We start from the raw sequence: 72,089 nt of genomic DNA, 5'->3' as shown, positions 1-72,089 counted from the left end.
ATGTGATAACTTGATGTAAACATAATTATTTTACTTACCACATCACTTAGAGCAGTATGCAACTCGATTTTATGTGTGTGCTACCAATGTTGGAGAAGTTACTTTTAGTAACTTCAAATTTTTTACACAATGGAACATTACCGTTTACAGAAGTAAACAAAGATATTTACTGTTCCACTCTAAATGTTATGAGGTAGCTTCCTGAATTCACCTTGCATTTGAGTATTCCATGGCTCTGAGTAGGATACATGCAATATTTATACAGTTCCACCTCACCCTGAGTAGTTATGTACACATCCATAACTCAAAATGCATAGAATAGAAAGTAATGCATTCAGCTCAATAGAGTGCAGAGATGAATTTTGCGGGAAACTACTATGTGATAACTTGATGTAAACCTTATTATTTTGCTTACCATATGATTTAGAGTAGCATGCAACCAATTTTATGAGGGTGCTACCAATGTTGGAGAAGTTACTTTTAGTAACTTCAACTTTTTTACACAATGGAACATTACCGTTTACAGAAGTAAACAAAGATATTTACTGTTCCACTCTAAATGTTATGAGGTAGCTTCCTGAATTCACCTTGCATTTGAGTATTCCATGGCTCTGAGTAGGATACATGCAATATTTATACCGTTCCACCTCACCCTGAGTAGTTACGTACACATCCATGACTCAAAATGCATAGAATAGAAAGTAATGCATTCAGCTCAATAGAGTGCAGAGATGAATTTTGCGGGAAACTACTATGTGATAACTTGATGTAAACATAATTATTTTACTTACCACATCACTTAGAGCAGTATGCAACCGATTTTATGTGTGTGCTACCATTGTTGGAGAAGTTACTTTTAGTAACTTCAACTTTTTTACACAATGGAACATTACCGTTTACAGAAGTAAACAAAGATATTTACTGTTCCACTCTAAATGTTATGAGGTAGCTTCCTGAATTCACCTTGCATTTGAGTATTCCATGGCTCTGAGTAGGATACATGCAATATTTATACCGTTCCACCTCACCCTGAGTAGTTATGTACACATCCATAACTCAAAATTCATAGAATAGAAAGTAATGCATTCAGTTCAATAGAGTGTAGAAATGAATTTCGCTGAAAACTACAATGTGATAACTTGATTTAAACCTAATTATTTTACTTACCACATCACTTAGAGCAGTATGCAACCGATTTTATGTGTGTGCTACCAATGTTGGAGAAGTTACTTTTAGTAACTTCAACTTTTTTACACAATGGAACATTACCGTTTACAGAACTAAACAAAGATATTTACTGTTCCACTCTAAATGTTATGAGGTAGCTTCCTGAATTCACCTTGCATTTGAGTATTCCATGGCTCTGAGTAGGATACATGCAATGTTTATACCGTTCCACCTCACCCTGAGTAGTTATGTACACATCCATAACTCAAAATGCATAGAATAGAAAGTAATGCATTCAGCTCAATAGAGTGTAGAAATGAATTTTGCGGGAAACTACTATGTGATAACTTGATGTAAACATAATTATTTTACTTACCACATCACTTAGAGCAGTATGCAACCGATTTTATGTGTGTGCTACCATTGTTGGAGAAGTTACTTTTAGTAACTTCAACTTTTTTACACAATGGAACATTACCGTTTACAGAAGTAAACAAAGATATTTACTGTTCCACTCTAAATGTTATGAGGTAGCTTCCTGAATTCACCTTGCATTTGAGTATTCCATGGCTCTGAGTAGGATATATGCAATATTTATACCGTTCCACCTCACCCTGAGTAGTTATGTACACATGCATAACTCAAAATTCATAGAATAGAAAGTAATGCATTCAGTTCAATAGAGTGTAGAAATGAATTTCGCTGAAAACTACGATGTGATAACTTGATTTAAACATAATTATTTTACTTACCACATCACTTAGAGCAGTATGCAACCGATTTTATGTGTGTGCTACCAATGTTGGAGAAGTTACTTTTAGTAACTTCAACTTTTTTACACAATGGAATATTACCGTTTACAGAAGTAAACAAAGATATTTACTGTTCCACTCTAAATGTTATGAGGTAGCTTCCTGAATTCACCTTGCATTTGAGTATTCCATGGCTCTGAGTAGGATACATGCAATATTTATACCGTTCCACCTCACCCTGAGTAGTTATGTACACATCCATAACTCAAAATGCATAGAATAGAAAGTAATGCATTCAGCTCAATAGAGTGCAGAGATGAATTTTGCGGGAAACTACTATGTGATAACTTGATGTAAACCTTATTATTTTGCTTACCATATGATTTAGAGTAGTATGCAACCAATTTTATGAGGGTGCTACCAATGTTGGAGAAGTTACTTTTAGTAACTTCAACTTTTTTACACAATGGAACATTAACGTTTACAGAAGTAAACAAAGATATTTACTGTTCCACTCTAAATGTTATGAGGTAGCTTCCTGAATTCACCTTGCATTTGAGTATTCCATGGCTCTGAGTAGGATACATGCAATATTTATACCGTTCCACCTCACCCTGAGTAGTTATGTACACATCCATAACTCAAAATGCATAGAATAGAAAGTAATGCATTCAGCTCAATAGAGTGCAGAGATGAATTTTGCGGGAACCTGCTATGTGATAACTTGATGTAAACCTTATTATTTTGCTTACCATATGATTTAGAGTAGTATGCAACCAATTTTATGAGGGTGCTACCAATGTTGGAGAAGTTACTTTTAGTAACTTCAACTTTTTTACACAATGGAACATTACCGTTTACAGAAGTAAACAAAGATATTTACTGTTCCACTCTAAATGTTATGAGGTAGCTTCCTGAATTCACCTTGCATTTGAGTATTCCATGGCTCTGAGTAGGATACATGCAATATTTATACCGTTCCACCTCACCCTGAGTAGTTACGTACACATCCATGACTCAAAATGCATAGAATAGAAAGTAATGCATTCAGCTCAATAGAGTGCAGAGATGAATTTTGCGGGAAACTACTATGTGATAACTTGATGTAAACATAATTATTTTACTTACCACATCACTTAGAGCAGTATGCAACCGATTTTATGTGTGTGCTACCATTGTTGGAGAAGTTACTTTTAGTAACTTCAACTTTTTTACACAATGGAACATTACCGTTTACAGAAGTAAACAAAGATATTTACTGTTCCACTCTAAATGTTATGAGGTAGCTTCCTGAATTCACCTTGCATTTGAGTATTCCATGGCTCTGAGTAGGATACATGCAATATTTATACCGTTCCACCTCACCCTGAGTAGTTATGTACACATCCATAACTCAAAATTCATAGAATAGAAAGTAATGCATTCAGTTCAATAGAGTGTAGAAATGAATTTCGCTGAAAACTACAATGTGATAACTTGATTTAAACCTAATTATTTTACTTACCACATCACTTAGAGCAGTATGCAACCGATTTTATGTGTGTGCTACCAATGTTGGAGAAGTTACTTTTAGTAACTTCAACTTTTTTACACAATGGAACATTACCGTTTACAGAACTAAACAAAGATATTTACTGTTCCACTCTAAATGTTATGAGGTAGCTTCCTGAATTCACCTTGCATTTGAGTATTCCATGGCTCTGAGTAGGATACATGCAATGTTTATACCGTTCCACCTCACCCTGAGTAGTTATGTACACATCCATAACTCAAAATGCATAGAATAGAAAGTAATGCATTCAGCTCAATAGAGTGTAGAAATGAATTTTGCGGGAAACTACTATGTGATAACTTGATGTAAACATAATTATTTTACTTACCACATCACTTAGAGCAGTATGCAACCGATTTTATGTGTGTGCTACCATTGTTGGAGAAGTTACTTTTAGTAACTTCAACTTTTTTACACAATGGAACATTACCGTTTACAGAAGTAAACAAAGATATTTACTGTTCCACTCTAAATGTTATGAGGTAGCTTCCTGAATTCACCTTGCATTTGAGTATTCCATGGCTCTGAGTAGGATATATGCAATATTTATACCGTTCCACCTCACCCTGAGTAGTTATGTACACATGCATAACTCAAAATTCATAGAATAGAAAGTAATGCATTCAGTTCAATAGAGTGTAGAAATGAATTTCGCTGAAAACTACGATGTGATAACTTGATTTAAACATAATTATTTTACTTACCACATCACTTAGAGCAGTATGCAACCGATTTTATGTGTGTGCTACCAATGTTGGAGAAGTTACTTTTAGTAACTTCAACTTTTTTACACAATGGAATATTACCGTTTACAGAAGTAAACAAAGATATTTACTGTTCCACTCTAAATGTTATGAGGTAGCTTCCTGAATTCACCTTGCATTTGAGTATTCCATGGCTCTGAGTAGGATACATGCAATATTTATACCGTTCCACCTCACCCTGAGTAGTTATGTACACATCCATAACTCAAAATGCATAGAATAGAAAGTAATGCATTCAGCTCAATAGAGTGCAGAGATGAATTTTGCGGGAAACTACTATGTGATAACTTGATGTAAACCTTATTATTTTGCTTACCATATGATTTAGAGTAGTATGCAACCAATTTTATGAGGGTGCTACCAATGTTGGAGAAGTTACTTTTAGTAACTTCAACTTTTTTACACAATGGAACATTAACGTTTACAGAAGTAAACAAAGATATTTACTGTTCCACTCTAAATGTTATGAGGTAGCTTCCTGAATTCACCTTGCATTTGAGTATTCCATGGCTCTGAGTAGGATACATGCAATATTTATACCGTTCCACCTCACCCTGAGTAGTTATGTACACATCCATAACTCAAAATGCATAGAATAGAAAGTAATGCATTCAGCTCAATAGAGTGCAGAGATGAATTTTGCGGGAACCTGCTATGTGATAACTTGATGTAAACCTTATTATTTTGCTTACCATATGATTTAGAGTAGTATGCAACCAATTTTATGAGGGTGCTACCAATGTTGGAGAAGTTACTTTTAGTAACTTCAACTTTTTTACACAATGGAACATTACCGTTTACAGAAGTAAACAAAGATATTTACTGTTCCACTCTAAATGTTATGAGGTAGCTTCCTGAATTCACCTTGCATTTGAGTATTCCATAGCTCTGAGTAGGATACATGCAATATTTATACCGTTCCACCTCACCCTGAGTAGTTATGTACACATCCATAACCCAAAATGCATAGAATAGAAAGTAATGCATTCTGCTCAATAGAGTGTAGCAATGAATTTTGCTGAAAACTACGATGTGATAACTGGATGTAAACCTAATTATTTTACTTACCACATCACTTAGAGCAGTATGCAACCGATTTTATGTGTGTGCTACCAATGTTCGAGAAGTTACTTTTAGTAACTTCAACTTTTTTACACAATTGAACATTACAGTTTACAGAACTAAACAAAGATATTTAATGTTCCACTCTAAATGTTATGAGGTAGCTTCCTGATTTCACCTTGCATTTGAGTTTTCCATGGCTCTGAGTAGGATACATGCAATATTTATACCGTTCCACCTCACCCTGAGTAGTTATGTACACATCCCGAACCCAAAATGCATAGAATAGAAAGTAATGCATTCAGCTCAATAGAGTGTAGAGATGAATTTTGCGCGAAACTACTATGTGATAACTTGATGTAAACCTTATTATTTTGCCTACCATATGATTCAGAGTAGTATGCAACCAATTTTATGAGGGTGCTACCAATGTTCGAGAAGTTACTTTAGTAACTTCAACTTTTTTACACAATGCAACATTAAAGTTTACAGAACTAAACAAAAATATTTTATGAGTGTGCTACCAATGTAGAAGTTACTTTTAGTAACATCAACTTTTTTACACAATGGAACATTACCGTTTACAGAGGTAAACAAAGATATTTACTGTTCCACTCTATATGAGGTAGCTTCCTGAATTCACCTTGCATTTGAGTATTCCATGGCACTGAGTAGGATACATGCAATATTTATGCCGTTCAACCTCACCCTGAGTAGTTATGTACACATCCATAACCCAAAATGCATAGAATAGAAAGTAATGCATTCAGCTCAATAGAGTGTAGAAATGAATTTTGCTGAAAACTACGATGTGATAACTTGATGTAAACCTAATTATTTTACTTACCACATCACTTAGAGCAGTATGCAACCGATTATATGTGTGTGCTACCAATGTTCGAGAAGTTACTTTTAGTAACTTCAACTTTTTTATACAATTGAACATTAAAGTTTACAGAACTAAACAAAAATACTTTATGAGGGTGCTACCAATGTTGAAGTTACTTTTAGTAACTTCAACTTTTTTACACATTGGAACATTACCGTTTACAGAAGTAAACAAAGATATTTAGCGTTCCACTCTAAATATTATGAGGTAGCTTCCTGAATTCACCTTGCATTTGAGTCTTCCATGGCTCTGAGTAGGATACATGCAATATTTATACAATTCCACCTCACCCTGAGTAGTTATGTACACATCCATAACTCAAAATGCATAGAATACAAATTAATGCATTCAGCTCAATAGAGTGTAGAAATGAATTTTGCAGAAAACTACTATGTGATAACTTGATGTAAACTTTATTATTTTGCTTACCACATCACTTAGAGCAGTATGCAACCGATTTTATGTGTGTGCTACCAATGTTGGAGAAGTTACTTTTAGTAACTTCAACTTTTTTACACATTGGAACATTACCGTTTACAGAAGTAAACAAAGATATTTACCGTTCCACTTTAAATATTATGAAGTAGCTTCCTGAATTCACCTTGCGTTTGAGTATTCCATGGCACTGAGTAGGATACATGCAATATTTATACCTTTCCACCTCACCCTGAGTAGTTATGTACACATCCATAACCCAAAATGCATAGAATAGAAAGTAATGCATTCAGCTCAATAGAGTGTAGAAATGAATTTTGCTGAAAACTACGATGTGATAACTTGATGTAAACCTAATTATTTTACTTACCACATCACTTAGAGCAGTATGCAACCGATTTTATGTGTGTGCTACCAATGTTCGAGAAGTTACTTTTAGTAACTTCAACTTTTTTACACAATTGAACATTAAAGTTTACAGAACTAAACAAAAATACTTTATGAGGGTGCTACCAATGTTGAAGTTACTTTTAGTAACTTTAACTTTTTTACACATTGGAACATTACCGTTTACAGAAGTAAACAAAGATATTTAGCGTTCCACTCTAAATATTATGAGGTAGCTTCCTGAATTCACCTTGCATTTGAGTCTTCCATGGCTCTGAGTAGGATACATGCAATATTTATACAATTCCACCTCACCCTGAGTAGTTATGTACACATCCATAACTCAAAATGCATAGAATACAAATTAATGCATTCAGCTCAATAGAGTGTAGAAATGAATTTTGCAGAAAACTACTATGTGATAACTTGATGTAAACTTTATTATTTTGCTTACCACATCACTTAGAGCAGTATGCAACCGATTTTATGTGTGTGCTACCAATGTTGGAGAAGTTACTTTTAGTAACTTCAACTTTTTTACACAATGGAACATTACAGTTACAGAACTAAACAAAGATATTTACTGTTCCACTCTAAATGTTATGAGGTAGCTTCCTGAATTCACCATGCATTTGAGTATTCCATGGCTCTGAGTAGGATACATGCAATATTTATACCGTTCCACCTCACCCTGAGTAGTTATGTACACATCCATAACTCAAAATGCATAGAATAGAAAGTAATGCATTCAGCTCAATAGAGTGTAGAAATGAATTTTGCTGAAAACTACTATGTGTTTACTTGATGTAAACCTTATTATTTTGCTTACCATATGGTTTAGAGTAGTATGCAACCAATTTTATGAGGGTGCTACCAATGTTGGAGAAGTTACTTTTAGTAAATTCAACTTTTTTACACAATGGAACATTACCGTTTACAGAGGTAAACAAAGATATTTACTGTTCCACTCTAAATGTTATGAGGCAGCTTCCTGAATTCACCTTGCATTTGAGTCTTCCATGGCTCTGAGTAGGATACATGCAATATTTATAACGTTCCACTTCACCCTGAGTAGTTATGTACACATCCATAACTCAAAATGCGTAGAATAGAAGGTAATGCATTCAGCTCAATAGAGTGTAGAGATGAATTTTGCGGGAAACTACTATGTGATAACTTGATGTAAACCTTATTATTTTGCTTACCATATGATTCAGAGTAGTATGCAACCAATTTTATGAGGGTGCTACCAATGTTGGAGAAGTTACTTTTAGTAACTTCAACTTTTTTACACAATGGAACATTACCGTTTACAGAAGTAAACAAAGATATTTACTGTTCCACTCTAAATGTTATGAGGTAGCTTCCTGAATTCACCTTGCAATTGAGACTTCCATGGCTCTCAGTAGGATACATGCAATATTTATACCGTTCCACCTCACCCTGAGTAGTTATGTACACATCCATAACTCAAAATGCATAGAATAGAAAGTAATGCATTCAGCTCAATTGAGTGTAGAAATGAATTTTGCTGAAAACTACTATGTGATAACTTGATGTAGACCTTATTATTTTGCTTACCATATGATTTAGGGTAGTATGCAACCAATTTTATGAGGGTGCTACCAATGTTGGAGAAGTTACTTTTAGTAACTTCAACTTTTTTACACAATGGAACATTAACGTTTACAGAAGTAAACAAAGATATTTACTGTTCCACTCTAAATGTTATGAGGTAGCTTCCTGAATTCACCTTGCATTTGAGTATTCCATTGCTCTGAGTAGGATACATGCAATATTTATACCGTTCCACCTCACCCTGAGTAGTTATGTACACATCCATAACTCAAAATGCATAGAATAGAAAGTAATGCATTCAGCTCAATAGAGTGCAGAGATGAATTTTGCGGGAACCTGCTATGTGATAACTTGATGTAAACCTTATTATTTTGCTTACCATATGATTTAGAGTAGTATGCAACCAATTTTATGAGGGTGCTACCAATGTTGGAGAAGTTACTTTTAGTAACTTCAACTTTTTTACACAATGGAACATTACCGTTTACAGAAGTAAACAAAGATATTTACTGTTCCACTCTAAATGTTATGAGGTAGCTTCCTGAATTCACCTTGCATTTGAGTATTCCATAGCTCTGAGTAGGATACATGCAATATTTATACCGTTCCACCTCACCCTGAGTAGTTATGTACACATCCATAACCCAAAATGCATAGAATAGAAAGTAATGCATTCTGCTCAATAGAGTGTAGCAATGAATTTTGCTGAAAACTACGATGTGATAACTGGATGTAAACCTAATTATTTTACTTACCACATCACTTAGAGCAGTATGCAACCGATTTTATGTGTGTGCTACCAATGTTCGAGAAGTTACTTTTAGTAACTTCAACTTTTTTACACAATTGAACATTACAGTTTACAGAACTAAACAAAGATATTTAATGTTCCACTCTAAATGTTATGAGGTAGCTTCCTGATTTCACCTTGCATTTGAGTTTTCCATGGCTCTGAGTAGGATACATGCAATATTTATACCGTTCCACCTCACCCTGAGTAGTTATGTACACATCCCGAACCCAAAATGCATAGAATAGAAAGTAATGCATTCAGCTCAATAGAGTGTAGAGATGAATTTTGCGCGAAACTACTATGTGATAACTTGATGTAAACCTTATTATTTTGCCTACCATATGATTCAGAGTAGTATGCAACCAATTTTATGAGGGTGCTACCAATGTTCGAGAAGTTACTTTAGTAACTTCAACTTTTTTACACAATGCAACATTAAAGTTTACAGAACTAAACAAAAATATTTTATGAGTGTGCTACCAATGTAGAAGTTACTTTTAGTAACATCAACTTTTTTACACAATGGAACATTACCGTTTACAGAGGTAAACAAAGATATTTACTGTTCCACTCTAAATGTTATGAGGTAGCTTCCTGAATTCACCTTGCATTTCAGTATTCCATGGCTCTGAGTAGGATACATGCAATATTTATACCGTTCCACCTCACCCTGAGTAGTTATGTACACATCCATAACTCAAAATGCATAGAATAGAAAGTAATGCATTCAGCTCAATAGATTGTATAAATGAATTTTGCTGAAAACTACTATGTGATAACTTGATGTAAACCTTATTATTTTGCTTACCATATGATTTAGAGTACTATGCAACCAATTTTATGAGGGTGCTACCAATGTTGGAGAAGTTACTTTTAGTAACTTCAACTTTTTTACACAATGGAACATTACCGTTTACCGAACTAAACAAAGATATTTACTGTTCCACTCTAAATGTTATGAGGCAGCTTCCTGAATTCACCTTGCATTTGAGTCTTCCATGGCTCTGAGTAGGATACATGCAATATTTATAACGTTCCACTTCACCCTGAGTAGTTATGTACACATCCATAACTCAAAATGCGTAGAATAGAAGGTAATGCATTCAGCTCAATAGAGTGTAGAGATGAATTTTGCGGGAAACTACTATGTGATAACTTGATGTAAACCTTATTATTTTGCTTACCATATGATTCAGAGTAGTATGCAACCAATTTTATGAGGGTGCTACCAATGTTGGAGAAGTTACTTTTAGTAACTTCAACTATTTTACACAATGGAACATTACCGTTTACAGAAGTAAACAAAGATATTTACTGTTCCACTCTAAATGTTATGAGGTAGCTTCCTGAATTCACCTTGCAATTGAGACTTCCATGGCTCTCAGTAGGATACATGCAATATTTATACCGTTCCACCTCACCCTGAGTAGTTATGTACACATCCATAACTCAAAATGCATAGAATAGAAAGTAATGCATTCAGCTCAATTGAGTGTAGAAATGAATTTTGCTGAAAACTACTATGTGATAACTTGATGTAGACCTTATTATTTTGCTTACCATATGATTTAGAGTAGTATGCAACCAATTTTATGAGGGTGCTACCAATGTTCGAGAAGTTACTTTAGTAACTTCAACTTTTTTACACAATGCAACATTAAAGTTTACAGAACTAAACAAAAATATTTTATGAGTGTGCTACCAATGTAGAAGTTACTTTTAGTAACATCAACTTTTTTACACAATGGAACATTACCGTTTACAGAGGTAAACAAAGATATTTACTGTTCCACTCTAAATGTTATGAGGCAGCTTCCTGAATTCACCTTGCATTTGAGTCTTCCATGGCTCTGAGTAGGATACATGCAATATTTATAACGTTCCACTTCACCCTGAGTAGTTATGTACACATCCATAACTCAAAATGCGTAGAATAGAAGGTAATGCATTCAGCTCAATAGAGTGTAGAGATGAATTTTGCGGGAAACTACTATGTGATAACTTGATGTAAACCTTATTATTTTGCTTACCATATGATTCAGAGTAGTATGCAACCAATTTTATGAGGGTGCTACCAATGTTGGAGAAGTTACTTTTAGTAACTTCAACTTTTTTACACAATGGAACATTACCGTTTACAGAAGTAAACAAAGATATTTACTGTTCCACTCTAAATGTTATGAGGTAGCTTCCTGAATTCACCTTGCAATTGAGACTTCCATGGCTCTCAGTAGGATACATGCAATATTTATACCGTTCCACCTCACCCTGAGTAGTTATGTACACATCCATAACTCAAAATGCATAGAATAGAAAGTAATGCATTCAGCTCAATTGAGTGTAGAAATGAATTTTGCTGAAAACTACTATGTGATAACTTGATGTAGACCTTATTATTTTGCTTACCATATGGTTTAGGGTAGTATGCAACCAATTTTATGAGGGTGCTACCAATGTTGGAGAAGTTACTTCTGGTAACTTCAACTTTTTTACACAATGGAACATTACCGTTTACAGAAGTAAACAAAGATATTTACTGTTCCACTCTATATGAGGTAGCTTCCTGAATTCACCTTGCATTTGAGTATTCCATGGCACTGAGTAGGATACATGCAATATTTATGCCGTTCAACCTCACCCTGAGTAGTTATGTACACATCCATAACCCAAAATGCATAGAATAGAAAGTAATGCATTCAGCTCAATAGAGTGTAGAAATGAATTTTGCTGAAAACTACGATGTGATAACTTGATGTAAACCTAATTATTTTACTTACCACATCACTTAGAGCAGTATGCAACCGATTATATGTGTGTGCTACCAATGTTCGAGAAGTTACTTTTAGTAACTTCAACTTTTTTACACAATTGAACATTAAAGTTTACAGAACTAAACAAAAATACTTCATGAGGGTGCTACCAATGTTGAAGTTACTTTTAGTAACTTCAACTTTTTTACACATTGGAACATTACCGTTTACAGAAGTAAACAAAGATATTTAGCGTTCCACTCTAAATATTATGAGGTAGCTTCCTGAATTCACCTTGCATTTGAGTCTTCCATGGCTCTGAGTAGGATACATGCAATATTTATACAATTCCACCTCACCCTGAGTAGTTATGTACACATCCATAACTCAAAATGCATAGAATACAAATTAATGCATTCAGCTCAATAGAGTGTAGAAATGAATTTTGCAGAAAACTACTATGTGATAACTTGATGTAAACTTTATTATTTTGCTTACCACATCACTTAGAGCAGTATGCAACCGATTTTATGTGTGTGCTACCAATGTTGGAGAAGTTACTTTTAGTAACTTCAACTTTTTTACACATTGGAACATTACCGTTTACAGAAGTAAACAAAGATATTTACCGTTCCACTTTAAATATTATGAAGTAGCTTCCTGAATTCACCTTGCGTTTGAGTATTCCATGGCACTGAGTAGGATACATGCAATATTTATACCTTTCCACCTCACCCTGAGTAGTTATGTACACATCCATAACCCAAAATGCATAGAATAGAAAGTAATGCATTCAGCTCAATAGAGTGTAGAAATGAATTTTGCTGAAAACTACGATGTGATAACTTGATGTAAACCTAATTATTTTACTTACCACATCACTTAGAGCAGTATGCAACCGATTTTATGTGTGTGCTACCAATGTTCGAGAAGTTACTTTTAGTAACTTCAACTTTTTTACACAATTGAACATTAAAGTTTACAGAACTAAACAAAAATACTTTATGAGGGTGCTACCAATGTTGAAGTTACTTTTAGTAACTTTAACTTTTTTACACATTGGAACATTACCGTTTACAGAAGTAAACAAAGATATTTAGCGTTCCACTCTAAATATTATGAGGTAGCTTCCTGAATTCACCTTGCATTTGAGTCTTCCATGGCTCTGAGTAGGATACATGCAATATTTATACAATTCCACCTCACCCTGAGTAGTTATGTACACATCCATAACTCAAAATGCATAGAATACAAATTAATGCATTCAGCTCAATAGAGTGTAGAAATGAATTTTGCAGAAAACTACTATGTGATAACTTGATGTAAACTTTATTATTTTGCTTACCACATCACTTAGAGCAGTATGCAACCGATTTTATGTGTGTGCTACCAATGTTGGAGAAGTTACTTTTAGTAACTTCAACTTTTTTACACATTGGAACATTACCGTTTACAGAAGTAAACAAAGATATTTACCGTTCCACTTTAAATGTTATGAGGTAGCTTCCTGAATTCACCATGCATTTGAGTATTCCATGGCTCTGAGTAGGATACATGCAATATTTATACCGTTCCACCTCACCCTGAGTAGTTATGTACACATCCATAACTCAAAATGCATAGAATAGAAAGTAATGCATTCAGCTCAATAGAGTGTAGAAATGAATTTTGCTGAAAACTACTATGTGTTTACTTGATGTAAACCTTATTATTTTGCTTACCATATGATTTAGAGTAGTATGCAACCAATTTTATGAGGGTGCTACCAATGTTGGAGAAGTTACTTTTAGTAAATTCAACTTTTTTACACAATGGAACATTACCGTTTACAGAGGTAAACAAAGATATTTACTGTTCCACTCTAAATGTTATGAGGCAGCTTCCTGAATTCACCTTGCATTTGAGTCTTCCATGGCTCTGAGTAGGATACATGCAATATTTATAACGTTCCACTTCACCCTGAGTAGTTATATACACATCCATAACTCAAAATGCGTAGAATAGAAGGTAATGCATTCAGCTCAATAGAGTGTAGAGATGAATTTTGCGGGAAACTACTATGTGATAACTTGATGTAAACCTTATTATTTTGCTTACCATATGATTCAGAGTAGTATGCAACCAATTTTATGAGGGTGCTACCAATGTTGGAGAAGTTACTTTTGGTAACTTCAACTTTTTTACACAATGGAACATTACCGTTTACAGAAGTAAACAAAGATATTTACTGTTCCACTCTATATGAGGTAGCTTCCTGAATTCACCTTGCATTTGAGTATTCCATGGCACTGAGTAGGATACATGCAATATTTATGCCGTTCAACCTCACCCTGAGTAGTTATGTACACATCCATAACCCAAAATGCATAGAATAGAAAGTAATGCATTCAGCTCAATAGAGTGTAGAAATGAATTTTGCTGAAAACTACGATGTGATAACTTGATGTAAACCTAATTATTTTACTTACCACATCACTTAGAGCAGTATGCAACCGATTTTATGTGTGTGCTACCAATGTTCGAGAAGTTACTTTTAGTAACTTCAACTTTTTTACACAATTGAACATTAAAGTTTACAGAACTAAACAAAAATACTTTATGAGGGTGCTACCAATGTTGAAGTTACTTTTAGTAACTTCAACTTTTTTACACATTGGAACATTACCGTTTACAGAAGTAAACAAAGATATTTAGCGTTCCACTCTAAATATTATGAGGTAGCTTCCTGAATTCACCTTGCATTTGAGTCTTCCATGGCTCTGAGTAGGATACATGCAATATTTATACAATTCCACCTCACCCTGAGTAGTTATGTACACATCCATAACTCAAAATGCATAGAATACAAATTAATGCATTCAGCTCAATAGAGTGTAGAAATGAATTTTGCAGAAAACTACTATGTGATAACTTGATGTAAACTTTATTATTTTGCTTACCACATCACTTAGAGCAGTATGCAACCGATTTTATGTGTGTGCTACCAATGTTGGAGAAGTTACTTTTAGTAACTTCAACTTTTTTACACATTGGAACATTACCGTTTACAGAAGTAAACAAAGATATTTACCGTTCCACTTTAAATATTATGAAGTAGCTTCCTGAATTCACCTTGCGTTTGAGTATTCCATGGCACTGAGTAGGATACATGCAATATTTATACCTTTCCACCTCACCCTGAGTAGTTATGTACACATCCATAACCCAAAATGCATAGAATAGAAAGTAATGCATTCAGCTCAATAGAGTGTAGAAATGAATTTTGCTGAAAACTACGATGTGATAACTTGATGTAAACCTAATTATTTTACTTACCACATCACTTAGAGCAGTATGCAACCGATTTTATGTGTGTGCTACCAATGTTCGAGAAGTTACTTTTAGTAACTTCAACTTTTTTACACAATTGAACATTAAAGTTTACAGAACTAAACAAAAATACTTTATGAGGGTGCTACCAATGTTGAAGTTACTTTTAGTAACTTTAACTTTTTTACACATTGGAACATTACCGTTTACAGAAGTAAACAAAGATATTTAGCGTTCCACTCTAAATATTATGAGGTAGCTTCCTGAATTCACCTTGCATTTGAGTCTTCCATGGCTCTGAGTAGGATACATGCAATATTTATACAATTCCACCTCACCCTGAGTAGTTATGTACACATCCATAACTCAAAATGCATAGAATACAAATTAATGCATTCAGCTCAATAGAGTGTAGAAATGAATTTTGCAGAAAACTACTATGTGATAACTTGATGTAAACTTTATTATTTTGCTTACCATATCACTTAGAGCAGTATGCAACCGATTTTATGTGTGTGCTACCAATGTTGGAGAAGTTACTTTTAGTAACTTCAACTTTTTTACACATTGGAACATTACCGTTTACAGAAGTAAACAAAGATATTTACCGTTCCACTTTAAATATTATGAAGTAGCTTCCTGAATTCACCTTGCGTTTGAGTATTCCATGGCACTGAGTAGGATACATGCAATATTTATACCTTTCCACCTCACCCTGAGTAGTTATGTACACATCCATAACTCAAAATGCATAGAATAGAAAGTAATGCATTCAGCTCAATAGAGTGTAGAAATGAATTTTGCTGAAAACTACTATGTGATAACTTGATGTAAACATAATTATTTTACTTACCACATCACTTAGAGCAGTATGCAACCAATTTTATGAGGGTGCTACCAATGTTGGAGAAGTTACTTTTAGTAACTTCAACTTTTTTACACAATGGAACATTACAGTTACAGAACTAAACAAAGATATTTACTGTTCCACTCTAAATGTTATGAGGTAGCTTCCTGAATTCACCATGCATTTGAGTATTCCATGGCTCTGAGTAGGATACATGCAATATTTATACCGTTCCACCTCACCCTGAGTAGTTATGTACACATCCATAACTCAAAATGCATAGAATAGAAAGTAATGCATTCAGCTCAATAGAGTGTAGAAATGAATTTTGCTGAAAACTACTATGTGTTTACTTGATGTAAACCTTATTATTTTGCTTACCATATGATTTAGAGTAGTATGCAACCAATTTTATGAGGGTGCTACCAATGTTGGAGAAGTTACTTTTAGTAAATTCAACTTTTTTACACAATGGAACATTACCGTTTACAGAGGTAAACAAAGATATTTACTGTTCCACTCTAAATGTTATGAGGTAGCTTCCTGATTTCACCTTGCTTTTGAGTATTCCATGGCTCTGAGTAGGATACATGCAATATTTATACCGTTCCACCTCACCCTGAGTAGTTATGTACACATCCATAACCCAAAATGCATAGAATAGAAAGTAATGCATTCAGCTCAATAGAGTGTAGAGATGAATTTTGCGGGAAACTACTATGTGATAACTTGATGTAAACCTTATTATTTTGCCTACCATATGATTCAGAGTAGTATGCAACCAATTTTATGAGGGTGCTACCAATGTTGGAGAAGTTACTTTTAGTAACTTCAACTTTTTTACACAATGGAACATTACCGTTTACAGAAGTAAACAAAGATATTTACTGTTCCACTCTAAATGTTATGAGGTAGCTTCCTGAATTCACCTTGCATTTGAGTATTCCATGGCTCTGAGTAGGATACATGCAATATTTATACCGTTCCACCTCACCCTGAGTAGTTATGTACACATACATAACTCAAAATGCATAGAATAGAAAGTAATGCATTCAGTTCAATAGAGTGTAGAAATGAATTTTGCTGAAAACTACGATGTGATAACTTGATGTAAACATAATTATTTTACTTACCACATCACTTAGAGCAGTACGCAACCGATTTTATGTGTGTGCTACCAATGTTGGAGAAGTTACTTTTAGTAACTTCAACTTTTTTACACAATGGAACATTACCGTTTACAGAAGTAAACAAAGATATTTACTGTTCCACTCTAAATGTTATGAGGTAGCTTCCTGAATTCACCTTGCATTTGAGTATTCCATGGCTCTGAGTAGGATACATGCAATATTTATACCGTTCCACCTCACCCTGAGTAGTTATGTACACATCCATAACTCAAAATTCATAGAATAGAAAGTAATGCATTCAGTTCAATAGAGTGTAGAAATGAATTTCGCTGAAAACTACGATGTGATAACTTGATTTAAACATAATTATTTTACTTACCACATCACTTAGAGCAGTATGCAACCGATTTTATGTGTGTGCTACCAATGTTGGAGAAGTTACTTTTAGTAACCTCAACTTTTTTACACAATGGAACATTACCGTTTACAGAAGTAAACAAAGATATTTACTGTTCCACTCTAAATGTTATGAGGTAGCTTCCTGAATTCACCTTGCATTTGAGTATTCAATGGCTCTGAGTAGGATACATGCAATATTTATACCGTTCCACCTCACCCTGAGTAGTTACGTACACATCCATGACTCAAAATGCATAGAATAGAAAGTAATGCATTCAGATCAATAGAGTGCAGAGATGAATTTTGCGGGAAACTACTATGTGATAACTTGATGTAAACCTTATTATTTTGCTTACGATATGATTTAGAGTAGTATGCAACCAATTTTATGAGGGTGCTACCAATGTTGGAGAAGTTACTTTTAGTAACTTCAACTTTTTTACACAATGGAACATTACCGTTTACAGAACTAAACAAAGATATTTACTGTTCCACTCTAAATGTTATGAGGTAGCTTCCTGAATTCACCTTGCATTTGAGTATTCCATGGCTCTGAGTAGGATACATGCAATGTTTATACCGTTCCACCTCACCCTGAGTAGTTATGTACACATCCATAACTCAAAATGCATAGAATAGAAAGTAATGCATTCAGCTCAATAGAGTGTAGAAATGAATTTTGCGGGAAACTACTATGTGATAACTTGATGTAAACATAATTATTTTACTTACCACATCACTTAGAGCAGTATGCAACCGATTTTATGTGTGTGCTACCATTGTTGGAGAAGTTACTTTTAGTAACTTCAACTTTTTTATACAATGGAACATTACCGTTTACAGAAGTAAACAAAGATATTTACTGTTCCACTCTAAATGTTATGGGGTAGCTTCCTGAATTCACCTTGCATTTGAGTATTCCATGGCTCTGAGTAGGATACATGCAATATTTATACCGTTCCACCTCACCCTGAGTAGTTATGTACACATCCATAACTCAAAATTCATAGAATAGAAAGTAATGCATTCAGCTCAATAGAGTGTAGAGATGAATTTTGCGGGAAACTACTATGTGATAACTTGATGTAAACCTTATTATTTTGCCTACCATATGATTCAGAGTAGTATGCAACCAATTTTATGAGGGTGCTACCAATGTTGGAGAAGTTACTTTTAGTAACTTCAACTTTTTTACACAATGGAACATTACCGTTTACTGAGGTAAACAAAGATATTTACTGTTCCACTCTAAATGTTATGAGGTAGCTTCCTGAATTCACCTTGCATTTCAGTATTCCATGGCTCTGAGTAGGATACATGCAATATTTATACCGTTCCACCTCACCCTGAGTAGTTATGTACACATACATAACTCAAAATGCATAGAATAGAAAGTAATGCATTCAGTTCAATAGAGTGTAGAAATGAATTTTGCTGAAAACTACGATGTGATAACTTGATGTAAACATAATTATTTTACTTACCACATCACTTAGAGCAGTACGCAACCGATTTTATGTGTGTGCTACCAATGTTGGAGAAGTTACTTTTAGTAACTTCAACTTTTTTACACAATGGAACATTACCGTTTACAGAAGTAAACAAAGATATTTACTGTTCCACTCTAAATGTTATGAGGTAGCTTCCTGAATTCACCTTGCATTTGAGTATTCCATGGCTCTGAGTAGGATACATGCAATGTTTATACCGTTCCACCTCACCCTGAGTAGTTATGTACACATCCATAACTCAAAATGCATAGAATAGAAAGTAATGCATTCAGTTCAATAGAGTGTAGAAATGAATTTCGCTGAAAACTACGATGTGATAACTAGATTTAAACATAATTATTTTACTTACCACATCACTTAGAGCAGTATGCAACCGATTTTATGTGTGTGCTACCAATGTTGGAGAAGTTACTTTTAGTAACTTCAACTTTTTTACACAATGGAACATTACCGTTTACAGAAGTAAACAAAGATATTTACTGTTCCACTCTAAATGTTATGAGGTAGCTTCCTGAATTCACCTTGCATTTGAGTATTCCATGGCTCTGAGTAGGATACATGCAATATTTATACCGTTCCACCTCACCCTGAGTAGTTACGTACACATCCATGACTCAAAATGCATAGAATAGAAAGTAATGCATTCAGCTCAATAGAGTGCAGAGATGAATTTTGCAGGAAACTACTATGTGATAACTTGATGTAAACCTTATTATTTTGCTTACGATATGATTTAGAGTAGTATGCAACCAATTTTATGAGGGTGCTACCAATGTTGGAGAAGTTACTTTTAGTAACTTCAACTTTTTTACACAATGCAACATTACCGTTTACAGAACTAAACAAAGATATTTACTGTTCCACTCTAAATGTTATGAGGTAGCTTCCTGAATTCACCTTGCATTTGAGTATTCCATGGCTCTGAGTAGGATACATGCAATGTTTATACCGTTCCACCTCACCCTGAGTAGTTATGTACACATCCATAACTCAAAATGCATAGAATAGAAAGTAATGCATTCAGCTCAATAGAGTGTAGAAATGAATTTTGCGGGAAACTACTATGTGATAACTTGATGTAAACATAATTATTTTACTTACCACATCACTTAGAGCAGTATGCAACCGATTTTATGTGTGTGCTACCATTGTTGAAGAAGTTACTTTTAGTAACTTCAACTTTTTTACACAATGGAACATTACCGTTTACAGAAGTAAACAAAGATATTTACTGTTCCACTCTAAATGTTATGAGGTAGCTTCCTGGATTCACCTTGCATTTGAGTATTCCATGGCTCTGAGTAGGATACATGCAATATTTATACCGTTCCACCTAACCCTGAGTAGTTATGTACACATCCATAACTCAAAATTCATAGAATAGAAAGTAATGCATTCAGTTCAATAGAGTGTAGAAATGAATTTCGCTGAAAACTACGATGTGATAACTTGATTTAAACATAATTATTTTACTTACCACATCACTTAGAGCAGTATGCAACCGATTTTATGTGTGTGCTACCAATGTTGGAGAAGTTACTTTTAGTAACTTCAACTTTTTTACACAATGGAACATTACCGTTTACAGAACTAAACAAAGATATTTACTGTTCCACTCTAAATGTTATGAGGTAGCTTCCTGAATTCACCTTGCATTTGAGTATTCCATGGCTCTGAGTAGGATACATGCAATATTTATACCGTTCCACCTCACCCTGAGTAGTTATGTACACATCCATAACCCAAAAAGCATAGAATAGAAAGTAATGCATTCAGCTCAATAGAGTGTAGAGATGAATTTTGCGGGAAACTACTATGTGATAACTTGATGTAAACCTTATTATTTTGCCTACCATATGATTCAGAGTAGTATGCAACCAATTTTATGAGGGTGCTACCAATGTTGGAGAAGTTACTTTTAGTAACTTCAACTTTTTTACACAATGGAACATTACCGTTTACAGAGGTAAACAAAGATATTTACTGTTCCACTCTAAATGTTATGAGGTAGCTTCCTGAATTCACCTTGCATTTCAGTATTCCATGGCTCTGAGTAGGATACATGCAATATTTATACCGTTCCACCTCACCCTGAGTAGTTATGTACACATACATAACTCAAAATGCATAGAATAGAAAGTAATGCATTCAGTTCAATAGAGTGTAGAAATGAATTTTGCTGAAAACTACGATGTGATAACTTGATGTAAACATAATTATTTTACTTACCACATCACTTAGAGCAGTACGCAACCGATTTTATGTGTGTGCTACCAATGTTGGAGAAGTTACTTTTAGTAACTTCAACTTTTTTACACAATGGAACATTACCGTTTACAGAAGTAAACAAAGATATTTACTGTTCCACTCTAAATGTTATGAGGTAGCTTCCTGAATTCACCTTGCATTTGAGTATTCCATGGTTCTGAGTAGGATACATGCAATGTTTATACCGTTCCACCTCACCCTGAGTAGTTATGTACACATCCATAACTCAAAATGCATAGAATAGAAAGTAATGCATTCAGCTCAATAGAGTGTAGAAATGAATTTTGCGGGAAACTACTATGTGATAACTTGATTTAAACATAATTATTTTACTTACCACATCACTTAGAGCAGTATGCAACCGATTTTATGAGGGTGCTACCAATGTTCGAGAAGTTACTTTAGTAACTTCAACTTTTTTACACAATGCAACATTAAAGTTTACAGAACTAAACAAAAATATTTTATGAGTGTGCTACCAATGTAGAAGTTACTTTTAGTAACATCAACTTTTTTACACAATGGAACATTACCGTTTACAGAGGTAAACAAAGATATTTACTGTTCCACTCTAAATGTTATGAGGTAGCTTCCTGAATTCACCTTGCATTTGAGTATTCCATGGCTCTGAGTAGGATATATGCAATATTTATACCGTTCCACCTCACCCTGAGTAGTTATGTACACATCCATAACCCAAAATGCATAGAATAGAAAGTAATGCATTCAGCTCAATAGAGTGCAGAGATGAATTTTGCGCGAAACTACTATGTGATAACTTGATGTAAACCTTATTATTTTGCCTACCATATGATTCAGAGTAGTATGCAACCAATTTTATGAGGGTGCTACCAATGTTGGAGAAGTTACTTTTAGTAACTTCAACTTTTTTACACAATGGAACATTACCGTTTACAGAGGTAAACAAAGATATTTACTGTTCCACTCTAAATGTTATGAGGTAGCTTCCTGAATTCACCTTGCATTTCAGTATTCCATGGCTCTGAGCAGGATACATGCAATATTTATACCGTTCCACCTCACCCTGAGTAGTTATGTACACATACATAACTCAGAATGCATAGAATAGAAAGTAATGCATTCAGTTCAATAGAGTGTAGAAATGAATTTTGCTGAAAACTACTATGTGATAACTTGATGTAAACATAATTATTTTACTTACCACATCACTTAGAGCAGTACGCAACCGATTTTATGTGTGTGCTACCAATGTTGGAGAAGTTACTTTTAGTAACTTCAACTTTTTTACACAATGGAACATTACCGTTTACAGAAGTAAACAAAGATATTTACTGTTCCACTCTAAATGTTATGAGGTAGCTTCCTGAATTCACCTTGCATTTGAGTAATCCATGGCTCTGAGTAGGATACATGCAATATTTATACCGTTCCACCTCACCCTGAGTAGTTATGTACACATACATAACTCAAAATGCATAGAATAGAAAGTAATGCATTCAGTTCAATAGAGTGTAGAAATGAATTTTGCTGAAAACTACGATGTGATATCTTGATGTAAACATAATTATTTTACTTACCACATCACTTAGAGCAGTACGCAACCGATTTTATGTGTGTGCTACCAATGTTGGAGAAGTTACTTTTAGTAACTTCAACTTTTTTACACAATGGAACATTACCGTTTACAGAAGTAAACAAAGATATTTACTGTTCCACTCTAAATGTTATGAGGTAGCTTCCTGAATTCATCTTGCATTTGAGTATTCCATGGCTCTGAGTAGGATACATGCAATATTTATACCGTTCCACCTCACCCTGAGTAGTTATGTACACATCCATAACTCAAAATTCATAGAATAGAAAGTATTGCATTCAGTTCAATAGAGTGTAGAAATGAATTTCGCTGAAAACTACGATGTGATAACTTGATTTAAACATAATTATTTTACTTACCACATCACTTAGAGCAGTATGCAAACGATTTTATGTGTGTGCTACCAATGTTGGAGAAGTTACTTTTAGTAACCTCAACTTTTTTACACAATGGAACATTACCGTTTACAGAAGTAAACAAAGATATTTACTGTTCCACTCTAAATGTTATGAGGTAGCTTCCTGAATTCACCTTGCATTTGAGTATTCCATGGCTCTGAGTAGGATACATGCAATATTTATACCGTTCCACCTCACCCTGAGTAGTTACGTACACATCCATGACTCAAAATGCATAGAATAGAAAGTAATGCATTCAGATCAATAGAGTGCAGAGATGAATTTTGCGGGAAACTACTATGTGATAACTTGATGTAAACCTTATTATTTTGCTTACGATATGATTTAGAGTAGTATGCAACCAATTTTATGAGGGTGCTACCAATGTTGGAGAAGTTACTTTTAGTAACTTCAACTTTTTTACACAATGGAACATTACCGTTTACAGAAGTAAACAAAGATATTTACTGTTCCACTCTAAATGTTATGAGGTAGCTTCCTGAATTCACCTTGCATTTGAGTATTCCATGGCTCTGAGTAGGATACATGCAATATTTATACCGTTCCACCTCACCCTGAGTAGTTATGTACACATCCATAACTCAAAATGCATAGAATAGAAAGTAATGCATTCAGTTCAATAGAGTGTAGAAATGAATTTTGCTGAAAACTACGATGTGATAACTTGATGTAAACATAATTATTTTACTTACCACATCACTTAGAGCAGTATGCAACCGATTTTATGTGTGTGCTACCAATGTTGGAGAAGTTACTTTTAGTAACTTCAACTTTTTTACACAATGGAACATAACCGTTTACCGAAGTAAACAAAGATATTTACTGTTCCACTCTAAATGTTATGATGTAGCTTCCTGAATTCACCTTGCATTTGAGTATTCCATGGCTCTGAGTAGGATACATGCAATATTTATACCGTTCCACCTCACCCTGAGTAGTTACGTACACATCCATAACTCAAAATGCATAGAATAGAAAGTAATGCATTCAGTTCAATAGAGTGCAGAAATGAATTTTGCTGAAAACTACGATGTGATAACTTGATGTAAACATAATTATTTTACTTACCACATCACTTAGAGCAGTATGCAACCGATTTTATGTGTGTGCTACCAATGTTGGAGAAGTTACTTTTAGTAACTTCAACTTTTTTACACAATGGAACATTACCGTTTACAGAAGTAAACAAAGATATTTACTGTTCCACTCTAAATGTTATGAGGTAGCTTCCTGAATTCACCTTGCATTTGAGTATTCCATAGCTCTGAGTAGGATACATGCAATATTTATACCGTTCCACCTCACCCTGAGTAGTTATGTACACATCCATAACTCAAAATTCATAGAATAGAAAGTAATGCATTCAGTTCAATAGAGTGTAGAAATGAATTTTGCTGAAAACTACTATGTGATAACTTGATGTAAACATAATTATTTTACTTACCACATCACTTAGAGCAGTACGCAACCGATTTTATGTGTGTGCTACCAATGTTGGAGAAGTTACTTTTAGTAACTTCAACTTTTTTACACAATGGAACATTACCGTTTACAGAAGTAAACAAAGATATTTACTGTTCCACTCTAAATGTTATGAGGTAGCTTCCTGAATTCACCTTGCATTTGAGTATTCCATGGCTCTGAGTAGGATACATGCAATGTTTATACCGTTCCACCTCACCCTGAGTAGTTATGTACACATCCATAACTCAAAATGCATAGAATAGAAAGTAATGCATTCAGCTCAATAGAGTGTAGAAATGAATTTTGCGGGAAACTACTATGTGATAACTTGATGTAAACATAATTATTTTACTTACCACATCACTTAGAGCAGTATGCAACCGATTTTATGTGTGTGCTACCATTGTTGAAGAAGTTACTTTTAGTAACTTCAACTTTTTTACACAATGGAACATTACCGTTTACAGAAGTAAACAAAGATATTTACTGTTCCACTCTAAATGTTATGAGGTAGCTTCCTGAATTCACCTTGCATTTGAGTATTCCATGGCTCTGAGTAGGATACATGCAATATTTATACCGTTCCACCTCACCCTGAGTAGTTACGTACACATCCATAACTCAAAATGCATAGAATAGAAAGTAATGCATTCAGTTCAATAGAGTGCAGAAATGAATTTTGCTGAAAACTACGATGTGATAACTTGATGTAAACATAATTATTTTACTTACCACATCACTTAGAGCAGTATGCAACCGATTTTATGTGTGTGCTACCAATGTTGGAGAAGTTACTTTTAGTAACTTCAACTTTTTTACACAATGGAACATTACCGTTTACAGAAGTAAACAAAGATATTTACTGTTCCACTCTAAATGTTATGAGGTAGCTTCCTGAATTCACCTTGCATTTGAGTATTCCATAGCTCTGAGTAGGATACATGCAATATTTATACCGTTCCACCTCACCCTGAGTAGTTATGTACACATCCATAACTCAAAATGCATAGAATAGAAAGTAATGCATTCAGCTCAATAGAGTGTAGAAATGAATTTTGCGGGAAACTACTATGTGATAACTTGATGTAAACATAATTATTTTACTTACCACATCACTTAGAGCAGTATGCAACCGATTTTATGTGTGTGCTACCATTGTTGAAGAAGTTACTTTTAGTAACTTCCACTTTTTTACACAATGGAACATTACCGTTTACAGAAGTAAACAAAGATATTTACTGTTCCACTCTAAATGTTATGAGGTAGCTTCCTGAATTCACCTTGCATTTGAGTATTCCATGGCTCTGAGTAGGATACATGCAATATTTATACCGTTCCACCTCACCCTGAGTAGTTATGTACACATCCATAACTCAAAATTCATAGAATAGAAAGTAATGCATTCAGTTCAATAGAGTGTAGAAATGAATTTCGCTGAAAACTACGATGTGATAACTTGATTTAAACATAATTATTTTACTTACCACATCACTTAGAGCAGTATGCAACCGATTTTATGTGTGTGCTACCAATGTTGGAGAAGTTACTTTTAGTAACTTCAACTTTTTTACACAATGGAACATTACCGTTTACAGAAGTAAACAAAGATATTTACTGTTCCACTCTAAATGTTATGAGGTAGCTTCCTGAATTCACCTTGCATTTGAGTATTCCATGGCTCTGAGTAGGATACATGCAATATTTATACCGTTCCACCTCACCCAGAGTAGTTATGTACACATCCATAACTCAAAATGCATAGAATAGAAAGTAATGCATTCAGCTCAATAGAGTGTAGAAATGAATTTTGCGGGAAACTACTATGTGATAACTTGATGTAAACATAATTATTTTACTTACCACATCACTTAGAGCAGTATGCAACCGATTTTATGTGTGTGCTACCATTGTTGAAGAAGTTACTTTTAGTAACTTCAACTTTTTTACACAATGGAACATTACCGTTTACAGAAGTAAACAAAGATATTTACTGTTCCACTCTAAATGTTATGAGGTAGCTTCCTGAATTCACCTTGCATTTGAGTATTCCATGGCTCTGAGTAGGATACATGCAATATTTATACCGTTCCACCTCACCCTGAGTAGTTATGTACACATCCATAACTCAAAATTCATAGAATAGAAAGTAATGCATTCAGTTCAATAGAGTGTAGAAATGAATTTCGCTGAAAACTACGATGTGATAACTTGATTTAAACATAATTATTTTACTTACCACATCACTTAGAGCAGTATGCAACCGATTTTATGTGTGTGCTACCAATGTTGGAGAAGTTACTTTTAGTAACTTCAACTTTTTTACACAATGGAACATTACCGTTTACAGAAGTAAACAAAGATATTTACTGTTCCACTCTAAATGTTATGAGGTAGCTTCCTGAATTCACCTTGCATTTGAGTATTCCATGGCTCTGAGTAGGATACATGCAATATTTATACCGTTCCACCTCACCCTGAGTAGTTATGTACACATCCATAACTCAAAATGCATAGAATAGAAAGTAATGCATTCAGCTCAATAGAGTGCAGAGATGAATTTTGCGGGAAAATACTATGTGATAACTTGATGTAAACCTTTTTATTTTGCTTACCATATGACTTAGAGTAGTATGCAACCAATTTTATGAGGGTGCTACCAATGTTGGAGAAGTTACTTTTAGTAACTTCAACTTTTTTACACAATGGAACATTACCGTTTACAGAAGTAAACAAAGATATTTACTGTTCCACTATAAATGTTATGAGGTAGCTTCCTGAATTCACCTTGCATTTGAGTATTCCATGGCTCTGAGTAGGATACATGCAATATTTATACCGTTCCACCTCACCCTGAGTAGTTACGTACACATCCATAACTCAAAATGCATAGAATAGAAAGTAATGCATTCAGCTCAATAGAGTGCAGAGATGAATTTTGCGGGAAACTACTATGTGATAACTTGATGTAAACATTATTTTGCTTACCATATGATTTAGAGTAGTATGCAACCAATTTTATGAGGGTGCTACCAATGTTGGAGAAGTTACTTTTAGTAACTTCAACTTTTTTACACAATGGAACATTACCGTTTACAGAAGTAAACAAAGATATTTACTGTTCCACTCTAAATGTTATGAGGTAGCTTCCTGAATTCACCTTGCATTTGAGTATTCCATGGCTCTGAGTAGGATACATGCAATATTTATACCGTTCCACCTCACCCTGAGTAGTTATGTACACATCCATAACTCAAAATGCATAGAATAGAAAGTAATGCATTCAGTTCAATAGAGTGTAGAAATGAATTTTGCTGAAAACTACGATGTGATAACTTGATGTAAACTTAATTATTTTACTTACCACATCACTTAGAGCAGTATGCAACCGATTTTATGTGTGTGCTACCAATGTTGGAGAAGTTACTTTTAGTAACTTCAACTTTTTTACACAATGGAACATAACCGTTTACCGAAGTAAACAAAGATATTTACTGTTCCACTCTAAATGTTATGATGTAGCTTCCTGAATTCACCTTGCATTTGAGTATTCCATGGCTCTGAGTAGGATACATGCAATGTTTATACCGTTCCACCTCACCCTGAGTAGTTATGTACACATCCATAACTCAAAATGCATAGAATAGAAAGTAATGCATTCAGCTCAATAGAGTGTAGAAATGAATTTTGCGGGAAACTACTATGTGATAACTTGATGTAAACATAATTATTTTACTTACCACATCACTTAGAGCAGTATGCAACCGATTTTATGTGTGTGCTACCATTGTTGAAGAAGTTACTTTTAGTAACTTCAACTTTTTTACACAATGGAACATTACCGTTTACAGAAGTAAACAAAGATATTTACTGTTCCACTCTAAATGTTATGGGGTAGCTTCCTGAATTCACCTTGCATTTGAGTATTCCATGGCTCTGAGTAGGATACATGCAATATTTATACCGTTCCACCTCACCCTGAGTAGTTATGTACACATCCATAACTCAAAATTCATAGAATAGAAAGTAATGCATTCAGTTCAATAGAGTGTTGAAATGAATTTCGCTGAAAACTACGATGTGATAACTTGATTTAAACATAATTATTTTACTTACCACATCACTTAGAGCAGTATGCAACCGATTTTATGTCTGTGCTACCAATGTTGGAGAAGTTACTTTTAGTAACTTCAACTTTTTTACACAATGGAACATTACCGTTTACAGAAGTAAACAAAGATATTTACTGTTCCACTCTAAATGTTATGAGGTAGCTTCCTGAATTCACCTTGCATTTGAGTATTCCATGGCTCTGAGTAGGATACATGCAATATTTATACCGTTCCACCTCACCCTGAGTAGTTACGTACACATCCATGACTCAAAATGCATAGAATAGAAAGTAATGCATTCAGCTCAATAGAGTGCAAAGATGAATTTTGCAGGAAACTACTATGTGATAACTTGATGTAAACCTTATTATTTTGCTTACGATATGATTTAGAGTAGTATGCAACCAATTTTATGAGGGTGCTACCGATGTTGGAGAAGTTACTTTTAGTAACTTCAACTTTTTTACACAATGCAACATTACCGTTTACAGAACTAAACAAAGATATTTACTGTTCCACTCTAAATGTTATGAGGTAGCTTCCTGAATTCACCTTGCATTTGAGTATTCCATGGCTCTGAGTAGGATACATGCAATATTTATACCGTTCCACCTCACCCTGAGTAGTTATGTACACATCCATAACTCAAAATTCATAGAATAGAAACTAATGCATTCAGTTCAATAGAGTGTAGAAATGAATTTCGCTGAAAACTACGATGTGATAACTTGATTTAAACATAATTATTTTACTTACCACATCACTTAGAGCAGTATGCAACCGATTTTATGTGTGTGCTACCAATGTTGGAGAAGTTACTTTTAGTAACTTCAACTTTTTTACACAATGGAACATTACCGTTTACAGAACTAAACAAAGATATTTACTGTTCCACTCTAAATGTTATGAGGTAGCTTCCTGAATTCACCTTGCATTTGAGTATTCCATGGCTCTGAGTAGGATACATGCAATATTTATACCGTTCCACCTCACCCTGAGTAGTTATGTACACATCCATAACTCAAAATGCATAGAATAGAAAGTAATGCATTCAGCTCAATAGAGTGCAGAGATGAATTTTGCGGGAAAATACTATGTGATAACTTGATGTAAACCTTTTTATTTTGCTTACCATATGATTTAGAGTAGTATGCAACCAATTTTATGAGGGTGCTACCAATGTTGGAGAAGTTACTTTTAGTAACTTCAACTTTTTTACACAATGGAACATTACCGTTTACAGAAGTAAACAAAGATATTTACTGTTCCACTATAAATGTTATGAGGTAGCTTCCTGAATTCACCTTGCATTTGAGTATTCCATGGCTCTGAGTAGGATACATGCAATATTTATACCGTTCCACCTCACCCTGAGTAGTTACGTACACATCCATAACTCAAAATGCATAGAATAGAAAGTAATGCATTCAGCTCAATAGAGTGCAGAGATGAATTTTGCGGGAAACTACTATGTGATAACTTGATGTAAACCTTATTATTTTGCTTACCATATGATTTAGAGTCGTATGCAACCAATTTTATGAGGGTGCTACCAATGTTGGAGAAGTTACTTTTAGTAACTTCAACTTTTTTACACAATGGAACATTACCGTTTACAGAAGTAAACAAAGATATTTACTGTTCCACTCTAAATGTTATGAGGTAGCTTCCTGAATTCACCTTGCATTTGAGTATTCCATGGCTCTGAGTAGGATACATGCAATATTTATACCGTTCCACCTCACCCTGAGTAGTTATGTACACATCCATAACTCAAAATGCATAGAATAGAAAGTAATGCATTCAGTTCAATAGAGTGTAGAAATGAATTTTGCTGAAAACTACGATGTGATAACTTGATGTTGTTATGATACCAGCCCCCTCCTTTGTGAGAATTGCAAGAGCCCTAGTAAAAGGGGGGGTCAACGACCCAAAAGAGAGAGAGAGAGAGACAGGCTGAATGGACACAGGAAATGGAAAGACATTCCACTGGGACAAAAGCTGGTGACTGTGGCATTGTTCTCAGGAGACACCTGGGGACTGCAGACGTGCCAACTCGCAGGGACATTGTAAAGCCCTCGGGCAAAGTGGGCTGGTTGAGAGAGAGATTGCACCACCTGCAACCTGATTGACACCTGAGATCCCGTGAGGCAGTATAAAGAAGGGTCTGAAAGAGGACGACCCTCAGACGCACCAAGGAGACACCAAGAAGCACGATAACGCTTCCCGTGGGAACGGGAAGCCATTTTGAAATAAGCCACGTGCGTTAAATTCCGAATGCGGGGTTTGTGGCTGGAACCAACGGAAGATCGCTTTTAACTAACAACGGGGAAGATCGCTCCCCTGATTACACGGATGTAAACGGCAAGTTTTTCCGTTTTATCTCTCTCTCTCTCCAACACGTGAAACCAAAAGCCTGCAGACTTCAGAGTGACTCTTTATATTTCCAATTGGACTCAGTATTATATACCCTAGACAACGAAAGAGCTTATTTCTGATTGATTATGGTTACACCGGTGTTTTAGATTGAGTTTTGACGATTTGAATGTTTGTATTAACCATACGTTTGTGCCCTTATTGAATAAAACGTTTGAAAATAGTAGCATCCGACTCAGCTGATCCATCTATCTTTGCTGGTAAGTTACCTGGTTACGGGGTTTTCGTAACAAGTGGGGTTCTCGTCTCGGGATTTGACACCAAAAAGGGGGAGGTCAGTCAATTGGGATTGTAAGTCAAAAAAAAAAATAATTTGGATCTGGTACGCAGGTAGCCAGACAGAAAAACCAGCAAAGATGGACGTGTGTGAATTTATGAAAAACGCGACTGTGGCGGCGCTAGAGGTGAGCACCAAAGCAGACTTGTTAAATTTGGCGAAGGGGTTAGAGATGGAAAACGAGCAGAATCAAGCGGAGAGGCAAAGACAGCATGAAATTCGGATCAGAGAGTTAGCAGCAGCCGAGAGAGCGGCAGCGGGGAGAGAAAGAGAGAGGGAGGAGCTAAGGAGAGAGCGGTTTAATGTTAGTCGGGAGCTGAGAGTAGTACCTCCGTTCGAAGAGACGGATGTTGATAGTTATTTCTTGTTTTTTGAAACGGTGGCAGTGAACCAGAAGTGGCCACAAGAGCAGTGGGTCGCGTTGTTACAAAGTGTGTTAGCAGGAGGGAGGATTTGGGCAGCCATGATGCCGACCCGCCGACCGGCGAGTGCGGTGGCCCCGCCCCTAGAGTCCCAAAGCTATCGCGCATGCGCGGTCACTCGCAGCCTGTCGGAAAAAGCGGCTGAGAAAGAGGACAGTTTAAATGAAGCCAGTGGTGATCTGGCCAAGATGTTTTTACCGACCCTGTACCATGAGGGTTCCGAGGGTGGTAAAACAGAAAGCAGTAAAGTAAAAGGGGGTAAGGGAGAGGAAATAGCCCTGCCCTTAGTGAAGAGAAAGGTCCTAGAGGTAGGAACTAAAGTTGAGAAACGGATAAAGTTGTTAAAATGTCCAGAGTTGGACATGGTTAATCTGTCTGGTTTGGCAGAATTGTTTGAAGAAGTTCAGAGTTCTAAAGGTGTTCTCGATTGTCCCGAGAGTGAAATGAGGGCAGTCTTAGAGAGGAAGGGTATCCTTGCTGTAGAGAAGTCAGCTGAAATGGCCGAGGAGGTTGTTTCAGCTTGCAGGGTTGCGCCTTCCCCAACGGGGGGCTGCCTAGAGAGTAGCTGGAAGGATCGGGGGACGTTAGAATTTGAAAAAGGTACGGGTATTGAAAGCCTGGAAGGGGCCAATGTCCCGTTTGAGTGTGTCCAAGATGGGGGCGCACGTGGTGCTGAACCTGGTAACAGAGCTCAGAGGAAGTCTGAGGTGTTTGATTCAGGGGGACGGGGCGGCCGTCTTTGTGGATCAGATAGGGTTGGTTCAGTAGGAAAAGGGTTAACCTTGGTAACCGTGGGAAGTGTGAGTTCCACGGTGTTTGTGTTCGAGAGTGGGGCCAAGGTTAGTGCCGAATTTAAGGGGGGAATGAGGATTGTTACTGAAGGAAACGGAAAGTCTGTAGTTCCCAAGTCGAAGGAAGAAATTTTAAACCTGGCAGATCGCTCACAGAGTGAGTCGGGAAATAGCGGGGCCCCCCACTCTATTGTTACGCCAGGGTGGGGTGTGAAGAGGTTGCAATCGAAATGCTACCTGAAAGAGGAGTTGGAATTAAAAACTAATAGCATGACGGGTCCTGAAGAGAAAAACGACAAATGGCCTAAAATTAAGGAATTGGGTGGTCTAAGTTTGGAACACGCTGATAAAATAACTCCTATGAAAGGAGCGGGCGAAAGCTTATTTCGCCAGGGTGCCCAAGATCGCCACGAGGGAATTAACCGGAAAAAAGGCGAGGGTTAATGGGGGCGCGATTTTTAAAATAGCAGAAGCCGGTTTTAAGGGATTTTGACAAAGTATGTGAATAATAAAGACAACACCCATGGAAGCTTGACTGTTAAGTTTGAAAGTAGCATAAAAATTTGTCTTTTGCATGAACCTTTGTAGATGTATGTAAGCTAAGATCACACCTCCTTAGTTATGTTGCCGAAGAAAGCAAATAAATAAGGTGGTTATTGAGCTGAAGTCTGATGCTGCTAGGCGTTAGCATGGCACGTGAGGTTAAGGTATTAAAGGAAAGGGGCACTGTACTTGTTAACTGTTTAGATGCTGACTTGAATGTATAACTGTATTACTCTGTATTAGATTCAAAATTTCTGTAAGACTGTACCACTCTGGGTTTTAACCGCTGGTAAAAACCTTTTTAAGAGGGGAGGTGTTATGATACCAGCCCCCTCCTTTGTGAGAATTGCAAGAGCCCTAGTAAAAGGGGGGGTCAACGACCCAAAAGAGAGAGAGAGAGAGACAGGCTGAATGGACACAGGAAATGGAAAGACATTCCACTGGGACAAAAGCTGGTGACTGTGGCATTGTTCTCAGGAGACACCTGGGGACTGCAGACGTGCCAACTCGCAGGGACATTGTAAAGCCCTCGGGCAAAGTGGGCTGGTTGAGAGAGAGATTGCACCACCTGCAACCTGATTGACACCTGAGATCCCGTGAGGCAGTATAAAGAAGGGTCTGAAAGAGGACGACCCTCAGACGCACCAAGGAGACACCAAGAAGCACGATAACGCTTCCCGTGGGAACGGGAAGCCATTTTGAAATAAGCCACGTGCGTTAAATTCCGAATGCGGGGTTTGTGGCTGGAACCAACGGAAGATCGCTTTTAACTAACAACGGGGAAGATCGCTCCCCTGATTACACGGATGTAAACGGCAAGTTTTTCCGTTTTATCTCTCTCTCTCTCCAACACGTGAAACCAAAAGCCTGCAGACTTCAGAGTGACTCTTTATATTTCCAATTGGACTCAGTATTATATACCCTAGACAACGAAAGAGCTTATTTCTGATTGATTATGGTTACACCGGTGTTTTAGATTGAGTTTTGACGATTTGAATGTTTGTATTAACCATACGTTTGTGCCCTTATTGAATAAAACGTTTGAAAATAGTAGCATCCGACTCAGCTGATCCATCTATCTTTGCTGGTAAGTTACCTGGTTACGGGGTTTTCGTAACAATGTAAACATAATTATTTTACTTACCACATCACTTAGAGCAGTATGCAACCGATTTTATGTGTGTGCTACCAATGTTGGAGAAGTTACTTTTAGTAACTTCAACTTTTTTACACAATGGAACATAACCGTTTACCGAAGTAAACAAAGATATTTACTGTTCCACTCTAAATGTTATGATGTAGCTTCCTGAATTCACCTTGCATTTGAGTATTCCATGGCTCTGAGTAGGATACATGCAATATTTATACCGTTCCACCTCACCCTGAGTAGTTACGTACACATCCATAACTCAAAATGCATAGAATAGAAAGTAATGCATTCAGTTCAATAGAGTGCAGAAATGAATTTTGCTGAAAACTACGATGTGATAACTTGATGTAAACATAATTATTTTACTTACCACATCACTTAGAGCAGTCGGCAACCGATTTTATGTGTGTGCTACCAATGTTGGAGAAGTTACTTTTAGTAACTTCAACTTTTTTACACAATGGAACATTACCGTTTACAGAACTAAACAAAGATATTTACTGTTCCACTCTAAATGTTATGAGGTAGCTTCCTGAATTCACCTTGCATTTGAGTATTCCATGGCTCTGAGTAGGATACATGCAATATTTATACCGTTCCACCTCACCCTGAGTAGTTATGTACACATCCATAACTCAAAATGCATAGAATAGAAAGTAATGCATTCAGCTCAATAGAGTGCAGAGATGAATTTTGCGGGAAAATACTATGTGATAACTTGATGTAAACCTTTTTATTTTGCTTACTATATGATTTAGAGTAGTATGCAACCAATTTTATGAGGGTGCTACCAATGTTGGAGAAGTTACTTTTAGTAACTTCAACTTTTTTACACAATGGAACATTACCGTTTACAGAAGTAAACAAAGATATTTACTGTTCCACTATAAATGTTATGAGGTAGCTTCCTGAATTCACCTTGCATTTGAGTATTCCATGGCTCTGAGTAGGATACATGCAATATTTATACCGTTCCACCTCACCCTGAGTAGTTACGTACACATCCATAACTCAAAATGCATAGAATAGAAAGTAATGCATTCAGCTCAATAGAGTGCAGAGATGAATTTTGCGGGAAACTACTATGTGATAACTTGATGTAAACCTTATTATTTTGCTTACCATATGATTTAGAGTAGTATGCAACCAATTTTATGAGGGTGCTACCAATGTTGGAGAAGTTACTTTTAGTAACTTCAACTTTTTTACACAATGGAACATTACCGTTTACAGAAGTAAACAAAGATATTTACTGTTCCACTCTAAATGTTATGAGGTAGCTTCCTGAATTCACCTTGCATTTGAGTATTCCATGGCTCTGAGTAGGATACATGCAATATTTATACCGTTCCACCTCACCCTGAGTAGTTATGTACACATCCATAACTCAAAATGCATAGAATAGAAAGTAATGCATTCAGTTCAATAGAGTGTAGAAATGAATTTTGCTGAAAACTACGATGTGATAACTTGATGTGAACATAATTATTTTACTTACCACATCACTTAGAGCAGTATGCAACCGATTTTATGTGTGTGCTACCAATGTTGGAGAAGTTACTTTTAGTAACTTCAACTTTTTTACACAATGGAACATAACCGTTTACCGAAGTAAACAAAGATATTTACTGTTCCACTCTAAATGTTATGATGTAGCTTCCTGAATTCACCTTGCATTTGAGTATTCCATGGCTCTGAGTAGGATACATGCAATATTTATACCGTTCCACCTCACCCTGAGTAGTTACGTACACATCCATAACTCAAAATGCATAGAATAGAAAGTAATGCATTCAGTTCAATAGAGTGCAGAAATGAATTTTGCTGAAAACTACGATGTGATAACTTGATGTAAACATAATTATTTTACTTACCACATCACTTAGAGCAGTATGCAACCGATTTTATGTGTGTGCTACCAATGTTGGAGAAGTTACTTTTAGTAACTTCAACTTTTTTACACAATGGAACATTACCGTTTACAGAAGTAAACAAAGATATTTACTGTTCCACTCTAAATGTTATGAGGTAGCTTCCTGAATTCACCTTGCATTTGAGTATTCCATAGCTCTGAGTAGGATACATGCAATATTTATACCGTTCCACCTCACCCTGAGTAGTTATGTACACATCCATAACTCAAAATTCATAGAATAGAAAGTAATGCATTCAGTTCAATAGAGTGTAGAAATGAATTTTGCTGAAAACTACTATGTGATAACTTGATGTAAACATAATTATTTTACTTACCACATCACTTAGAGCAGTACGCAACCGATTTTATGTGTGTGCTACCAATGTTGGAGAAGTTACTTTTAGTAACTTCAACTTTTTTACACAATGGAACATTACCGTTTACAGAAGTAAACAAAGATATTTACTGTTCCACTCTAAATGTTATGAGGTAGCTTCCTGAATTCACCTTGCATTTGAGTATTCCATGGCTCTGAGTAGGATACATGCAATGTTTATACCGTTCCACCTCACCCTGAGTAGTTATGTACACATCCATAACTCAAAATGCATAGAATAGAAAGTAATGCATTCAGCTCAATAGAGTGTAGAAATGAATTTTGCGGGAAACTACTATGTGATAACTTGATGTAAACATAATTATTTTACTTACCACATCACTTAGAGCAGTATGCAACCGATTTTATGTGTGTGCTACCATTGTTGAAGAAGTTACTTTTAGTAACTTCAACTTTTTTACACAATGGAACATTACCGTTTACAGAAGTAAACAAAGATATTTACTGTTCCACTCTAAATGTTATGAGGTAGCTTCCTGAATTCACCTTGCATTTGAGTATTCCATGGCTCTGAGTAGGATACATGCAATATTTATACCGTTCCACCTCACCCTGAGTAGTTACGTACACATCCATAACTCAAAATGCATAGAATAGAAAGTAATGCATTCAGTTCAATAGAGTGTAGAAATGAATTTTGCTGAAAACTGCTATGTGATAACTTGATGTAAACATAATTATTTTACTTACCACATCACTTAGAGCAGTACGCAACCGATTTTACGTGTGTGCTACCAATGTTGGAGAAGTTACTTTTAGTAACTTCAACTTTTTTACACAATGGAACATTACCGTTTACAGAAGTAAACAAAGATATTTACTGTTCCACTCTAAATGTTATGAGGTAGCTTCCTGAATTCACCTTGCATTTGAGTATTCCATGGCTCTGAGTAGGATACATGCAATGTTTATACCGTTCCACCTCACCCTGAGTAGTTATGTACACATCCATAACTCAAAATGCATAGAATAGAAAGTAATGCATTCAGCTCAATAGAGTGTAGAAATGAATTTTGCGGGAAACTACTATGTGATAACTTGATGTAAACATAATTATTTTACTTACCACATCACTTAGAGCAGTATGCAACCGATTTTATGTGTGTGCTACCATTGCTGAAGAAGTTACTTTTAGTAACTTCAACTTTTTTACACAATGGAACATTACCGTTTACAGAAGTAAACAAAGATATTTACTGTTCCACTCTAAATGTTATGAGGTAGCTTCCTGAATTCACCTTGCATTTGAGTATTCCATGGCTCTGAGTAGGATACATGCAATATTTATACCGTTCCACCTCACCCTGAGTAGTTATGTACACATCCATAACTCAAAATTCATAGAATAGAAAGTAATGCATTCAGTTCAATAGAGTGTAGAAATGAATTTCGCTGAAAACTACGATGTGATAACTTGATTTAAACATAATTATTTTACTTACCACATCACTTAGAGCAGTATGCAACCGATTTTATGTGTGTGCTACCAATGTGGGAGAAGTTACTTTTAGTAACTTCAACTTTTTTACACAATGGAACATTACCGTTTACAGAAGTAAACAAAGATATTTACTGTTCCACTATAAATGTTATGAGGTAGCTTCCTGGATTCACCTTGCATTTGAGTATTCCATGGCTCTGAGTAGGATACATGCAATATTTATACCGTTCCACCTCACCCTGAGTAGTTATGTACACATCCATAACTCAAAATGCATAGAATAGAAAGTAATGCATTCAGCTCAATAGAGTGCAGAGATGAATTTTGCGGGAAAATACTATGTGATAACTTGATGTAAACCTTTTTATTTTGCTTACCATATGATTTAGAGTAGTATGCAACCAATTTTATGAGGGTGCTACCAATGTTGGAGAAGTTACTTTTAGTAACTTCAACTTTTTTACACAATGGAACATTACCGTTTACAGAAGTAAACAAAGATATTTACTGTTCCACTCTAAATGTTATGAGGTAGCTTCCTGAATTCACCTTGCATTTGAGTATTCCATGGCTCTGAGTAGGATACATGCAATATTTATACCGTTCCACCTCACCCTGAGTAGTTATGTACACATCCATAACTCAAAATGCATAGAATAGAAAGTAATGCATTCAGTTCAATAGAGTGTAGAAATGAATTTTGCTGAAAACTACGATGTGATAACTTGATGTAAACATAATTATTTTACTTACCACATCACTTAGAGCAGTATGCAACCGATTTTATGTGTGTGCTACCAATGTTGGAGAAGTTACTTTTAGTAACTTCAACTTTTTTACACAATGGAACATTACCGTTTACAGAAGTAAACAAAGATATTTACTGTTCCACTCTAAATGTTATGAGGTAGCTTCCTGAATTCACCTTGCATTTGAGTATTCCATGGCTCTGAGTAGGATACATGCAATATTTATACCGTTCCACCTCACCCTGAGTAGTTATGTACACATCCATAACTCAAAATTCATAGAATAGAAAGTAATGCATTCAGTTCAATAGAGTGTAGAAATGAATTTCGCTGAAAACTACGATGTGATAACTTGATTTAAACATAATTATTTTACTTACCACATCACTTAGAGCAGTATGCAACCGATTTTATGTGTGTGCTACCAATGTGGGAGAAGTTACTTTTAGTAACTTCAACTTTTTTACACAATGGAACATTACCGTTTACAGAAGTAAACAAAGATATTTACTGTTCCACTATAAATGTTATGAGGTAGCTTCCTGGATTCACCTTGCATTTGAGTATTCCATGGCTCTGAGTAGGATACATGCAATATTTATACCGTTCCACCTCACCCTGAGTAGTTATGTACACATCCATAACTCAAAATGCATAGAATAGAAAGTAATGCATTCAGCTCAATAGAGTGCAGAGATGAATTTTGCGGGAAAATACTATGTGATAACTTGATGTAAACCTTTTTATTTTGCTTACCATATGATTTAGAGTAGTATGCAACCAATTTTATGAGGGTGCTACCAATGTTGGAGAAGTTACTTTTAGTAACTTCAACTTTTTTACACAATGGAACATTACCGTTTACAGAAGTAAACAAAGATATTTACTGTTCCACTCTAAATGTTATGAGGTAGCTTCCTGAATTCACCTTGCATTTGAGTATTCCATGGCTCTGAGTAGGATACATGCAATATTTATACCGTTCCACCTCACCCTGAGTAGTTATGTACACATCCATAACTCAAAATGCATAGAATAGAAAGTAATGCATTCAGTTCAATAGAGTGTAGAAATGAATTTTGCTGAAAACTACGATGTGATAACTTGATGTAAACATAATTATTTTACTTACCACATCACTTAGAGCAGTATGCAACCGATTTTATGTGTGTGCTACCAATGTTGGAGAAGTTACTTTTAGTAACTTCAACTTTTTTACACAATGGAACATTACCGTTTACAGAAGTAAACAAAGATATTTACTGTTCCACTCTAAATGTTATGAGGTAGCTTCCTGAATTCACCTTGCATTTGAGTATTCCATGGCTCTGAGTAGGATACATGCAATGTTTATACCGTTCCACCTCACCCTGAGTAGTTATGTACACATCCATAACTCAAAATGCATAGAATAGAAAGTAATGCATTCAGCTCAATAGAGTGTAGAAATGAATTTTGCGGGAAACTACTATGTGATAACTTGATGTAAACATAATTATTTTACTTACCACATCACTTAGAGCAGTATGCAACCGATTTTATGTGTGTGCTACCATTGTTGAAGAAGTTACTTTTAGTAACTTCAACTTTTTTACACAATGGAACATTACCGTTTACAGAAGTAAACAAAGATATTTACTGTTCCACTCTAAATGTTATGAGGTAGCTTCCTGAATTCACCTTGCATTTGAGTATTCCATGGCTCTGAGTAGGATACATGCAATATTTATACCGTTCCACCTCACCCTGAGTAGTTATGTACACATCCATAACTCAAAATTCATAGAATAGAAAGTAATGCATTCAGTTCAATAGAGTGTAGAAATGAATTTCGCTGAAAACTACGATGTGATAACTTGATTTAAACATAATTATTTTACTTACCACATCACTTAGAGCAGTATGCAACCGATTTTATGTGTGTGCTACCAATGTTGGAGAAGTTACTTTTAGTAACTTCAACTTTTTTACACAATGGAACATTACCGTTTACAGAAGTAAACAAAGATATTTACTGTTCCACTCTAAATGTTATGAGGTAGCTTCCTGAATTCACCTTGCATTTGAGTATTCCATGGCTCTGAGTAGGATACATGCAATATTTATACCGTTCCACCTCACCCTGAGTAGTTATGTACACATCCATAACTCAAAATGCATAGAATAGAAAGTAATGCATTCAGCTCAATAGAGTGTAGAAATGAATTTTGCGGGAAACTACTATGTGATAACTTGATGTAAACATAATTATTTTACATACCACATCACTTAGAGCAGTATGCAACCGATTTTATGTGTGTGCTACCATTGTTGAAGAAGTTACTTTTAGTAACTTCAACTTTTTTACACAATGGAACATTACCGTTTACAGAAGTAAACAAAGATATTTACTGTTCCACTCTAAATGTTATGAGGTAGCTTCCTGAATTCACCTTGCATTTGAGTATTCCATGGCTCTGAGTAGGATACATGCAATATTTATACCGTTCCACCTCACCCTGAGTAGTTATGTACACATCCATAACTCAAAATGCATAGAATAGAAAGTAATGCATTCAGTTCAATAGAGTGTAGAAATGAATTTCGCTGAAAACTACGATGTGATAACTTGATTTAAACATAATTATTTTACTTACCACATCACAGAGCAGTATGCAACCGATTTTATGTGTGTGCTACCAATGTTGGAGAAGTTACTTTTAGTAACTTCAACTTTTTTACACAATGGAACATTACCGTTTACAGAAGTAAACAAAGATATTTACTGTTCCACTCTAAATGTTATGAGGTAGCTTCCTGAATTCACCTTGCATTTGAGTATTCCATGGCTCTGAGTAGGATACATGCAATATTTATACCGTTCCACCTCACCCTGAGTAGTTATGTACACATCCATAACTCAAAATGCATAGAATAGAAAGTAATGCATTCAGCTCAATAGAGTGCAGAGATGAATTTTGCGGGAAAATACTATGTGATAACTTGATGTAAACCTTTTTATTTTGCTTACCATATGATTTAGAGTAGTATGCAACCAATTTTATGAGGGTGCTACCAATGTTGGAGAAGTTACTTTTTGTAACTTCAACTTTTTTACACAATGGAACATTACCGTTTACAGAAGTAAACAAAGATATTTACTGTTCCACTCTAAATGATATGAGGTAGCTTCCTGAATTCACCTTGCATTTGAGTATTCCATGGCTCTGAGTAGGATACATGCAATATTTATACCGTTCCACCTCACCCTGAGTAGTTACGTACACATCCATAACTCAAAATGCATAGAATAGAAAGTAATGCATTCAGCTCAATAGAGTGCAGAGATGAATTTTGCGGGAAACTACTATGTGATAACTTGATGTAAACCTTATTATTTTGCTTACCATATGATTTAGAGTAGTATGCAACCAATTTTATGAGGGTGCTACCAATGTTGGAGAAGTTACTTTTAGTAACTTCAACTTTTTTACACAATGGAACATTACCGTTTACAGAAGTAAACAAAGATATTTACTGTTCCACTATAAATGTTATGAGGTAGCTTCCTGAATTCACCTTGCATTTGAGTATTCCATGGCTCTGAGTAGGATACATGCAATATTTATACCGTTCCACCTCACCCTGAGTAGTTACGTACACATCCATAACTCAAAATGCATAGAATAGAAAGTAATGCATTCAGCTCAATAGAGTGCAGAGATGAATTTTGCGGGAAACTACTATGTGATAACTTGATGTAAACCTTATTATTTTGCTTACCATATGATTTAGAGTAGTATGCAACCAATTTTATGAGGGTGCTACCAATCTTGGAGAAGTTACTTTTAGTAACTTCAACTTTTTTACACAATGGAACATTACCGTTTACAGAAGTAAACAAAGATATTTACTGTTCCACTCTAAATGTTATGAGGTAGCTTCCTGAATTCACCTTGCATTTGAGTATTCCATGGCTCTGAGTAGGATACATGCAATATTTATACCGTTCCACCTCACCCTGAGTAGTTACGTACACATCCATAACTCAAAATGCATAGAATAGAAAGTAATGCATTCAGTTCAATAGAGTGCAGAAATGAATTTTGCTGAAAACTACGATGTGATAACTTGATGTAAACATAATTATTTTACTTACCACATCACTTAGAGCAGTATGCAACCGATTTTATGTGTGTGCTACCAATGTTGGAGAAGTTACTTTTAGTAACTTCAACTTTTTTACACAATGGAACATTACCGTTTACAGAAGTAAACAAAGATATTTACTGTTCCACTCTAAATGTTATGAGGTAGCTTCCTGAATTCACCTTGCATTTGTGTATTCCATAGCTCTGAGTAGGATACATGCAATATTTATACCGTTCCACCTCACCCTGAGTAGTTATGTACACATCCATAACTCAAAATTCATAGAATAGAAAGTAATGCATTCAGTTCAATAGAGTGTAGAAATGAATTTTGCTGAAAACTGCTATGTGATAACTTGATGTAAACATAATTATTTTACTTACCACATCACTTAGAGCAGTACGCAACCGATTTTATGTGTGTGCTACCAATGTTGGAGAAGTTACTTTTAGTAACTTCAACTTTTTTACACAATGGAACATTACCGTTTACAGAAGTAAACAAAGATATTTTCTGTTCCACTCTAAATGTTATGAGGTAGCTTCCTGAATTCACCTTGCATTTGAGTATTCCATGGCTCTGAGTAGGATACATGCAATGTTTATACCGTTCCACCTCACCCTGAGTAGTTATGTACACATCCATAACTCAAAATGCATAGAATAGAAAGTAATGCATTCAGCTCAATAGAGTGTAGAAATGAATTTTGCGGGAAACTACTATGTGATAACTTGATGTAAACATAATTATTTTACTTACCACATCACTTAGAGCAGTATGCAACCGATTTTATGTGTGTGCTACCAATGTTGGAGAAGTTACTTTTAGTAACTTCAACTTTTTTACACAATGGAACATTACCGTTTACAGAACTAAACAAAGATATTTACTGTTCCACTCTAAATGTTATGAGGTAGCTTCCTGAATTCACCTTGCATTTGAGTATTCCATGGCTCTGAGTAGGATACATGCAATATTTATACCGTTCCACCTCACCCTGAGTAGTTATGTACACATCCATAACTCAAAATGCATAGAATAGAAAGTAATGCATTCAGCTCAATAGAGTGCAGAGATGAATTTTGCGGGAAAATACTATGTGATAACTTGATGTAAACCTTTTTATTTTGCTTACCATATGATTTAGAGTAGTATGCAACCAATTTTATGAGGGTGCTACCAATGTTGGAGAAGTTACTTTTAGTAACTTCAACTTTTTTACACAATGGAACATTACCGTTTACAGAAGTAAACAAAGATATTTACTGTTCCACTATAAATGTTATGAGGTAGCTTCCTGAATTCACCTTGCATTTGAGTATTCCATGGCTCTGAGTAGGATACATGCAATATTTATACCGTTCCACCTCACCCTGAGTAGTTACGTACACATCCATAACTCAAAATGCATAGAATAGAAAGTAATGCATTCAGCTCAATAGAGTGCAGAGATGAATTTTGCGGGAAACTACTATGTGATAACTTGATGTAAACCTTATTATTTTGCTTACCATATGATTTAGAGTAGTATGCAACCAATTTTATGAGGGTGCTACCAATGTTGGAGAAGTTACTTTTAGTAACTTCAACTTTTTTACACAATGGAACATTACCGTTTACAGAAGTAAACAAAGATATTTACTGTTCCACTCTAAATGTTATGAGGTAGCTTCCTGAATTCACCTTGCATTTGAGTATTCCATGGCTCTGAGTAGGATACATGCAATATTTATACCGTTCCACCTCACCCTGAGTAGTTATGTACACATCCATAACTCAAAATGCATAGAATAGAAAGTAATGCATTCAGTTCAATAGAGTGTAGAAATGAATTTTGCTGAAAACTACGATGTGATAACTTGATGTGAACATAATTATTTTACTTACCACATCACTTAGAGCAGTATGCAACCGATTTTATGTGTGTGCTACCAATGTTGGAGAAGTTACTTTTAGTAACTTCAACTTTTTTACACAATGGAACATAACCGTTTACCGAAGTAAACAAAGATATTTACTGTTCCACTCTAAATGTTATGATGTAGCTTCCTGAATTCACCTTGCATTTGAGTATTCCATGGCTCTGAGTAGGATACATGCAATATTTATACCGTTCCACCTCACCCTGAGTAGTTACGTACACATCCATAACTCAAAATGCATAGAATAGAAAGTAATGCATTCAGTTCAATAGAGTGCAGAAATGAATTTTGCTGAAAACTACGATGTGATAACTTGATGTAAACATAATTATTTTACTTACCACATCACTTAGAGCAGTATGCAACCGATTTTATGTGTGTGCTACCAATGTTGGAGAAGTTACTTTTAGTAACTTCAACTTTTTTACACAATGGAACATTACCGTTTACAGAAGTAAACAAAGATATTTACTGTTCCACTCTAAATGTTATGAGGTAGCTTCCTGAATTCACCTTGCATTTGAGTATTCCATAGCTCTGAGTAGGATACATGCAATATTTATACCGTTCCACCTCACCCTGAGTAGTTATGTACACATCCATAACTCAAAATTCATAGAATAGAAAGTAATGCATTCAGTTCAATAGAGTGTAGAAATGAATTTTGCTGAAAACTACTATGTGATAACTTGATGTAAACATAATTATTTTACTTACCACATCACTTAGAGCAGTACGCAACCGATTTTATGTGTGTGCTACCAATGTTGGAGAAGTTACTTTTAGTAACTTCAACTTTTTTACACAATGGAACATTACCGTTTACAGAAGTAAACAAAGATATTTACTGTTCCACTCTAAATGTTATGAGGTAGCTTCCTGAATTCACCTTGCATTTGAGTATTCCATGGCTCTGAGTAGGATACATGCAATGTTTATACCGTTCCACCTCACCCTGAGTAGTTATGTACACATCCATAACTCAAAATGCATAGAATAGAAAGTAATGCATTCAGCTCAATAGAGTGTAGAAATGAATTTTGCGGGAAACTACTATGTGATAACTTGATGTAAACATAATTATTTTACTTACCACATCACTTAGAGCAGTATGCAACCGATTTTATGTGTGTGCTACCATTGTTGAAGAAGTTACTTTTAGTAACTTCAACTTTTTTACACAATGGAACATTACCGTTTACAGAAGTAAACAAAGATATTTACTGTTCCACTCTAAATGTTATGAGGTAGCTTCCTGAATTCACCTTGCATTTGAGTATTCCATGGCTCTGAGTAGGATACATGCAATATTTATACCGTTCCACCTCACCCTGAGTAGTTACGTACACATCCATAACTCAAAATGCATAGAATAGAAAGTAATGCATTCAGTTCAATAGAGTGTAGAAATGAATTTTGCTGAAAACTGCTATGTGATAACTTGATGTAAACATAATTATTTTACTTACCACATCACTTAGAGCAGTACGCAACCGATTTTACGTGTGTGCTACCAATGTTGGAGAAGTTACTTTTAGTAACTTCAACTTTTTTACACAATGGAACATTACCGTTTACAGAAGTAAACAAAGATATTTACTGTTCCACTCTAAATGTTATGAGGTAGCTTCCTGAATTCACCTTGCATTTGAGTATTCCATGGCTCTGAGTAGGATACATGCAATGTTTATACCGTTCCACCTCACCCTGAGTAGTTATGTACACATCCATAACTCAAAATGCATAGAATAGAAAGTAATGCATTCAGCTCAATAGAGTGTAGAAATGAATTTTGCGGGAAACTACTATGTGATAACTTGATGTAAACATAATTATTTTACTTACCACATCACTTAGAGCAGTATGCAACCGATTTTATGTGTGTGCTACCATTGCTGAAGAAGTTACTTTTAGTAACTTCAACTTTTTTACACAATGGAACATTACCGTTTACAGAAGTAAACAAAGATATTTACTGTTCCACTCTAAATGTTATGAGGTAGCTTCCTGAATTCACCTTGCATTTGAGTATTCCATGGCTCTGAGTAGGATACATGCAATATTTATACCGTTCCACCTCACCCTGAGTAGTTATGTACACATCCATAACTCAAAATTCATAGAATAGAAAGTAATGCATTCAGTTCAATAGAGTGTAGAAATGAATTTCGCTGAAAACTACGATGTGATAACTTGATTTAAACATAATTATTTTACTTACCACATCACTTAGAGCAGTATGCAACCGATTTTATGTGTGTGCTACCAATGTGGGAGAAGTTACTTTTAGTAACTTCAACTTTTTTACACAATGGAACATTACCGTTTACAGAAGTAAACAAAGATATTTACTGTTCCACTATAAATGTTATGAGGTAGCTTCCTGGATTCACCTTGCATTTGAGTATTCCATGGCTCTGAGTAGGATACATGCAATATTTATACCGTTCCACCTCACCCTGAGTAGTTATGTACACATCCATAACTCAAAATGCATAGAATAGAAAGTAATGCATTCAGCTCAATAGAGTGCAGAGATGAATTTTGCGGGAAAATACTATGTGATAACTTGATGTAAACCTTTTTATTTTGCTTACCATATGATTTAGAGTAGTATGCAACCAATTTTATGAGGGTGCTACCAATGTTGGAGAAGTTACTTTTAGTAACTTCAACTTTTTTACACAATGGAACATTACCGTTTACAGAAGTAAACAAAGATATTTACTGTTCCACTATAAATGTTATGAGGTAGCTTCCTGAATTCACCTTGCATTTGAGTATTCCATGGCTCTGAGTAGGATACATGCAATATTTATACCGTTCCACCTCACCCTGAGTAGTTACGTACACATCCATAACTCAAAATGCATAGAATAGAAAGTAATGCATTCAGCTCAATAGAGTGCAGAGATGAATTTTGCGGGAAACTACTATGTGATAACTTGATGTAAACCTTATTATTTTGCTTACCATATGATTTAGAGTAGTATGCAACCAATTTTATGAGGGTGCTACCAATGTTGGAGAAGTTACTTTTAGTAACTTCAACTTTTTTACACAATGGAACATTACCGTTTACAGAAGTAAACAAAGATATTTACTGTTCCACTCTAAATGTTATGAGGTAGCTTCCTGAATTCACCTTGCATTTGAGTATTCCATGGCTCTGAGTAGGATACATGCAATATTTATACCGTTCCACCTCACCCTGAGTAGTTATGTACACATCCATAACTCAAAATGCATAGAATAGAAAGTAATGCATTCAGTTCAATAGAGTGTCGAAATGAATTTTGCTGAAAACTACGATGTGATAACTTGATGTAAACATAATTATTTTACTTACCACATCACTTAGAGCAGTATGCAACCGATTTTATGTGTGTGCTACCAATGTTGGAGAAGTTACTTTTAGTAACTTCAACTTTTTTACACAATGGAACATTACCGTTTACAGAAGTAAACAAAGATATTTACTGTTCCACTCTAAATGTTATGAGGTAGCTTCCTGAATTCACCTTGCATTTGAGTATTCCATGGCTCTGAGTAGGATACATGCAATGTTTATACCGTTCCACCTCACCCTGAGTAGTTATGTACACATCCATAACTCAAAATGCATAGAATAGAAAGTAATGCATTCAGCTCAATAGAGTGTAGAAATGAATTTTGCGGGAAACTACTATGTGATAACTTGATGTAAACATAATTATTTTACTTACCACATCACTTAGAGCAGTATGCAACCGATTTTATGTGTGTGCTACCATTGTTGAAGAAGTTACTTTTAGTAACTTCAACTTTTTTACACAATGGAACATTACCGTTTACAGAAGTAAACAAAGATATTTACTGTTCCACTCTAAATGTTATGAGGTAGCTTCCTGAATTCACCTTGCATTTGAGTATTCCATGGCTCTGAGTAGTATACATGCAATATTTATACCGTTCCACCTCACCCTGAGTAGTTATGTACACATCCATAACTCAAAATGCATAGAATAGAAAGTAATGCATTCAGCTCAATAGAGTGCAGAGATGAATTTTGCGGGAAAATACTATGTGATAACTTGATGTAAACCTTTTTATTTTGCTTACCATATGATTTAGAGTAGTATGCAACCAATTTTATGAGGGTGCTACCAATGTTGGAGAAGTTACTTTTAGTAACTTCAACTTTTTTACACAATGGAACATTACCGTTTACAGAAGTAAACAAAGATATTTACTGTTCCACTCTAAATGTTATGAGGTAGCTTCCTGAATTCACCTTGCATTTGAGTATTCCATGGCTCTGAGTAGGATACATGCAATATTTATACCGTTCCACCTCACCCTGAGTAGTTACGTACACATCCATAACTCAAAATGCATAGAATAGAAAGTAATGCATTCAGCTCAATAGAGTGCAGAGATGAATTTTGCGGGAAACTACTATGTGATAACTTGATGTAAACCTTATTATTTTGCTTACCATATGATTTAGAGTAGTATGCAACCAATTTTATGAGGGTGCTACCAATGTTGGAGAAGTTACTTTTAGTAACTTCAACTTTTTTACACAATGGAACATTACCGTTTACAGAAGTAAACAAAGATATTTACTGTTCCACTATAAATGTTATGAGGTAGCTTCCTGAATTCACCTTGCATTTGAGTATTCCATGGCTCTGAGTAGGATACATGCAATATTTATACCGTTCCACCTCACCCTGAGTAGTTACGTACACATCCATAACTCAAAATGCATAGAATAGAAAGTAATGCATTCAGCTCAATAGAGTGCAGAGATGAATTTTGCGGGAAACTACTATGTGATAACTTGATGTAAACCTTATTATTTTGCTTACCATATGATTTAGAGTAGTATGCAACCAATTTTATGAGGGTGCTACCAATCTTGGAGAAGTTACTTTTAGTAACTTCAACTTTTTTACACAATGGAACATTACCGTTTACAGAAGTAAACAAAGATATTTACTGTTCCACTCTAAATGTTATGAGGTAGCTTCCTGAATTCACCTTGCATTTGAGTATTCCATGGCTCTGAGTAGGATACATGCAATATTTATACCGTTCCACCTCACCCTGAGTAGTTACGTACACATCCATAACTCAAAATGCATAGAATAGAAAGTAATGCATTCAGTTCAATAGAGTGCAGAAATGAATTTTGCTGAAAACTACGATGTGATAACTTGATGTAAACATAATTATTTTACTTACCACATCACTTAGAGCAGTATGCAACCGATTTTATGTGTGTGCTACCAATGTTGGAGAAGTTACTTTTAGTAACTTCAACTTTTTTACACAATGGAACATTACCGTTTACAGAAGTAAACAAAGATATTTACTGTTCCACTCTAAATGTTATGAGGTAGCTTCCTGAATTCACCTTGCATTTGAGTATTCCATAGCTCTGAGTAGGATACATGCAATATTTATACCGTTCCACCTCACCCTGAGTAGTTATGTACACATCCATAACTCAAAATTCATAGAATAGAAAGTAATGCATTCAGTTCAATAGAGTGTAGAAATGAATTTTGCTGAAAACTGCTATGTGATAACTTGATGTAAACATAATTATTTTACTTACCACATCACTTAGAGCAGTACGCAACCGATTTTATGTGTGTGCTACCAATGTTGGAGAAGTTACTTTTAGTAACTTCAACTTTTTTACACAATGGAACATTACCGTTTACAGAAGTAAACAAAGATATTTTCTGTTCCACTCTAAATGTTATGAGGTAGCTTCCTGAATTCACCTTGCATTTGAGTATTCCATGGCTCTGAGTAGGATACATGCAATGTTTATACCGTTCCACCTCACCCTGAGTAGTTATGTACACATCCATAACTCAAAATGCATAGAATAGAAAGTAATGCATTCAGCTCAATAGAGTGTAGAAATGAATTTTGCGGGAAACTACTATGTGATAACTTGATGTAAACATAATTATTTTACTTACCACATCACTTAGAGCAGTATGCAACCGATTTTATGTGTGTGCTACCATTGCTGAAGAAGTTACTTTTAGTAACTTCAACTTTTTTACACAATGGAACATTACCGTTTACAGAAGTAAACAAAGATATTTACTGTTCCACTCTAAATGTTATGAGGTAGCTTCCTGAATTCACCTTGCATTTGAGTATTCCATGGCTCTGAGTAGGATACATGCAATATTTATACCGTTCCACCTCACCCTGAGTAGTTATGTACACATCCATAACTCAAAATTCATAGAATAGAAAGTAATGCATTCAGTTCAATAGAGTGTAGAAATGAATTTCGCTGAAAACTACGATGTGATAACTTGATTTAAACATAATTATTTTACTTACCACAGCACTTAGAGCAGTATGCAACCGATTTTATGTGTGTGCTACCAATGTTGGAGAAGTTACTTTTAGTAACTTCAACTTTTTTACACAATGGAACATTACCGTTTACAGAAGTAAACAAAGATATTTACTGTTCCACTCTAAATGTTATGAGGTAGCTTCCTGAATTCACCTTGCATTTGAGTATTCCATGGCTCTGAGTAGGATACATGCAATATTTATACCGTTCCACCTCACCCTGAGTAGTTATGTACACATCCATAACTCAAAATGCATAGAATAGAAAGTAATGCATTCAGCTCAATAGAGTGTAGAAATGAATTTTGCGGGAAACTACTATGTGATAACTTGATGTAAACATAATTATTTTACTTACCACATCACTTAGAGCAGTATGCAACCGATTTTATGTGTGTGCTACCATTGTTGAAGAAGTTACTTTTAGTAACTTCAACTTTTTTACACAATGGAACATTACCGTTTACAGAAGTAAACAAAGATATTTACTGTTCCACTCTAAATGTTATGAGGTAGCTTCCTGAATTCACCTTGCATTTGAGTATTCCATGGCTCTGAGTAGGATACATGCAATATTTATACCGTTCCACCTCACCCTGAGTAGTTATGTACACATCCATAACTCAAAATTCATAGAATAGAAAGTAATGCATTCAGTTCAATAGAGTGTAGAAATGAATTTCGCTGAAAACTACGATGTGATAACTTGATTTAAACATAATTATTTTACTTACCACATCACTTAGAGCAGTATGCAACCGATTTTATGTGTGTGCTACCAATGTTGGAGAAGTTACTTTTAGTAACTTCAACTTTTTTACACAATGGAACATTACCGTTTACAGAAGTAAACAAAGATATTTACTGTTCCACTCTAAATGTTATGAGGTAGCTTCCTGAATTCACCTTGCATTTGAGTATTCCATGGCTCTGAGTAGGATACATGCAATATTTATACCGTTCCACCTCACCCTGAGTAGTTATGTACACATCCATAACTCAAAATGCATAGAATAGAAAGTAATGCATTCAGCTCAATAGAGTGCAGAGATGAATTTTGCGGGAAAATACTATGTGATAACTTGATGTAAACCTTTTTATTTTGCTTACCATATGATTTAGAGTAGTATGCAACCAATTTTATGAGGGTGCTACCAATGTTGGAGAAGTTACTTTTAGTAACTTCAACTTTTTTACACAATGGAACATTACCGTTTACAGAAGTAAACAAAGATATTTACTGTTCCACTATAAATGTTATGAGGTAGCTTCCTGAATTCACCTTGCATTTGAGTATTCCATGGCTCTGAGTAGGATACATGCAATATTTATACCGTTCCACCTCACCCTGAGTAGTTACGTACACATCCATAACTCAAAATGCATAGAATAGAAAGTAATGCATTCAGCTCAATAGAGTGCAGAGATGAATTTTGCGGGAAACTACTATGTGATAACTTGATGTAAACCTTATTATTTTGCTTACCATATGATTTAGAGTAGTATGCAACCAATTTTATGAGGGTGCTACCAATGTTGGAGAAGTTACTTTTAGTAACTTCAACTTTTTTACACAATGGAACATTACCGTTTACAGAAGTAAACAAAGATATTTACTGTTCCACTCTAAATGTTATGAGGTAGCTTCCTGAATTCACCTTGCATTTGAGTATTCCATGGCTCTGAGTAGGATACATGCAATATTTATACCGTTCCACCTCACCCTGAGTAGTTATGTACACATCCATAACTCAAAATGCATAGAATAGAAAGTAATGCATTCAGTTCAATAGAGTGTAGAAATGAATTTTGCTGAAAACTACGATGTGATAACTTGATGTAAACATAATTATTTTACTTACCACATCACTTAGAGCAGTATGCAACCGATTTTATGTGTGTGCTACCAATGTTGGAGAAGTTACTTTTAGTAACTTCAACTTTTTTACACAATGGAACATAACCGTTTACCGAAGTAAACAAAGATATTTACTGTTCCACTCTAAATGTTATGATGTAGCTTCCTGAATTCACCTTGCATTTGAGTATTCCATGGCTCTGAGTAGGATACATGCAATGTTTATACCGTTCCACCTCACCCTGAGTAGTTATGTACACATCCATAACTCAAAATGCATAGAATAGAAAGTAATGCATTCAGCTCAATAGAGTGTAGAAATGAATTTTGCGGGAAACTACTATGTGATAACTTGATGTAAACATAATTATTTTACTTACCACATCACTTAGAGCAGTATGCAACCGATTTTATGTGTGTGCTACCATTGTTGAAGAAGTTACTTTTAGTAACTTCAACTTTTTTACACAATGGAACATTACCGTTTACAGAAGTAAACAAAGATATTTACTGTTCCACTCTAAATGTTATGAGGTAGCTTCCTGAATTCACCTTGCATTTGAGTATTCCATGGCTCTGAGTAGGATACATGCAATATTTATACCGTTCCACCTCACCCTGAGTAGTTATGTACACATCCATAACTCAAAATTCATAGAATAGAAAGTAATGCATTCAGTTCAATAGAGTGTAGAAATGAATTTCGCTGAAAACTACGATGTGATAACTTGATTTAAACATAATTATTTTACTTACCACATCACTTAGAGCAGTATGCAACCGATTTTATGTGTGTGCTACCAATGTTGGAGAAGTTACTTTTAGTAACTTCAACTTTTTTACACAATGGAACATTACCGTTTACAGAAGTAAACAAAGATATTTACTGTTCCACTCTAAATGTTATGAGGTAGCTTCCTGAATTCACCTTGCATTTGAGTATTCCATGGCTCTGAGTAGGATACATGCAATATTTATACCGTTCCACCTCACCCTGAGTAGTTATGTACACATCCATAACTCAAAATGCATAGAATAGAAAGTAATGCATTCAGCTCAATAGAGTGCAGAGATGAATTTTGCGGGAAAATACTATGTGATAACTTGATGTAAACCTTTTTATTTTGCTTACCATATGATTTAGAGTAGTATGCAACCAATTTTATGAGGGTGCTACCAATGTTGGAGAAGTTACTTTTAGTAACTTCAACTTTTTTACACAATGGAACATTAACGTTTACAGAAGTAAACAAAGATATTTACTGTTCCACTCTAAATGTTATGAGGTAGCTTCCTGAATTCACCTTGCATTTGAGTATTCCATGGCTCTGAGTAGGATACATGCAATATTTATACCGTTCCACCTCACCCTGAGTAGTTATGTACACATCCATAACTCAAAATGCATAGAATAGAAAGTAATGCATTCAGCTCAATAGAGTGTAGAAATGAATTTTGCGGGAAACTACTATGTGATAACTTGATGTAAACATAATTATTTTACTTACCACATCACTTAGAGCAGTATGCAACCGATTTTATGTGTGTGCTACCATTGTTGAAGAAGTTACTTTTAGTAACTTCAACTTTTTTACACAATGGAACATTACCGTTTACAGAAGTAAACAAAGATATTTACTGTTCCACTCTAAATGTTATGAGGTAGCTTCCTGAATTCACCTTGCATTTGAGTATTCCATGGCTCTGAGTAGGATACATGCAATATTTATACCGTTCCACCTCACCCTGAGTAGTTATGTACACATCCATAACTCAAAATTCATAGAATAGAAAGTAATGCATTCAGTTCAATAGAGTGTAGAAATGAATTTCGCTGAAAACTACGATGTGATAACTTGATTTAAACATAATTATTTTACTTACCACATCACTTAGAGCAGTATGCAACCGATTTTATGTGTGTGCTACCAATGTTGGAGAAGTTACTTTTAGTAACTTCAACTTTTTTACACAATGGAACATTACCGTTTACAGAAGTAAACAAAGATATTTACTGTTCCACTCTAAATGTTATGAGGTAGCTTCCTGAATTCACCTTGCATTTGAGTATTCCATGGCTCTGAGTAGGATACATGCAATATTTATACCGTTCCACCTCACCCTGAGTAGTTATGTACACATCCATAACTCAAAATGCATAGAATAGAAAGTAATGCATTCAGCTCAATAGAGTGCAGAGATGAATTTTGCGGGAAAATACTATGTGATAACTTGATGTAAACCTTTTTATTTTGCTTACCATATGATTTAGAGTAGTATGCAACCAATTTTATGAGGGTGCTACCAATGTTGGAGAAGTTACTTTTAGTAACTTCAACTTTTTTACACAATGGAACATTACCGTTTACAGAAGTAAACAAAGATATTTACTGTTCCACTATAAATGTTATGAGGTAGCTTCCTGAATTCACCTTGCATTTGAGTATTCCATGGCTCTGAGTAGGATACATGCAATATTTATACCGTTCCACCTCACCCTGAGTAGTTACGTACACATCCATAACTCAAAATGCATAGAATAGAAAGTAATGCATTCAGCTCAATAGAGTGCAGAGATGAATTTTGCGGGAAACTACTATGTGATAACTTGATGTAAACCTTATTATTTTGCTTACCATATGATTTAGAGTAGTATGCAACCAATTTTATGAGGGTGCTACCAATGTTGGAGAAGTTACTTTTAGTAACTTCAACTTTTTTACACAATGGAACATTACCGTTTACAGAAGTAAACAAAGATATTTACTGTTCCACTCTAAATGTTATGAGGTAGCTTCCTGAATTCACCTTGCATTTGAGTATTCCATGGCTCTGAGTAGGATACATGCAATATTTATACCGTTCCACCTCACCCTGAGTAGTTATGTACACATCCATAACTCAAAATGCATAGAATAGAAAGTAATGCATTCAGTTCAATAGAGTGTAGAAATGAATTTTGCTGAAAACTACGATGTGATAACTTGATGTAAACATAATTATTTTACTTACCACATCACTTAGAGCAGTATGCAACCGATTTTATGTGTGTGCTACCAATGTTGGAGAAGTTACTTTTAGTAACTTCAACTTTTTTACACAATGGAACATAACCGTTTACCGAAGTAAACAAAGATATTTACTGTTCCACTCTAAATGTTATGATGTAGCTTCCTGAATTCACCTTGCATTTGAGTATTCCATGGCTCTGAGTAGGATACATGCAATGTTTATACCGTTCCACCTCACCCTGAGTAGTTATGTACACATCCATAACTCAAAATGCATAGAATAGAAAGTAATGCATTCAGCTCAATAGAGTGTAGAAATGAATTTTGCGGGAAACTACTATGTGATAACTTGATGTAAACATAATTATTTTACTTACCACATCACTTAGAGCAGTATGCAACCGATTTTATGTGTGTGCTACCATTGTTGAAGAAGTTACTTTTAGTAACTTCAACTTTTTTACACAATGGAACATTACCGTTTACAGAAGTAAACAAAGATATTTACTGTTCCACTCTAAATGTTATGAGGTAGCTTCCTGAATTCACCTTGCATTTGAGTATTCCATGGCTCTGAGTAGGATACATGCAATATTTATACCGTTCCACCTCACCCTGAGTAGTTATGTACACATCCATAACTCAAAATTCATAGAATAGAAAGTAATGCATTCAGTTCAATAGAGTGTAGAAATGAATTTCGCTGAAAACTACGATGTGATAACTTGATTTAAACATAATTATTTTACTTACCACATCACTTAGAGCAGTATGCAACCGATTTTATGTGTGTGCTACCAATGTTGGAGAAGTTACTTTTAGTAACTTCAACTTTTTTACACAATGGAACATTACCGTTTACAGAAGTAAACAAAGATATTTACTGTTCCACTCTAAATGTTATGAGGTAGCTTCCTGAATTCACCTTGCATTTGAGTATTCCATGGCTCTGAGTAGGATACATGCAATATTTATACCGTTCCACCTCACCCTGAGTAGTTATGTACACATCCATAACTCAAAATGCATAGAATAGAAAGTAATGCATTCAGCTCAATAGAGTGCAGAGATGAATTTTGCGGGAAAATACTATGTGATAACTTGATGTAAACCTTTTTATTTTGCTTACCATATGATTTAGAGTAGTATGCAACCAATTTTATGAGGGTGCTACCAATGTTGGAGAAGTTACTTTTAGTAACTTCAACTTTTTTACACAATGGAACATTACCGTTTACAGAAGTAAACAAAGATATTTACTGTTCCACTATAAATGTTATGAGGTAGCTTCCTGAATTCACCTTGCATTTGAGTATTCCATGGCTCTGAGTAGGATACATGCAATATTTATACCGTTCCACCTCACCCTGAGTAGTTACGTACACATCCATAACTCAAAATGCATAGAATAGAAAGTAATGCATTCAGCTCAATAGAGTGCAGAGATGAATTTTGCGGGAAACTACTATGTGATAACTTGATGTAAACCTTATTATTTTGCTTACCATATGATTTAGAGTAGTATGCAACCAATTTTATGAGGGTGCTACCAATGTTGGAGAAGTTACTTTTAGTAACTTCAACTTTTTTACACAATGGAACATTACCGTTTACAGAAGTAAACAAAGATATTTACTGTTCCACTCTAAATGTTATGAGGTAGCTTCCTGAATTCACCTTGCATTTGAGTATTCCATGGCTCTGAGTAGGATACATGCAATATTTATACCGTTCCACCTCACCCTGAGTAGTTATGTACACATCCATAACTCAAAATGCATAGAATAGAAAGTAATGCATTCAGTTCAATAGTGTAGAAATGAATTTTGCTGAAAACTACGATGTGATAACTTGATGTAAACATAATTATTTTACTTACCACATCACTTAGAGCAGTATACAACCGATTTTATGTGTGTGCTACCAATGTTGGAGAAGTTACTTTTAGTAACTTCAACTTTTTTACACAATGGAACATAACCGTTTACCGAAGTAAACAAAGATATTTACTGTTCCACTCTAAATGTTATGATGTAGCTTCCTGAATTCACCTTGCATTTGAGTATTCCATGGCTCTGAGTAGGATACATGCAATATTTATACCGTTCCACCTCACCCTGAGTAGTTACGTACACATCCATAACTCAAAATGCATAGAATAGAAAGTAATGCATTCAGTTCAATAGAGTGCAGAAATGAATTTTGCTGAAAACTACGATATGATAACTTGATGTAAACATAATTATTTTACTTACCACATCACTTAGAGCAGTATGCAACCGATTTTATGTGTGTGCTACCAATGTTGGAGAAGTTACTTTTAGTAACTTCAACTTTTTTACACAATGGAACATTACCGTTTACAGAAGTAAACAAAGATATTTACTGTTCCACTCTAAATGTTATGAGGTAGCTTCCTGAATTCACCTTGCATTTGAGTATTCCATGGCTCTGAGTAGGATACATGCAATGTTTATACCGTTCCACCTCACCCTGAGTAGTTATGTACACATCCATAACTCAAAATGCATAGAATAGAAAGTAATGCATTCAGCTCAATAGAGTGTAGAAATGAATTTTGCGGGAAACTACTATGTGATAACTTGATGTAAACTTAATTATTTTACTTACCACATCACTTAGAGCAGTATGCAACCGATTTTATGTGTGTGCTACCATTGCTGAAGAAGTTACTTTTAGTAACTTCAACTTTTTTACACAATGGAACATTACCGTTTACAGAAGTAAACAAAGATATTTACTGTTCCACTCTAAATGTTATGAGGTAGCTTCCTGAATTCACCTTGCATTTGAGTATTCCATGGCTCTGAGTAGGATACATGCAATATTTATACCGTTCCACCTCACCCTGAGTAGTTATGTACACATCCATAACTCAAAATTCATAGAATAGAAAGTAATGCATTCAGTTCAATAGAGTGTAGAAATGAATTTCGCTGAAAACTACGATGTGATAACTTGATTTAAACATAATTATTTTACTTACCACATCACAGAGCAGTATGCAACCGATTTAATGTGTGTGCTACCAATGTTGGAGAAGTTACTTTTAGTAACTTCAACTTTTTTACACAATGGAACATTACCGTTTACAGAAGTAAACAAAGATATTTACTGTTCCACTCTAAATGTTATGAGGTAGCTTCCTGAATTCACCTTGCATTTGAGTATTCCATGGCTCTGAGTAGGATACATGCAATATTTATACCGTTCCACCTCACCCTGAGTAGTTATGTACACATCCATAACTCAAAATGCATAGAATAGAAAGTAATGCATTCAGCTCAATAGAGTGCAGAGATGAATTTTGCGGGAAAATACTATGTGATAACTTGATGTAAACCTTTTTATTTTGCTTACCATATGATTTAGAGTAGTATGTGTTATGATACCAGCCCCCTCCTTTGTGAGAATTGCAAGAGCCCTAGAAAAGGGGGGTCAATGACCCAAGAGAGAGAGAGAGAGAGACAGGCTGAATGGACACAGGAAATGGAAAGACATTCCACTGGGACAAAAGCTGGTGACTGTGGCATTGTTCTCAGGAGACACCTGGGAACTGCAGACGTGCCAACTCGCAGGGACATTGTAAAGCCCTCGGGCAAAGTGGGCTGGTTGAGAGAGAGATTGCACCACCTGCAACCTGATTGACACCTGAGATCCCGTGAGGCAGTATAAAGAAGGGTCTGAAAGAGGACGACCCTCAGACGCACCAAGGAGACACCAAGAAGCACGATACCGCTTCCCGTGGGAACGGGAAGCCATTTTGAAATAAGCCACGTGCGTTAAATTCCGAATGCGGGGTTTGTGGCTGGAACCAACGGAAGATCGCTTTTAACTAACAACGGGGAAGATCGCTCCCGATTCCACGGATGTTTCGGGCAAGTTTTTCCGTTTATCTCTCTCTCTCTCCAACACGTGAAACCAAAAAAGGGAAAAGCCTGCAGACTTCAGAGTGACTCTTTATATTTCCAATTGGACTCAGTATTATATACCCTAGACAACGAAAGAGCTTATTTCTGATTGATTATGGTTACACCGGTGTTTTAGATTGAGTTTTGACGATTTGAATGTTTTGTATTAACCATACGTTTGTGCCCTTATTGAATAAAACGTTTGAAAATAGTAGCATCCGACTCAGCTGATCCATCTATCTTTGCTGGTAAGTTACCTGGTTACGGGGTTTTCGTAACAAGTGGGGTTCTCGTCTCGGGATTTGAAACCAAACGGGAGGGTCAGTGAATCGGGCTGTAAGTCCAAACTTAAATCTGGTTTCGCAGGTAGCCAGACAGAAAACCAGCAAAGATGGACGTGTGTGAATTTATGAAAAACGCGACTGTGGCGGCGCTAGAGGTGAGCACCAAAGCAGACTTGTTAAATTTGGCGAAGGGGTTAGAACTGGAAAACGAGCAGAATCAAGCTGAGAGGCAAAGACAGCTTGAAATTCGGATCAGAGAGTTAGCAGCAGCCGAGAGAGCGGCAGCGGGGAGAGAAAGAGAGAGGGAGGAGCTAAGGAGAGAGCGGTTTAATGTTAGTCGGGAGCTGAGATTAGTACCTCCGTTCGAGAAGACGGATGTTGATAGTTATTTCATTACTATATACCAGAATCAGAAGTGGCCGGGGGAGCAGTGGGTCGCGTTGTTGCGAAGTGTGTTAGCAGGAGGGAGGATTTGGGCAGCCATGATGCCGACCCGCAGACCGGCGAGTGCGGTGGCCCCGCCCCTGGAGTCCCAAAGCTATCGCGCATGCGCGGTCACTCGCAGCCTGTCGGAAAAAGCGGCTGAGAAAGAGGACAGTTTAAATGAAGCCAGCGGTGATCTGGCCAAGATGTTTTTACCGACCCTGTACCATGAGGGTTCCGAGGGTGGTAAAACAGAAAGCAGTAAAGTAAAAGGGGGTAAGGGAGAGGAAATAGCCCTGCCCTTAGTGAAGAGAAAGGTCCTAGAGGTAGGAACTAAAGTTGAGAAACGGATAAAGTTGTTAAAATGTCCAGAGTTGGACATGGTTAATCTGTCTGGTTTGGCAGAATTGTTTGAAGAAGTTCAGAGTTCTAAAGGTGTTCTCGATTGTCCCGAGAGTGAAATGAGGGCAGTCTTAGAGAGGAAGGGTATCCTTGCTGTGGAGAAGTCAGCTGAAATGGCCGAGGAGGTTGTTTCAGCTCGCAGGGTTGCGCCTTCCCCAACGGGGGGCTGCCTAGAAAGTAACTGGAAGGATCGGGGGACGTTAGAATTTGAAAAAGGTACGGGTATTGAAAGCCTGGAAGGGGCCAATGTCCCGTTTGAGTGTGTCCAAGATGGGGGCGCACGTGGTGCTGAACCTGGTAACAGAGCTCAGGGGAAGTCTGAGGTGTTTGATTCAGGGGGACGGGGCGGCCGTCTTTGTGGATCAGATAGGGTTGGTTCAGTAGGAAAAGGGTTAACCTTGGTAACCGTGGGAAGTGTGAGTTCCACGGTGTTTGTATTCGAGAGTGGGGCCAAGGTTAATGCCGAATTTAAGGGGGGAATGAGGATTGTTATTGAAGGAAACGGAAAGTCTGTAGTTCCCAAGTCGAAGGAAGAAATTTTAAACCTGGCAGATCGCTCACAGAGTGAGTCGGGAAATAGCGGGGCCCCCCACTCTATTGTTACGCCAGGGTGGGGTGTGAAGAGGTTGCATTCGAAATGCTACCTGAAAGAGGAGTTGGAATTAAAAACAAATAGCCTGAAGGGTCTTGACAGTTTGAGGCATGGTGTTGAAAAAATAGCCCCGATGGACGAGGCGGGCGGGAGTTCACCACGCCAAATTACTCAAAGTCCCAACGGGGGGACTCGCCAGAAAAGAGGTGACGGTTAATGGGGATGCCATTTTTTTTAAACAGCAAAGCAGGTTTTACGGGTTGCGCCAAAGCCTGTGAATAATAAAGACAGACCTTTGGAGACCTGCCGGCGAAGTAAACCGACCGAAACGATTAGTATTCGCATAAACTTTTGTAGATGCACCTAAGCTAAGATCACACCTCCGCAGTTTTGTGGCTGAAAACAATAAATAAATAGGTGGTTATTGAATTGAAGTCTGATGCTACAAGACTTTAAGATATTAAGATGTTAAGATATTAACTAAAGGGGCACTGTACTTGTTAACTGTTTAGATGCTGACTTGAATGTATAACTGTATTACTCTGTATTAGATTCAAAATTTCTGTAAGACTGTACCACTCTGGGTTTTAACCGCTGGTAAAAACCTTTTTAAGAGGGGAGGTGTTATGATACCAGCCCCCTCCTTTGTGAGAATTGCAAGAGCCCTAGAAAAGGGGGGTCAATGACCCAAGAGAGAGAGAGAGAGAGACAGGCTGAATGGACACAGGAAATGGAAAGACATTCCACTGGGACAAAAGCTGGTGACTGTGGCATTGTTCTCAGGAGACACCTGGGAACTGCAGACGTGCCAACTCGCAGGGACATTGTAAAGCCCTCGGGCAAAGTGGGCTGGTTGAGAGAGAGATTGCACCACCTGCAACCTGATTGACACCTGAGATCCCGTGAGGCAGTATAAAGAAGGGTCTGAAAGAGGACGACCCTCAGACGCACCAAGGAGACACCAAGAAGCACGATACCGCTTCCCGTGGGAACGGGAAGCCATTTTGAAATAAGCCACGTGCGTTAAATTCCGAATGCGGGGTTTGTGGCTGGAACCAACGGAAGATCGCTTTTAACTAACAACGGGGAAGATCGCTCCCGATTCCACGGATGTTTCGGGCAAGTTTTTCCGTTTATCTCTCTCTCTCTCCAACACGTGAAACCAAAAAAGGGAAAAGCCTGCAGACTTCAGAGTGACTCTTTATATTTCCAATTGGACTCAGTATTATATACCCTAGACAACGAAAGAGCTTATTTCTGATTGATTATGGTTACACCGGTGTTTTAGATTGAGTTTTGACGATTTGAATGTTTTGTATTAACCATACGTTTGTGCCCTTATTGAATAAAACGTTTGAAAATAGTAGCATCCGACTCAGCTGATCCATCTATCTTTGCTGGTAAGTTACCTGGTTACGGGGTTTTCGTAACATATGCAACCAATTTTATGAGGGTGCTACCAATGTTGGAGAAGTTACTTTTAGTAACTTCAACTTTTTTACACAATGGAACATTACCGTTTACAGAAGTAAACAAAGATATTTACTGTTCCACTATAAATGTTATGAGGTAGCTTCCTGAATTCACCTTGCATTTGAGTATTCCATGGCTCTGAGTAGGATACATGCAATATTTATACCGTTCCACCTCACCCTGAGTAGTTACGTACACATCCATAACTCAAAATGCATAGAATAGAAAGTAATGCATTCAGCTCAATAGAGTGCAGAGATGAATTTTGCGGGAAACTACTATGTGATAACTTGATGTAAACCTTATTATTTTGCTTACCATATGATTTAGAGTAGTATGCAACCAATTTTATGAGGGTGCTACCAATGTTGGAGAAGTTACTTTTAGTAACTTCAACTTTTTTACACAATGGAACATTACCGTTTACAGAAGTAAACAAAGATATTTACTGTTCCACTCTAAATGTTATGAGGTAGCTTCCTGAATTCACCTTGCATTTGAGTATTCCATGGCTCTGAGTAGGATACATGCAATATTTATACCGTTCCACCTCACCCTGAGTAGTTATGTACACATCCATAACTCAAAATGCATAGAATAGAAAGTAATGCATTCAGTTCAATAGTGTAGAAATGAATTTTGCTGAAAACTACGATGTGATAACTTGATGTAAACATAATTATTTTACTTACCACATCACTTAGAGCAGTATACAACCGATTTTATGTGTGTGCTACCAATGTTGGAGAAGTTACTTTTAGTAACTTCAACTTTTTTACACAATGGAACATAACCGTTTACCGAAGTAAACAAAGATATTTACTGTTCCACTCTAAATGTTATGATGTAGCTTCCTGAATTCACCTTGCATTTGAGTATTCCATGGCTCTGAGTAGGATACATGCAATATTTATACCGTTCCACCTCACCCTGAGTAGTTACGTACACATCCATAACTCAAAATGCATAGAATAGAAAGTAATGCATTCAGTTCAATAGAGTGCAGAAATGAATTTTGCTGAAAACTACGATATGATAACTTGATGTAAACATAATTATTTTACTTACCACATCACTTAGAGCAGTATGCAACCGATTTTATGTGTGTGCTACCAATGTTGGAGAAGTTACTTTTAGTAACTTCAACTTTTTTACACAATGGAACATTACCGTTTACAGAAGTAAACAAAGATATTTACTGTTCCACTCTAAATGTTATGAGGTAGCTTCCTGAATTCACCTTGCATTTGAGTATTCCATGGCTCTGAGTAGGATACATGCAATGTTTATACCGTTCCACCTCACCCTGAGTAGTTATGTACACATCCATAACTCAAAATGCATAGAATAGAAAGTAATGCATTCAGCTCAATAGAGTGTAGAAATGAATTTTGCGGGAAACTACTATGTGATAACTTGATGTAAACATAATTATTTTACTTACCACATCACTTAGAGCAGTATGCAACCGATTTTATGTGTGTGCTACCATTGCTGAAGAAGTTACTTTTAGTAACTTCAACTTTTTTACACAATGGAACATTACCGTTTACAGAAGTAAACAAAGATATTTACTGTTCCACTCTAAATGTTATGAGGTAGCTTCCTGAATTCACCTTGCATTTGAGTATTCCATGGCTCTGAGTAGGATACATGCAATATTTATACCGTTCCACCTCACCCTGAGTAGTTATGTACACATCCATAACTCAAAATTCATAGAATAGAAAGTAATGCATTCAGTTCAATAGAGTGTAGAAATGAATTTCGCTGAAAACTACGATGTGATAACTTGATTTAAACATAATTATTTTACTTACCACATCACTTAGAGCAGTATGCAACCGATTTTATGTGTGTGCTACCAATGTTGGAGAAGTTACTTTTAGTAACTTCAACTTTTTTACACAATGGAACATTACCGTTTACAGAAGTAAACAAAGATATTTACTGTTCCACTCTAAATGTTATGAGGTAGCTTCCTGAATTCACCTTGCATTTGAGTATTCCATGGCTCTGAGTAGGATACATGCAATATTTATACCGTTCCACCTCACCCTGAGTAGTTAGGTACACATCCATAACTCAAAATGCATAGAATAGAAAGTAATGCATTCAGCTCAATAGAGTGTAGAAATGAATTTTGCGGGAAACTACTATGTGATAACTTGATGTAAACATAATTATTTTACTTACCACATCACTTAGAGCAGTATGCAACCGATTTTATGTGTGTGCTACCATTGTTGAAGAAGTTACTTTTAGTAACTTCAACTTTTTTACACAATGGAACATTACCGTTTACAGAAGTAAACAAAGATATTTACTGTTCCACTCTAAATGTTATGAGGTAGCTTCCTGAATTCACCTTGCATTTGAGTATTCCATGGCTCTGAGTAGGATACATGCAATATTTATACCGTTCCACCTCACCCTGAGTAGTTATGTACACATCCATAACTCAAAATGCATAGAATAGAAAGTAATGCATTCAGCTCAATAGAGTGCAGAGATGAATTTTGCGGGAAAATACTATGTGATAACTTGATGTAAACCTTTTTATTTTGCTTACCATATGATTTAGAGTAGTATGCAACCAATTTTATGAGGGTGCTACCAATGTTGGAGAAGTTACTTTTAGTAACTTCAACTTTTTTACACAATGGAACATTACCGTTTACAGAAGTAAACAAAGATATTTACTGTTCCACTATAAATGTTATGAGGTAGCTTCCTGAATTCACCTTGCATTTGAGTATTCCATGGCTCTGAGTAGGATACATGCAATATTTATACCGTTCCACCTCACCCTGAGTAGTTACGTACACATCCATAACTCAAAATGCATAGAATAGAAAGTAATGCATTCAGCTCAATAGAGTGCAGAGATGAATTTTGCGGGAAACTACTATGTGATAACTTGATGTAAACCTTATTATTTTGCTTACCATATGATTTAGAGTAGTATGCAACCAATTTTATGAGGGTGCTACCAATGTTGGAGAAGTTACTTTTAGTAACTTCAACTTTTTTACACAATGGAACATTACCGTTTACAGAAGTAAACAAAGATATTTACTGTTCCACTCTAAATGTTATGAGGTAGCTTCCTGAATTCACCTTGCATTTGAGTATTCCATGGCTCTGAGTAGGATACATGCAATATTTATACCGTTCCACCTCACCCTGAGTAGTTATGTACACATCCGTAACTCAAAATGCATAGAATAGAAAGTAATGCATTCAGTTCAATAGAGTGTAGAAATGAATTTTGCTGAAAACTACGATGTGATAACTTGATGTAAACATAATTATTTTACTTACCACATCACTTAGAGCAGTATGCAACCGATTTTATGTGTGTGCTACCAATGTTGGAGAAGTTACTTTTAGTAACTTCAACTTTTTTACACAATGGAACATAACCGTTTACCGAAGTAAACAAAGATATTTACTGTTCCACTCTAAATGTTATGATGTAGCTTCCTGAATTCACCTTGCATTTGAGTATTCCATGGCTCTGAGTAGGATACATGCAATGTTTATACCGTTCCACCTCACCCTGAGTAGTTATGTACACATCCATAACTCAAAATGCATAGAATAGAAAGTAATGCATTCAGTTCAATAGAGTGTAGAAATGAATTTTGCTGAAAACTACGATGTGATAACTTGATGTAAACATAATTATTTTACTTACCACATCACTTAGAGCAGTATGCAACCGATTTTATGTGTGTGCTACCAATGTTGGAGAAGTTACTTTTAGTAACTTCAACTTTTTTACACAATGGAACATAACCGTTTACCGAAGTAAACAAAGATATTTACTGTTCCACTCTAAATGTTATGATGTAGCTTCCTGAATTCACCTTGCATTTGAGTATTCCATGGCTCTGAGTAGGATACATGCAATGTTTATACCGTTCCACCTCACCCTGAGTAGTTATGTACAGATCCATAACTCAAAACGCATAGAATAGAAAGTCATGCATTCAGCTCAATAGAGTGTAGAAATGAATTTTGCGGGAAACTACTATGTGATAACTTGATGTAAACATAATTATTTTACTTACCACATCACTTAGAGCAGTATGCAACCGATTTTATGTGTGTGCTACCATTGTTGAAGAAGTTACTTTTAGTAACTTCAACTTTTTTACACAATGGAACATTACCGTTTACAGAAGTAAACAAAGATATTTACTGTTCCACTCTAAATGTTATGAGGTAGCTTCCTGAATTCACCTTGCATTTGAGTATTCCATGGCTCTGAGTAGGATACATGCAATATTTATACCGTTCCACCTCACCCTGAGTAGTTATGTACACATCCATAACTCAAAATTCATAGAATAGAAAGTAATGCATTCAGTTCAATAGAGTGTAGAAATGAATTTCGCTGAAAACTACGATGTGATAACTTGATTTAAACATAATTATTTTACTTACCACATCACTTAGAGCAGTATGCAACCGATTTTATGTGTGTGCTACCAATGTTGGAGAAGTTACTTTTAGTAACTTCAACTTTTTTACACAATGGAACATTACCGTTTACAGAAGTAAACAAAGATATTTACTGTTCCACTCTAAATGTTATGAGGTAGCTTCCTGAATTCACCTTGCATTTGAGTATTCCATGGCTCTGAGTAGGATACATGCAATATTTATACCGTTCCACCTCACCCTGAGTAGTTATGTACACATCCATAACTCAAAATGCATAGAATAGAAAGTAATGCATTCAGCTCAATAGAGTGTAGAAATGAATTTTGCGGGAAACTACTATGTGATAACTTGATGTAAACATAATTATTTTACTTACCACATCACTTAGAGCAGTATGCAACCGATTTTATGTGTGTGCTACCATTGTTGAAGAAGTTACTTTTAGTAACTTCAACTTTTTTACACAATGGAACATTACCGTTTACAGAAGTAAACAAAGATATTTACTGTTCCACTCTAAATGTTATGAGGTAGCTTCCTGAATTCACCTTGCATTTGAGTATTCCATGGCTCTGAGTAGGATACATGCAATATTTATACCGTTCCACCTCACCCTGAGTAGTTATGTACACATCCATAACTCAAAATTCATAGAATAGAAAGTAATGCATTCAGTTCAATAGAGTGTAGAAATGAATTTCGCTGAAAACTACGATGTGATAACTTGATTTAAACATAATTATTTTACTTACCACATCACAGAGCCGTATGCAACCGATTTTATGTGTGTGCTACCAATGTTGGAGAAGTTACTTTTAGTAACTTCAACTTTTTTACACAATGGAACATTACCGTTTACAGAAGTAAACAAAGATATTTACTGTTCCACTCTAAATGTTATGAGGTAGCTTCCTGAATTCACCTTGCATTTGAGTATTCCATGGCTCTGAGTAGGATACATGCAATATTTATACCGTTCCACCTCACCCTGAGTAGTTATGTACACATCCATAACTCAAAATGCATAGAATAGAAAGTAATGCATTCAGCTCAATAGAGTGCAGAGATGAATTTTGCGGGAAAATACTATGTGATAACTTGATGTAAACCTTTTTATTTTGCTTACCATATGATTTAGAGTAGTATGCAACCAATTTTATGAGGGTGCTACCAATGTTGGAGAAGTTACTTTTAGTAACTTCAACTTTTTTACTCAATGGAACATTACCGTTTACAGAAGTAAACAAAGATATTTACTGTTCCACTATAAATGTTATGAGGTAGCTTCCTGAATTCACCTTGCATTTGAGTATTCCATGGCTCTGAGTAGGATACATGCAATATTTATACCGTTCCACCTCACCGTGAGTAGTTACGTACACATCCATAACTCAAAATGCATAGAATAGAAAGTAATGCATTCAGCTCAATAGAGTGCAGAGATGAATTTTGCGGGAAACTACTATGTGATAACTTGATGTAAACCTTATTATTTTTCTTACCATATGATTTAGAGTAGTATGCAACCAATTTTATGAGGGTGCTACCAATGTTGGAGAAGTTACTTTTAGTAACTTCAACTTTTTTACACAATGGAACATTACCGTTTACAGAAGTAAACAAAGATATTTACTGTTCCACTCTAAATGTTATGAGGTAGCTTCCTGAATTCACCTTGCATTTGAGTATTCCATGGCTCTGAGTAGGATACATGCAATATTTATACCGTTCCACCTCACCCTGAGTAGTTATGTACACATCCATAACTCAAAATGCATAGAATAGAAAGTAATGCATTCAGTTCAATAGAGTGTAGAAATGAATTTTGCTGAAAACTACGATGTGATAACTTGATGTAAACATAATTATTTTACTTACCACATCACTTAGAGCAGTATGCAACCGATTTTATGTGTGTGCTACCAATGTTGGAGAAGTTACTTTTAGTAACTTCAACTTTTTTACACAATGGAACATAACCGTTTACCGAAGTAAACAAAGATATTTACTGTTCCACTCTAAATGTTATGATGTAGCTTCCTGAATTCACCTTGCATTTGAGTATTCCATGGCTCTGAGTAGGATACATGCAATGTTTATACCGTTCCACCTCACCCTGAGTAGTTATGTACACATCCATAACTCAAAATGCATAGAATAGAAAGTAATGCATTCAGTTCAATAGAGTGTAGAAATGAATTTTGCTGAAAACTACGATGTGATAACTTGATGTAAACATAATTATTTTACTTACCACATCACTTAGAGCAGTATGCAACCGATTTTATGTGTGTGCTACCAATGTTGGAGAAGTTACTTTTAGTAACTTCAACTTTTTTACACAATGGAACATAACCGTTTACCGAAGTAAACAAAGATATTTACTGTTCCACTCTAAATGTTATGATGTAGCTTCCTGAATTCACCTTGCATTTGAGTATTCCATGGCTCTGAGTAGGATACATGCAATATTTATACCGTTCCACCTCACCCTGAGTAGTTACGTACACATCCATAACTCAAAATGCATAGAATAGAAAGTAATGCATTCAGTTCAATAGAGTGCAGAAATGAATTTTGCTGAAAACTACGATATGATAACTTGATGTAAACATAATTATTTTACTTACCACATCACTTAGAGCAGTATGCAACCGATTTTATGTGTGTGCTACCAATGTTGGAGAAGTTACTTTTAGTAACTTCAACTTTTTTACACAATGGAACATTACCGTTTACAGAAGTAAACAAAGATATTTACTGTTCCACTCTAAATGTTATGAGGTAGCTTCCTGAATTCACCTTGCATTTGAGTATTCCATGGCTCTGAGTAGGATACATGCAATGTTTATACCGTTCCACCTCACCCTGAGTAGTTATGTACACATCCATAACTCAAAATGCATAGAATAGAAAGTAATGCATTCAGCTCAATAGAGTGTAGAAATGAATTTTGCGGGAAACTACTATGTGATAACTTGATGTAAACATAATTATTTTACTTACCACATCACTTAGAGCAGTATGCAACCGATTTTATGTGTGTGCTACCATTGCTGAAGAAGTTACTTTTAGTAACTTCAACTTTTTTACACAATGGAACATTACCGTTTACAGAAGTAAACAAAGATATTTACTGTTCCACTCTAAATGTTATGAGGTAGCTTCCTGAATTCACCTTGCATTTGAGTATTCCATGGCTCTGAGTAGGATACATGCAATATTTATACCGTTCCACCTCACCCTGAGTAGTTATGTACACATCCATAACTCAAAATTCATAGAATAGAAAGTAATGCATTCAGTTCAATAGAGTGTAGAAATGAATTTCGCTGAAAACTACGATGTGATAACTTGATTTAAACATAATTATTTTACTTACCACATCACAGAGCAGTATGCAACCGATTTTATGTGTGTGCTACCAATGTTGGAGAAGTTACTTTTAGTAACTTCAACTTTTTTACACAATGGAACATTACCGTTTACAGAAGTAAACAAAGATATTTACTGTTCCACTCTAAATGTTATGAGGTAGCTTCCTGAATTCACCTTGCATTTGAGTATTCCATGGCTCTGAGTAGGATACATGCAATATTTATACCGTTCCACCTCACCCTGAGTAGTTATGTACACATCCATAACTCAAAATGCATAGAATAGAAAGTAATGCATTCAGCTCAATAGAGTGCAGAGATGAATTTTGCGGGAAAATACTATGTGATAACTTGATGTAAACCTTTTTATTTTGCTTACCATATGATTTAGAGTAGTATGCAACCAATTTTATGAGGGTGCTACCAATGTTGGAGAAGTTACTTTTAGTAACTTCAACTTTTTTACACAATGGAACATTACCGTTTACAGAAGTAAACAAAGATATTTACTGTTCCACTATAAATGTTATGAGGTAGCTTCCTGAATTCACCTTGCATTTGAGTATTCCATGGCT

At 35.7% G+C, this 72,089-nt stretch overlaps 1 protein-coding gene across 1 annotated transcript; it reads left to right on the top strand.

The window, feature by feature from the left end:
* The first annotated feature begins 31,032 nt into the window (after positions 1–31,032).
* On the top strand, positions 31,033–63,612 carry LOC140735838 (uncharacterized). Its single transcript, XM_073061351.1, has 2 exons — positions 31,033–33,736; positions 62,630–63,612. Exon 1 carries the CDS (start codon positions 31,954–31,956, stop codon positions 33,529–33,531), a length of 1,578 nt encoding a protein of 525 aa, XP_072917452.1. The 5' UTR covers positions 31,033–31,953; the 3' UTR covers positions 33,532–33,736; positions 62,630–63,612.
* The last annotated feature ends 8,477 nt before the right edge of the window (positions 63,613–72,089 follow it).

Source organism: Hemitrygon akajei, chromosome 11, assembly GCF_048418815.1.
Source record: "Hemitrygon akajei chromosome 11, sHemAka1.3, whole genome shotgun sequence".
NCBI classification, from domain to species: Eukaryota; Metazoa; Chordata; class Chondrichthyes; order Myliobatiformes; family Dasyatidae; genus Hemitrygon; species Hemitrygon akajei.
This window is presented reverse-complemented; position numbering and strand designations above follow the sequence as displayed.

Bases quoted from the DNA above. Each gene is read 5' to 3' on its own strand.
- LOC140735838 (XM_073061351.1), top strand. From the start codon at position 31,954: ATGGACGTGTGTGAATTTATGAAAAACGCGACTGTGGCGGCGCTAGAG.